Source organism: Odontesthes bonariensis, chromosome 24 (genome assembly GCF_027942865.1).
Source record: "Odontesthes bonariensis isolate fOdoBon6 chromosome 24, fOdoBon6.hap1, whole genome shotgun sequence".
Classification (NCBI taxonomy): Eukaryota; Metazoa; Chordata; class Actinopteri; order Atheriniformes; family Atherinopsidae; genus Odontesthes; species Odontesthes bonariensis.
This window is the reverse complement of record NC_134529.1, coordinates 7531009-7603097: the sequence shown is the minus strand read 5'-3', so window position 1 is coordinate 7603097 and position 72089 is coordinate 7531009. Positions and strand designations below refer to the sequence as shown.

Below are 72089 nucleotides of genomic sequence, written 5' to 3'. Positions count from 1 at the left end.
TTTTTAGATGGTAAAAAGCTGCTGATGTTACAGATTTAATGTGGCTGTTAAAGTTCAGGTCTGAGTCCAATATTACCCCGAGATTTCTAACTTGATAGTTAGGTTTTAGAGAGAGAGTCTCAAGGTGACTGATAACACTTTCTCTTTGTTTCTGTGGGCCACAGACAATGATTTCAGTTTTGTCTGAGTTTAGCTGGAGGAAATTGTTTTGCATCCACACACTGATCTGGTCGATGTTCGCAGTGTATCTACAGGCCTGTGTTCTCCTGCCGTCAGTGACACGTAGATCTGAGTGTCATCTGCATAATTGTGGTAGGACACATTATAGCTGCGTATTAGCTGGCCTAGTGGAAGCATGTACAGATTGAACAATACGGGTCCCAGGATTGACCCCTGGGGAACCCCACAGGTCATAGCCATTTGGTCTGAGACACAGTTACCAATTTCAACAAAATATTTCCTGTCCTCCAGATAGGACTTGAACCAGTTTAAAGCACGACCAGAGATTCCCACCCAGTCTTCTAACCTCTGTAATAAGATCGCATGGTCAACTGTGTCAAAGGCAGCACTCAGGTCCAGCAGAACTAAGACTGTGACTCTACTTGCATCTGTGTTCAGGCGGATGTCATTTGTCACCTTGATCAGAGCTGTCTCAGTGCTGTGGTGGGGCCTAAAGCCTGATTGGAAAGTATCAAAAGCATTGTTAGACAGGAGAAAGTCACTAAGCTGTTGGTATACAACTTTTTCTAGGACTTTGCCTAAGAATGGCAGGTTTGATATGGGCCGGTAGTTGTTCAGTACTGTGGCATCAAGATTGCTCTTCTTTAGAAGAGGCTTACTGACAGCAGTTTTTAAGGCCTTTGGAAATGTTCCAGTCTGGAGTGAGATGTTGACTAGATGAGCAAGTTGTGGTAACAAACTGCTCAGCACAGACTTTAGGAATCTAGTGGGCAACTCATCAAGGCAGCACGTTGATGAACTCAGACTGCAGATGGTCTCTTCGACTGTTTTGTCAGTAACAGGTGTGAAATGTGTCAGCTCTAGGTGTCTAGCTGGCTGCAGAGTAGTTATTTGTGTTGTGGAAATTATTGCATTTTTAATGCCTTGAACTTTGTCTTTAAAGAATATTGCAAACTCATTACACTTGGATGTAGAAATGAGTTCTAAAGGCAGTGAAACTGGAGGGTTTGTTAATCTGTTTACTGTAGCAAACAGGACACGAGAGTTGTTACTGCAGTTTTTGATGATTTCAGAAAAATAACTCTCCCTTGTTCTACGCAAAGTCTGGTTGAACACACATAGCTTTTCTTTCTGAGTCTCATAATGAACCTGGAGCTTTGACTTGCGCCATTTCCGTTCGGCTCTCCGGCACTCCCTGTTCTGTGCCCTGACCGACTCTTCTTTCCTCCATGGCGCCCTTTGCCTACTTTTAACCATTCTAACCTTGACAGGAGCAATGGTATCCAAAACATTTAAGAGACTTGATGCGTAAGAGTTCAACAGATCATCATCATCAGAACACCAGAAATGATGTGTGGCTACATCATTCTTTTGATTCTTTTGATTCTATTGAAGATGGAACATGAATTGCATTTCTGTATATATTAATGGCATTGGACCGAGACCAAGACTAGTTCTGATAAATAAGCTATACAGGTTCCAGGAAAAACATCTCCGTAACACTGGCCCCACACAGTAAATGAATGAACCAGTGGCCATTCCCAGTGGGTATTTCTTGCTTTCTTTCCTATTGGTCTGAAACCTTGCTGTTGTTACACAGTGTTGCTCTGCCCTATCAGCATTATAAACACATGCAGTATCAATTTATTTGGTACAACGCCGCAATCATTGATATGTTTTCCCCTGAGAAACAGGTGTGTGGCATGAACATGTGAGAAAAGTGTGAATTGTGCAAGTTTCATGATCAATGTGTGAGAGTTAGGAGCACTGGTAATGTGTAACCACACTCCTGTGTTAGTTTTGTCAACAGGTATCTGATATTGCAGCAACCGGTGCATCAGGCTGCTGATGCAGACCATCTCAGAGACGCCACAGGCATGACAAAAAGAGAGTAACTGATGCCCTCGTATGAGAGCAGCTTTCGTAGCATCTTATGCAACTGTGATGCTATCTTGTTAACAAAATCTGGCCACAGATAAACACACATCAAAGTACTCAACTTTACACTTCCTGCTACAGTTACTGCTCCAGGACTGCATTTTGCCATGATATCACAAAATGGACATAAAACTCTCCAGAAATCTTCATACTTTAAACATTATTTTTACAAACCAAAAAAATCTGGAGATGCATTAATGAGGCAGTTCCCACCATGAAAAATGCATCTGATTCAACCTGTTACATAAAACAAACCTCTTAAATTCACACAACCTGGTTGTCTTTATGGTTAGTGAGAATCATTGGAAACTATCAGAGGACTCACACAAGCACAATCTCTGAGTAAGGTATGGATTTGGCAGAGGTATTATGCCAGCATGTTTAATTTATAACGGTTTTCCTTCTTTCTGATCAGAAACATGAAAGAGAGAGTTTTGCCTGGAGAAATAACAAAATGGCTGAGATCATCAATAAGCTGACAACACTCGTCTGCCTATTCAGCAGGTAGGTGCAGGGAGAAAAAGAAAAAGAAATGCCAGACTTCATAAGGACATTTTATTTGAATGGCTGTCCATGCAGTATTGCTCTATTAGTTATATTTGTATGGTTTTATTCTTTTATGTGGCATTCATGATTTTGTTATGTTTCTGTATTGCCCGGAGGAGAAAACACACATAAAGAAAAGGCTCACCACAGGTGTGAAATCTCTACGTGCAAAACAGACCAGAGCAGATACAAAGTATGTCGGTCACATATTTAATCTTTTTTGCCTGATAGCAGATAAAAAGAATTGTGTTTTATTGCTAAAGAGAATTACATTCTTCACAAAGTCTCTTTTATTCAACACTGATATTTAGTGAGATTGTTTGTGTTTTACTGTCGATAAAAGACTATTCTAATAAAAAAGTATTCAAACCTGTCACTTACTGCTTACTTAAAACACAATTGTTAGTAATGTGAATAAACCGTACACACTATGAAAATGTTTTTTCATTGTTCTTGCTCAACCAGGTTGGATGTGGAATATCAGTGGACCACTATTTTCATTTTCCTCAGAAAAGACCAGGTTTATACTTGGTTTAGGCCACTCCAGAAGGCAGTTTTTTATTATCTAATTAAGGTTTTTAGGTATTTTTTCTTTGCATGCTTTGGCCACTGCTCAGGTTGTACCTCAGTGCCTCTTACAAAATGAAGTTAGGATTTTATCTTGAGTTTTAGAGCAGGCCCACACCTCAATCACTCATTCAAATACCTTTTGATATCTTAGCCACTCATCCAACAATGTTTGTCTCATTATCTTGGCCACCACCTCCCTTTCCCTCATCCATTCATTCATTCATTCATCTATCCATGCTCCTTCTCCCTTATTCATCAGCCTCATCCCTACCCTACTCATACCTCTTCATATCGATTCATCTACTCTACTCTCCTACTTCTCACTTTTTCAGGCATCATCTGGGTAGTCCACAGTCAGCGGAGGTTAATGACTTCCTGAGATGGAACCCACATTCCCTCCAGGCCCTTCAGATTGTCTTTCATGCGACATGATTTTGACTCCTCATTAAACCAGTAAACTTGCACTATGGTCTTTGCAAGTGAACCCCTTAATGATAAAGCAGGAGATGGATGGTGGGTGTAGAATTGATGTTACAACCTTGAAAGATTCAATCCATGTCAATGAGACAGTAACTACAGTAAATATGTTTTAATGTCTGTACTAGAATTAGATTTTAAGCTACTTGTTCTTTTCTTGAGTAATTGTACTCAGAGCTTCATTATTCTACCACTTCACCACATTTGCAATGGAGATGTTTTTTAAACTGTATTGACTTGCCAGATTTAGTTGTTCATTATTTTAGATTTATTATGAATACACAGAACGAGTAATACGAGTTTGAGACCAGGGTGCCCTCTTAACTTCTCACAAGATTGAAAGTTTCAGTAAATGTTCAAATTATTTGATCTTTTAGAGCTTTTTAAAAAATCATATTTATGAGTCAGATTTTTCAACTAGCTCCACCTCCAGCAGCTAAAACGATAATCTGATATATATTGATGCTTGCATATTACATATTGAGAGATTAATCTAATGATATCAGAATAAAAAAGTATATCAGAGAGATTATTCCAGTACTTTGCTTTCATTCTTTAACTGCATTTTGGTACTCGATGTGCTGTTTCTTTTTTGTTGTGAATAACTTGACCCAGACCAGGATAAACAACAAAAAATGGATGGATAGATGTAATGGAGTCTTTATTGGTATATTTGCTTCGTTAAAGGGTGCAAATGCCACCACTGTCTGCTACAGCGTAACATGAATTTAGGTCAATGCTTCCAGAAATGAGGGATGGAAATCTGTAATCCCTGCAGTTATGTTAAGGCCCCTCTGTGAGCATCACTGCCAAACCACCCTCTATCCAAATGAGGGCAAGGGAAAAAGTTGCCCTGCAGGTCACCATGCTGCAACTCTCCATGCCATCTCGATGCTGCGATCTATTCCTTTCATAACAGGCTATTAGCCCGGCTGAGTCAAAGTGCAAACTTCTTGGTTGATTCATGTCATCGCTAGCTTGCATCTCCAGCCAGCATTGGCCTCTGTGTGTGTCTGGCTGTAATGGTGAAGTCATTAAAAGTTAATCAGAGATGCACCATTGCAGCAGAGTGGGAAAGAATTGCCTCTGTCAGTGGCTCCAGGCACAGGAAATCATACCAGAGAGAGGGAGGGAGAGAAAGGCAGTGATAGAGACAGAAAAACACAATGAAGCAGACAGGCTGAAAGAGGGAGGGAGAGATTCTCATACTAATGAACCATCACTTCCATGTCTCAGCCGATGCCCTCCGAATCCCAACATCTGTCCCACCAAACCAAACCTCATTATGACACTCCTCAACTAACCCCAACCCACCACCACTATACACACACACACTCATAAATGCACTCACACTCTAGGTCACATCTTGTCGAATCGCTAGGATATGGTGGGAAAGTCTGCCCCACTGTAGTTGTCACATCACATCTTCAGCACGACGGCCAAGGGCATATGCATGTGGGAAGTGTGTGTGTGTGTGTGTGCACTTGTCTGTGTGTGAGCGATGTGGGTGGAGGTGGTGGTGGTGGTGGGGTTCTAGGTCTGGGGCTGTGCCTGAGGGCCTCGCCTGCGCTACAAAAGACTCCACTCAACTCCGGTTAGTCGCCCTCACTAGCATATCAGCACTGACGGACTGCACACACATATAAATACCCACATACTCACACACGGTCATTACACTCCAGTTAAACTTGCTGTGATTAATCTTTTCGCCTAACTGATAAACAGCTCTGTGCAAGAGCAGACGGGAGGCTGCAACCACACCGCAGTGTATGATCTGTGCAAACTAAACTGGCTATTGTGTTTGCTTTGCATGTGTCAGTGTGTTATCTGCAGCTTTGCACCCGTGAACACATGGGAAGCAGCCGCTGAATGTGTGTGAATGTGTTTAGGTGTGTGTGTGCCACGTGCTATCACTCTCTTGCTAGGGGTGACAGGTTGGTTGGGGACTAATGCAGCGCGACGGAACTGAATGTGGCCTCGAGCAAAGCAGCTGCCTGCAGCCAGTCCTCATCTGAGCTGTCAGACGCACACACAAACTCACGCTAGAACCCATTGCAATGGAAAGACAGACTTTCGGATCCACACACACCATAAAAACACTCATGAGCATTATAACCCCGTCACCCCTACTTTTCTGCTTGTGTGGATTCAAGATGATAATGGCTATGTCCGAATGAGGCAGTGGACACAACATTCAGGGTTTGGTTGGTTGGACTCCTGGAGACCCACTGAAGAAGTCTAAATAATAAATATATATCATAATAAACATTTCTTTAAAAGGATTTTAAGTCAAATTCTCCTAACATATTGTGTTTAAAGTGTTGCACATCATCAGTGATAATCAAAGCTCTGCTGCACGCTCTACTATAAGCTGATTTATTGTGCTGTAATATATGGAGAACAAATAATGTTTTACTTTCTTCTAATTTTTACTTTTCTGTTACTCTTAAGTAATCAATCAGTAATCTATGTTACCCTAACTTTGGTGAAATTGAATGTAACATAATACAACAGAACAGTGCTTCAGTGCTTTTAAGACTTCAAAGTAGGCTACCTCACAATGAAGCCACATCTAGTGTTTGTTACCAGTTAAACCAAAGTGTGAGTTTTACCCTTTTATTTTACATTAATACAATTTACTCGTGGAGCTGAGTCCATGTAAAGTGATTTGAAAAGGTAAACCTTCAGGATACACGCATACTTTTAATAAGGAAAACTATTTTTCTTGCTTTGTTGAATTCACAGGCCTGTTAAAGTACTAAAGGATGGTGTGATGTAGCAGAATAAACATAGTAACACTTAATGCCATAAGTTACAGTTTGAATCAATTGTATAACAATCAGTATAAATCACATAAAATATGTTAGATTAGAAAACATTGTGTTTTACAATGAAAATAATAGTTAATTATACACTGTTTAATATTTATTCACCTTTTCTTTTTCCAGAGGAGCATCATCGTTTTCCTCCTGAAAGATTCATTGATATAAATGGACTCATTTTTTTTCTTTTTATCTTTTACAAATACATTTCATAGCAAAGGCACTGAGGGCGAGGGGAAACTTTTCAATAAGCTTTGAATGATTGATACAATCAGTTGGCCTTTATCGGTCTGTTAAAATGTTAAAATCCATCTTTTGGTGTAGGCAGAATGTTTGAACTCTTCACCCTTCAGTTGTTACACCATTAAGTTCCCCTTTGTTTGAAGAAGGTGGAAACATATCATCATTTTCTAAGACATAAAATCTGGGTTTAAAAGATATAGAAGCTCACATTCACAAGCTCATAAATGCTCATAGCTGGTGTTTCCTTTTCAATGTATGCTCTCTGGGTCCATTTGCAATGTTTGAATAAATCTTGTGGAAAGACTGTTTTTTTTTTTTGTTTAATCTACAACAAAATTACAAATACAGTGATATAGGTGTTTCTCACAATTGATTTAAGAGCCATTGTTCTGTCTTTTCCATTGACTGTGTAAAAGAAGTGTAAGTGGTAACTGTGGCATCACCCGTTGTTTTGATTACTGCCATTTCAGAGCTTTGACTTCAGCGTTTTGCTGTCGGTATCTTGGATATTTACAGCCAGAGGTGACAATATTTGGAAGAGAGATCAATGGGACTTGAACATTGTTACCAGACTGATCAGAAAGAGTGAATATAATTGAGGATGGTTCATGAAAAAATGTGTTTCCTGTTATATCTGAGAAGTTGATCTTATTTTAGTTTATTTTTTCAATGTTTTTTTAAGTGTAGGAATTAGATAACCCTCTGTGAAACTGCGCTTTTGGGCCTCACTTTTAGCTACATCCATCTTTAATACACATTATATGACTCACGTGTTTCTAATAGACAGCTCACTTTTTGGATCAAATCTTAAATATAAGTTGCTGTAAATGCAAAAAGCCAATTCTCGTACTTTCACAATAATGGTAAATTGTGCATCCTTAAGGAATAACAGGTATCCTGTTTAGTACAGTTTTTGCCTCAGGTGGCTGAATATGAAAAGGAATGTGTATTGTTACTTCTAAGCAGTGGACTCCATGGAACAGAAGTACAATGAGAAACACACTATCATTCATAAATACCCTGCAACATTGCCTCCAATGTTGCCCTTGGCCATCAGGACCTATTCCCCTTTTTACTTAGAATCTCTGCTTGTGGTCGACCTATATTTAGCCCCTTGGGACCTTAGTGATTATACAAATCTCTCCAGAAATCCACTATTCACTCCACAGGCTTCCACAAGTTGGCAGCCGTCTATATGGTAGAACAAAGCAGGTTTCCCTCAGATGGCGACCAGGAAGTGTGTGGCTTTGTTTGAGTTTTTACATCTCAGATTAAATATTGAGATTGACAGGATGTTATTTGCAAATCTCTCAGTTAACCAGGCTTGGATCAGAAGAAAAGCAGTTTATTCTCTGCTCATTCTTTATGGGCTCTTCTTTTGCAGAGTTTGGGTTTAGAAAAAGAGGATTAAGATTTACTCTCGATGTGATCAATACAGCAATACCTTAAAAATAACTTTCGCCTGAACCGCTGCTCTCACATTGTAGTTTCTCACACTTCTCGTTGCTCTTCAGAACATTATAATTACTTCTTGTTGTTTTGTAAAATGGGGGGCAAATACATCGCTTTATTGGGGCTGACGTTCAACTACCCCCATGTTTACATCAGAACCAGGGTGGTTGCCATGGAGATGGAGGGCCCCTCTTAACTGGTGCACTCAGGAATAATGCATTGTTGAACAGTGCCTGAGGCTACGCACACACACACCCATATACACACACTAATCCTTAACATCTGCTATAGCGTATGTGTATATAAATGTGTGTGTGTGAGTGTAAGGTGGGTGTATATGTGTGTTTTTGGATGCATAAAATGCACATCAGTGCTTCACTTGGCCAGTACATTGATAATGTGAGTTAAGGTGGACATTAGGTTCAATGGTATTTGCCTTCAGCAGTATGCACACGTACTGTACAGTATCCATGTGCTTGTGTATAAATTGGTCAAAGTCATGGAGGGAGTGAGGATTGACATTTTCACACTACTGGTGCTCCCTCTAGTGGATGGATGTGATCCTCGCTGCTTACACACGTACACACTCAAACACGCACATGCACGAAAAGAAGACGGAGAACAAAATTAAAACAATGCAGGACAATTGGTAACTTAGATATTTCTGTTTACAAAACAGTGACTGTACAGGCTACAGATCCACAAGTGGACAAGGAAACATATTCCTCTGGTGGAGGAGATCTTGCTGACTGTCAGTGTGGAGAAGCTTTCAGTGACTTATTCAGGAGTCCAGACAGATCCTGTTGGGAATCAGGTACTCGTCCTGAGGCACTGTACCTGCAATAATTACCCTGCTCTGGAAATAAGTTCATAAGGGACTTACAGCCTAGCTACAAAAAGCACCCATAATATGGGGAGGCTCCAAGGATAGAACATACTATATTAGCAAGTTTCAACTTGCTTCTGTGGAAAAAAAAAAAGTTTATCTCTGCTAACTGCAGCGGAAGTGCAGAAAGAGGCAAATGTGAGAAATGCAGAGCCTCTTAATGGAGAGATATTTTAAAAGTATAATTAGATTTTGAAGTGTGGCGTACATGGTGCAGGAAATTAAAAACCTGGGTCAAACTCCCTCGATGGAACCAGAGAGCAGAATTAAACTGATTCATTCACAACAAAAGCTGTTTAACAAGGATAATTGCTCCTTGAGATTCGCAAAACTTCGTTTTTTATGCATGCAGGCTACATTTAGGGGATTGCACTCCTTGTTTGGATCTTCCCAGAATCAACAAAACTAATGTGTGTGTGTTTCTTTGCCAACATTAGGTACCTCCTTTCATGGCAATGAACCTTGTTTAAATTTGAATGTGAATTTGAATTTTAGAGGATAAATGAGGGAGGGGATGAGGGGTGAGAGGAAAAGAAAGTGGGGAGAGAGAGAGAGGTTGTCAGTTGCCTGTCTGTGTTTAATGGAGGTCCCTGGTGTCGCCCTCAGGCTCCTTCACTTCACAATTAATGGAGTATCTCTCAGGGGAAAGCTATGCTTCTCAATAACACCTACACACATATACACTGACACACACACACATCTTGCAATAAACCTTCTGGTTGAGCTGAACTCTGCTCTGGAGTTCTGTCTCAACTTAAGACCCATCAGCCAACTTTGTGCTGTGGGTCCTGCAGCACCACCAGCTGCACGTTTGTCTCCTCAAACCTTGAACTGGGTCCGTTTGTGCCAGCCCCACAAGCCGCTGCTCTGAGCTCCACGCTGGTAGAGATGGGAGAGGGGGAGGTAGTGGCAGTAAAAGATGGTATAGAGATGAGAGGAAGTAAAGGGAGGAAGGAGTGAAGCGCTTTTTCCTCAGAACTCAGGGTTGATTATATCTTCACTCTGATCTGTCCGCTTTGGTTTTTCTCCCAGATCTGCAGAGGAGCAGCTCCCGGTGTAGCTTCAAGAGTATGTGTTTGTGTGCGTATGATTATATGTTTGAACCACTCAAAACACCGAAAACACTTTCATATCATGGTTTAATAAGAAGACAATACAGTGCAGGGTTAGAGGACTACATTTACCCATAAATATCTGTGACCTCAACCTCCAACTGCTGAATCCAAGCTCAGTTCAACCTTGTATAAATATCACGCCCACAGAGGTCATATTTGCCACTGCAGCTAGTGAGTGTGATTTCTTTACAATGCAAATAGTTTCCAGTCTAATGATGGAACCGTAGATCAAGAAGGAATCCATTGCGCTGTGGATCACATCTAATTTTTCATTCAAATCTATTTTTAGGACTGCGTACGCATAGTTCAAAAGACATAATTTCACCTCTGTTTAGCTAAAGTCTAAATTACCAGCACGGATATAGAAGGCCAAATAAATGAAAGCAATTGTTAGACCTCTAATATTGTTTCCTCATCCCCACTGGCCTACAGGCAGTGCAAGAACCTTTGGGTGATGCACAGGTTTTATTGGCTTAATTGGTTTTATTTGTTGCTCTTGTGAAGGTGTGGATACGAAGGAGGCTTTGTTAGGCCTGCAGGCCCTCGATTTTAACTTGATCGTGGTTTCTTTTGTCCAATAAAACTATCATAGCATTTTAAACTCTTTGTTAGGTCTTTATTTTATGTTGAAGTGCACGAACCAGGCTTTAACAAGTCTGATATAGAATGCTGTTTGTTTTTGGGTTTTTTATTCATTACTTTTGTTTGGACATTCAGTTTGTTAAAGGTGTCATCTTTCCTTATCAGTGAACGGTAAATGGTAAAAGGCGAATACTTCTAAAAATCTTACAATAAATAGCTTCTAATCATGTTTCTTCATGTAATGCCAGACAAACGTGATGAAGTCTCTGTGACGGTAATAGCATTTGTTGTTTTTCGGGTTTGTGATGTCAGTTCTTGATAGCAGTGTTCACAGATGCACTGCACCCATACTGATCTATTGTTCAAGTTCAACATCTTTGATTTTAACAACTCACAATAATAAAAACCTCTATATTTATACATTTCTCAACCCACACATGTGTAAACAACTTGTTTTATAAGTGAGATAGACCTTTCCACCACCTTGCATGCTGATATAATTTGCAAAAGGCATCATAGTGCATGCAACCAAAGGATCTTGACAAATTGTTGGTACATCATGATTTAGGAGTGAAGCCAGGGTCTTTGATGTCTGTGGGGAGGTTGGAAGTGTGCTTCCAGTTAAACTGACAGTAACAATATTAAGGTTTGAATCCAAATTAAGTTTAAAAGGCATTATGCTTTTTATCCTTGAATTCAAGATTATCAATCTTTACAGAGGTTTACAACAATCCATGACAATCACTAAGACTAAGGACAACATTAAAATTATATTTCAAAAATTTAGTATGATGAAAAGGGTTAAAATACATGTATTCATTCTGAAGTATAAGGCAAAATATAAGCTTGAATTTGGGTTTATATGAGCCTGGGGTAAGGGTCAAACTTTGATTCATGATATATGGTTTCATGTCTGTTAACTTTGTTTTATACAAGATTAAAACATTAGGATTTAGTTTGAATCATCTGTTAAGTAATTATTAGACTTCTATCAAAAATCTGGATTACACTAAAGATGGTTTGAATCCATCAAAATGAGACCAGAAATTGGCATAATTGGTGACATTAAGGTTACTTTTAATTTAGGGCTCAGTGTTTATGATCACAAATGTATGCATTACTTATGATTATTATCATGATGAGCTCTTTTTGACACCCTGAGATAACTTTTCCTGCCAGTCAGCCACCTCTGGGTGTGTGTGTGTGTGTGTGTGTGTGTGGCGGCCTCAGACTGGTGAGCTGCAGTTGATCACCTGGACACTGTCTTTTTTTTTCTTCTTTTTTTTTTAGCAATTTACATATTCATCAGATGACTCATGAATATTGATGAGCTGGCTGCGGGCGCATTGGGTGCCCAGTGGCTGCAGGGCATTGTGGGAAATTAGCCGCATCACTAATTGTGATCCACAGCCCCTCGAGTGTGTCAATCAAACGCAGGAAGGATGATACTTTCGGGGGCACCTGTAGCTCCAAATATGTATGCATGAAAAGATGGAGAGAAGAAGAATGAATGTGTGTGTATGCTTGTGCATGCATCCAGGGCCACAAGACCACTCTGTTGCTATAGTAACCTCTACCATCAGAGCACAGGAGGCTAAGGCCCAGGATCTTAGAGAGAGTGATGGAGTGAGGCTGAGAAATGAAATGAGCTATGGAGACACGATGATATCTGTCGGTCTGTCTGTGATGCACTGGGGTACTCAAACAAAGACATTATACTTTGTGAGGAAGATAAAGGGCATACCTGCTTTATCAGGTCTACAGAAACAGGATTTCTTATTTATAGTGAAGGCTTCTTTTTTATTTTTGAGGGTGTAGAAGGAGTATTTCATACTTCCTGTCGCAGACCGAGTTATGAAGCAGCCCCCAACATTATTTCTATAACTTTCTTTGCAGTTTTTTTCTTATTAAATTTGTTGTTGTGATGGTCTAAGTGTCCATGTTACAACGTAAAGGCTGGTAAAACAGATTTGCAGGATAAGTGTGACATGCCGTGTTTTTACTGTCACAAAATCATTCAAAAGCCCAAACCCAAAGATGAGCTGAAGAACAAGTAGTCTGTGCAGCTAAAACCTGACAGAACATCTGTTGTCATAGCCCCAGTTTTAAAGAGTTTTAAGATTGCCCAGATTACATCTCACTGGCAATAGATAGACGTGACTACAATTGATAAATAAACTAGGGCTGTCAATCAATTAGAATATTTAATTGCAATTGAATTACGATAATCCATTGTCAATTGCAAAATCAATCAAACTTTTAATATATATATTCTCAATGGACTTTAAAGGGATATTTTTTTTATACTCTTGTCGACATAGGAAGAGCAGACAAATATGCTTGCTTTAGGCAAACACATATTATATTTATTCTTGCAACAATCTAGAAACAAACAAACCCAACAAATGCTGTACGGAACATTCTTCAGCACAAAAAATATGCCAAGTTTATTGTTGTTACTCAAACCCAACAAGCAACAACAGAAGGACATATTGACCTGAATGTAACATTCTTTCACATGAGAAACATTCACACTTTAAGAACATATTTGTACACAATATAATAAATTATAACATTATAATATTCTCTATTGAAAACTACTCAGTGTTGGTCTTTAGCGACAGGGAATGGGGATCTCTACATTAGCCATGTGTTTTGCTAGCAGGTGATGTTTAAGACTGATAATGCAATTCTATCTATCTATTTATCTTGCCATCCACAAGATTAGACTTCATACCTTGATTTCCTGAACTATGGGAACCACATTCACAAAATGTGCCATTGTCTTAATAATTAGTGGCGTTAACAGGGATTTTCGTTAACTCGCTATTAAAGCATTAATATAAAACCCATGAAATATCTACAAAAATCCACTACCATAAAGCTGATCTTAACACAGTTCTCTGATTAACCACATGCGTCCTTTATTGTATTCTTTCTGGGGCCGTAAATTCCTCAATTGACAGATCTGAGTCTAATCTGAGATGTTTCTACACATTGCTCCATCTCCGAGGTGCATAATAAGCAAACACAGTTTTCCACAGATATGTCAAAGCCTGGGATACATTAAAAATCAACCACGTGAGGTACAATAGCCAGCAACAAGACCTGAGACAGAAGTGGTAACACAGTTAAGCTGTAAGTCTATGCTTTACAGACAGAAATGTACCAGGGCTTTCTGCTGTGAAAGGTCAGTGATAACTTACCAACAACATAATAAAGAATACAATGATGACGGAGAGGATCTGCTTTTACAGAAATAAATTCAGTAGTGTAGGGAACACTGAATCAAGACCGTGTAAAATGGAGGCTAAAGGAATATACGCTTAAGTTACAAAATGAAGTTATAAACAGAAATGTAGTTTCCACAATATTTTTGGGGGCATTGAAAGTAAGTCATGATTTATTTCTGAAACAAGATTTTTCTTCTACATATAAAACACAGAAAATACCATCAGATGTGAAAATGTTAAAATCCTCATGCAACAAGATGCAGAGAAGGCCGTAAACTTTGTTTTATAGAGAATTTTAAAAATGACTTCAAACTCAAGGGAGAAGTTTGTTAAACCTGAAATGCAGGTTGAAGCTCTTCTCTGCTGTAGTGGGACGTGTGTTAATTACAGTGTCATCTACACAAAGATGTATTAATGCTTTAATGTGGGTTTTTAGCCACATTGGGGTTTTTAACAAGTTGATTTTGCTAAAAACGACTGTTTTAAGGCCTTCTTTCTCCAAATTGTTACAGAATACGAACAACCGTAGGAGCAGTTGGTGAACTGCCAGTATGTGAACCAGGTGGCTTATTGATATAACAAAACAATCACTCAGGCACATGATAGCATCAAAGAAGAAAACCAATGAATACTCATCCAAGGTCATCCACTCTATTTTGGAACAAGAGGAAAATCACAGTTCACTCACAGTTCAGCTGTAAGCTGAAACTAAGGTGTCAGCAAAAAAAGAATGGTCGAATGAAAGCATCCATCAGCAAAGAAGAGTCTTGTGTCAAATTGGAAACATCTATTAACAAAAGCTGTAGCCCCCAGAAAAAGGAATGACTGTCTGAGACAGAAACAGAACCAAACATACAACATCCAAAACAGGAAGTGAGGTGCTCCATATACAACAATCATGCTTTATAAAAATTCACTAATTCAAAAGTACACTAGAAAAAGAAATAGGTAGCACATAAATAAGTGTTCAACTCATAATTTGATTTACACAAGTTAATCATTCAGGGTTAACTACGTTGCTGATAGGATATAAGGTCACAACAAATAACCAAATTATATATATTACCCTTAACTCATGTCTCCCAAACATCTGTAAGACATTTTTTTCTTGTCCATCATTACAATTCCAACAGAGTTAGAAAAATGTAATTGGAGCAATAAGGTAAAGAAATCAGCTTCATAGGCTTTCTGGCCCTCTATTTCCAGTGTGTGATCTTATGTCGTCCTATGAGGGAAATGCACCAACACTGGTTTTGCTGGTCTTTATATGAATTACGGAGGCTTTTTTTTTTTGTTTTGTTTTCATTTTGTCATCAAGCAGATGCTTTTATCCAAAGTGAGTCATAAGTGAGGATCAACATTCAAGCTTCAGTGCTGTAAGAAACCCCGGTCTAAGTGCTACATTGTTTTAAATCTATTCAAATGACAGCAGAGCAGGTACAGCAGGTACAAAGTAAGTACAGAAGTGTAAGTAAATGTAGGTGTTCACAACTTGTCTGTACAGATTTATATCTTCAGGAGAAACCAACAGGCTTGGTGCTGAAAGCCACAAAGATGGAAGGGAAAGTACTGTTGTATTAATGAAACAAAGATTCACAAGCCTCATCCTTTAATCCTTTATCATCATTAAAAAAATGTACATAGTTTAAAGTCTGCTTTATTAAATCTTCAGAAAGGTGTGAATACAAGAATTTGTTCAAACAACACCTTCTGAATTAAGAATAAGAACCTGCTGTTCTGCCTTCATTATTAGTCCCACATATTGACTCATACCTCTTGTTGTGAGGATGCACAGTTCATATGTTTGGCGGGTTGCAACATTTACATGTGGACATGCTGTAATAAACAATACAATAAAATACACATGGGATTAAACAATATGCATTTCAAATGCCATGAGTAAGATGACCCCTCCATAACACATTTATACCTTGTGTTCAAGTATCTCCAACCATCTTTGCTTCCTCTGTGTTTCTTTGTACGTGAATTTACTGTAACAGTTTCTCCTTAACACAAACTTAACAACCACTGAGATTGTACCATTTTGAAAAACTGCCAAAAAGACATGTCAAAACACAAAAAAACCCAGAATGACATGTGTTAAAGATGTGCTAAAATTACACGCCATCTTGCATTTCTTAACCACTTGATGTGACACCTTTTGACACACGAGTGTGTGTCTCAGTGTGTGCGTTCAGGGACAAATCATTCAGCGTTATTTCACCACATCTCTTTTGTTTTCATTTGAGAGGAAGTTTTCAGAACTGCCTCTTTATGAATTGCATGGCCCAGTGTTGGAAGTGCAAGACACAACAGAGTATTTCAGGTGAGTGAAGTCATTAATATTTCCTCTGTATCAATATCACTGGTGGAATGGTGTGTGCAAAAGTGTGTGTGCCTCAGATTGACAGGTGGATGATCTCAGTGAGTGAAGCACCCTGGGATCGACTGCATAATCAGGGAGACAAAGGAGCAGAGGAAGAGACGAAGAAGACTGTGTGTGTGTGGGAAAGAGGGATGATAGAAGCAGAGAAGTACAGAATAGTAAAATTCCCAGAGGTGAGAAGGGGTTGTGTGCTCTCGTCTCTGTTTATTTCCCTGCATTCGTTTGAAATGGTTTGTGTGTGTGTATATGTTTCTCTAGGTCTGTGTGTATGTGTGTGCATGCTAGTGTATGTAAACCATCAGCCTGTGTGTGTGTGTGGAAGTTGTTTGATGGTTTGCAACAGTAAATAGGTTCATTGTGAGAACAGCAAAGGTTTCACATCAGGAGACTATCCTAATTATACAGGAGCAGTCATACACACACATCCATGCCCCTCCGTATATGCTCATCTCAGTGTTGTTGTGGTGTGTTTTTTGTGTATTGTGGTGTGTGTGTAATGTGGGTGTTTGTCTTGACATAAAGCAGCAAATCTGTGATCTTAGGTGCATGTGTGTAAGCCGTGGCTGACATCTTCGCTCGCTGTTACACATTAAACAAGCATTCTCTGGCATCCAATGACTTAAGAGAACAGCGTATAAACGGCCGACCACATGCTCAAAGCTGGAGGAGTCCGTTGTAATTGATCAACTCTGCATGAAGTTTCACAGAGTCTCCCATACCTCTTTATTTACTTTGGCTACTGTTTCATCTACTACTCAGATCTGCCTGTGTTACGTCTGAGGATAAACAAAAGCATTACAGGCCAAAAGACAACACAGTGAAGCAGCTGAATTTTAAAAGAGGGGGAAATCAATATGTCTAATGGCAGTCTGTACGTGATAAAGCCAAATCAGTGATGTTTGGTTATGCTGCAGGAATAACGGGGCTTTTTTTTTGTTTTGCTTTGAGAGATGAATATTTGATGCGCACAATTTTGTCACAGCATGGATGTACTTATGATGCTAAATGTTGCGTTTTAAAATAAAAGTCAACCAACAAGTTTTTCAATTGTAATGACCATATGATTTATTTATTCATACCATCAGATTAGATCCATAACAGCGTCCTGTAAAATGGTGTCCCTGCAAGCAGCAGGAGGGCAGGAGTCTTATGAGTGTTTCCACATTTGAACCGATGTTATTCTCAAAACTTTCATTGAACAAACTATGAAGTCTATTAATGATAATACTTTGTTAGTGTATACTTTGTACTTCGTTAGAATTACAAAGCTATCATTGTTAGGGCTAAAATACACGACCATCACCCACATGGACACCTTTTTTTCAGGCAACATATTCTGTGAATGTAACAAACATATATTTCATGGGGTCATATTTGAATGAAGAACAGTTCCATGTAAACATGTCAGTTCAGTTGAAATTGTACAGAATCAAATTTCTCAAAGTTCGACTTATAAAGGGGACTTTAATTACTACTGTATATATACACATTAATTTAGATCCAAACTGGCCTAGATGCTCTGTGAAAGCTCGACACTTTCGACACTTTGAGGGCTTTGACCCAGAGATGATAGAAGAATAAAGTGCACTGAAGAAGAAATTGGTAACAGCAGAAAAAAGCTACAAGGGATAATATGCCTTTCTTTTGTAAAAGCCATATGAACAAGCTGAAAAGGGGTACATTGCCACCAATCAAAGCAGAGTTGGACCTACTACCGTCAGTAAATAGATTCCACTCTCATGCTTGTATACTGGGACCTGGCGAACAGTCCAATTTCATGGCTAAGTCAAACTATAACTGTAGCTTGACTTGTATGTATTTACAGTAAATATACAGCTTTAGAGATATATCTGTGTCTTTTATTTGGTCGTGACAGATACAAACAGATGGTCCAGAATATAGTCCTCTCTAAATTGATGAATTGACTGTTTAGTGCAGGCGCCTGTAGCTGACATTGTTGCCCATAGCTGGAGCCAGACTAACCTTTTCCCTCTGTTCTGAGTCTTTGTACTAATCTAACCAGCTGCTGTTTGGAGCGTCATAATAACTGTACTACAGTGTGCCAATCCTCTGATGTAACTCTTGGCATGACAACAAAAATATCCAAAATTTGCTTTTTTATTCCATTAACCTCTTCCAATATGAAACCCTCTTTCCTGAATGCTGCTATATTTTTCAAATGTAACCAATATTTTTGTATGAATTTAAGCATGCTACATTCAGATCAGGTTCCTCAAAGTTTTGGGCTGTACTCATATAATGCTTTTCTAGTTTAGTTGACCACTCAAAGCACTTCTACGCCACAAGCCTCATGCACAGTTCAGTGTCCTGCCCAAAGACCTCGGCCCGAACCTCCGACCTTCTTATCGGCAGATGACTATTCTTCCTCCTGAACTACACCTGACTCCTCTTGTTCTTGATATCCAACAGTTCCTGTGACGGACTTATTTTCCCGAATTGCCTAATTTAATTGATTACTTGTCAGTTGTTAACAATGGATAACAGATAACTAACTCCAAATAAACTCAGAAGAGACAGTATGGATGGTTATTGCCCTTGACGGTATGATTGTGAAAATAACGCAACAAAGTGGCTCTTTCTGCTCTTCTTTAAGTAAAGTCTAAGACATTTTGGTGTTGTTTTTGATAAACCGGGGTCTTTACATGATCATTCTAAACAGCTGGTCTGAAACAGCTTTTTCCACTTGAGGAACATTTCAACTTTAAGAAGGCTGGTGTTGAATAATATCTAGGAGATGATTATCCATGCTTTTATTTCTCTTCATTTAGGCTACTGTAATAGATATGTACTTGACAAACTTTTAACTACACTGGGGATTTTTTTATAACATGTTTTTTTGTTATAATTTCTTATCTACCATCTTTTTAAGTCTGTTTAATCATCCTAATATTTTTTATTTATTCTGTTGTTCCTCTTTTTAACAGTTTGTTAACAAAGATTGTTTAAACAACCTTTTGTTACTGTACTGTAACAAGATGATGCCTCTAATCAGATTGTCACTACTCGCCTCTGACTGTAGAATAAAAGACCGAACAGCTACATATGTATCAGAATATTGTTGAAGGTTTGCCTTTAGTGTTTGCTTTGACTTCTTTGGAACCCAACCATGGAAACAAACAGAAAACATCTCAATTCTCATTCCTTCGCTATTATTCTTGCAAATGTGTGAGTCCACATGGGTTATATTCTCTATTCACAGCTGTATTCCTCTTTTTTCATTTGCTTGTCTGATGAAACATTTATTTGATTTGTTAAATTTCTTCAAATGTATGTACACAACTCCTGTGAGTTTAAATCTACATGGAAACGGACCATATAATTTACAGTATAAAATCAAGGAGCTTTTTAACTCGTTCTTTCGACTGAACAGCTCTTGAAATGTAACAGTAACACAAAAATGGTTCCTGGCGGAAAAACTACCAGTTGCACCTTGTTTTTAAAAAAAAATCCTTCTTTCTAAGGCCCAGTGCATAGATTTGCTTTTACTGTTAGTTTTTCCCTTCTCCCAGAGTTCACATTATGGAAGCAGACTTCGGTGAATGTTCTTTATCAGTTTTTTTTTTTTAAACATAAAACCTAATGAGTCTAGAACAGCAAATGTGTTTAATGAAGGACAGTCTTTCTTGTTCTTCCTCAAAAACTGAAATTTTAAAGTTGTTCACTGCATAAATTTCTTCCCTCTGCTTTATAATTTCAATCTTCCAGATGCTGAGTTGTGTCCGTTGCATTAATTGAAGGTCATATATGAAATCCCAGCCAAGATGAATACACTGATTAAGGAACCAAAGTTTTGATGAGTGTTTGACTCAGAGTTTGTTTCCCCTAAAAAAGAACAGAAAACACAAAGATCAAAGCAAATGTTCTCATTAGTAGATTTTATTCAAGTAATTTGAATTACAGACTGTTCTCAGTTTAATTTCTTATCATTCTTAAATCACTCACAACCACTCCATATAAAGTAACAATGCTAAAGGTCAGAGCTGCTGCCTGGAGGATGTCATGACACCTTTAGAGCTCGTCTTCCAGCCAGTCTTGTGCGGTCTTCTTAACATTTCAAGTTTTCTGTTTCTCGTCCTGAATAATAAGACCACTTTCCTAGTGACACTCGCTCAAGAGATGTTCAGCTGAATACTGAATGAGGAAAAAGGAAGAAAAAAATAAACTCCAACCTGTATTCATCCGTCTGGACTGTGGGTTGATAAACTGAAAAAGAACGAGTGGCCAGATCGTTTCAATCTTAAAGATTTTCTTTTAGCAGCAGTCTCAGCCTCTACTTCATCCTGCTAATTCAATGTACACGGCACAAATCGTCTCTCACACAAACACGCACATGCAACATATATTCAAACAGCGATGCTTTAAAAGATTACAGAGATTACACAGGAATTACACGATCAAAGTCATTGAACCTACATCACCCTCCACCCACTTGCATGTGTACACTTACTAGCTTTGAAAGGGAGATAGGCCATGAATCAGTGTGTGTGTGAGTGTTGGTGTGTGTGTGCCCTCTCTTTTCTGCAGGTTAATCTCCCCTCAGGCTGCACTGCCAGAGCGGCGCACTCTGCTGGCTGGGACAAAAACAGCAAGGCATGAAAATACTAATGCACCACAATAACAATGTCTCGTCTTTAATTGTAAGATTAGTGCACGTTCTTAAAAAGCATCACACATCCAGATGTGAAGGTGAATGCAAAAGCCACAGAAAAGCGGCCATAAATCTCTGACAAGTTATTGGAATTTCAGCAGATATCTCTCCTGCTCAGAAACTAATCCTCTTTTTGATTTCCCCAAATCATTGTATTGATTATGCATGCATCTCAGTTTTATGAGTATTATGACTTTAACTGGAATGACAGTTAAATCTCCAGACAGGACTTGGAACAGGAGTTAATTAAAAAAGACTGAATAAGGAGATCGAATGGACATACCGGGTTCAATTGGCCTTAAGAGGCAAAGAGAAAAAGGAAGCATATTTTGCAAGTTATATTCATTTTTGTGGTTTCTGCCTTAATTTGTCCATAAAATAAAAAGAACACAATTCATTCTGTGTCAAGGGCTGGTAAATAATCATCTCACTACTTTTAGGGGGACACCAGCCAAAAATCTTTTGGTGTAAACTCAACAAGTGATGAAGTTTTTAGTCAGGAAACAGCTTCAAAAGAGGCCTCAATTCCCACATCCACATCCATGCTGTGGCAATAAAGAGTCAAACTTGTTGGCAGAATTCATGTGTTGATGCAGCTTTTTGCATCTGACTCATCTTATACAACTGCCAGTTGTGGGAGTCCTTGCATTATGAGATTATCCAAAAATCTATTTAGAAACAATATTGGATCCACTATAAATGAGCGGTTATATTCATTGCCAAATTCTATAAGAATAACTCCCATTGTACGGAGAAGCAGTCCTGAATTCATGCTCAGGTGCCATATTCTCGTAAACTGAAATTGGCAGCAACGAAAATGAATTAAACTCTCAAAGATCCACTTAACTCTTGGCATTGAACCCTCCATTCAGAGGAAAGACTGGAGACACTAAAAGCAATACGATACATGCATATTATTATTATATTAGTGTTATTATTAGTATACATATTTTAGTACTGACCAATTTTAAGATACACATCATACAAACATAAAGGGTGCATTATCTTTCTAAAGTAAGAAATGAATTTCCTGATCAGTTTACTGCGAATTTACCGCATGTCATATTGATTATCTACATATTAAAAAGCTGCAGCATCTCAAAAGAAAAAGAAAAGCAGAGAGGAAGAGGAGGAAAAGAGATGATGATCATCTGAAAGTAAATTTAGCTCTTTCCTCCCATTTGCACATTACAAAAAACACTAGAAGGGAAATAGTCAGAAGACTTTTAGCTTTCGTGTGATCTTCTGGAGCACTTCAGAAACTCTTGAAAAGAGAAGTTAATGAACATCGATCGACGCGCGCGCACACACACACAAACACACCCGTGCAGCAGGCTCACTAATCCAACAGCTGCTGAAGTTAAGTTTTAGAGATCAATTTTACAGCTTCGGTTCTACACGGGTGATGGCTGTAATCGTTTATTAAAAATACTGTTAATCATTCACCGTGCAGAAGACCACTAATTGATGGCTGGAAAGAAAAAGAAACCCTCAACAGAAAACGTTTTAACAGATAATAGGTTAATACTTAGATCTTTCTCTCCTTTTTTAAAAAAGACCATTTTTTGTTGTTTTTTAAAAAAAAATCAATTCAGTTTTCATAACAAAAAGCTCATAATTTCAAAACCCAGAGGACTTGTTTACGTATATTTTTTTGCCATAGGGCCAAGGATTACACGACCAATATCCAATATGTTTGTGAGTGAATGTCCGTTGGTAGCAGATTGGCCTTTTCTTCAGTTTTTCGCAGCAGATGACACGTGGCTGACCTGGATTGGACTACTGAACTGACTTCAGGAGTAATTACAGCGACAAAGAGCGACAATTAAACACGCTAATTGGCAACGAAAACTGACAACGATACCCAGTGGCCGCCTCTTATACCAGGTAACCAAAGCACGCCTGTTATTCCCGCATTTTTTTGGTATCCTTTCCTTCCTGGAGAGATGCAGAGTCCTTGAAGTACCCTGAATGTCCTGCGGCTCCGCGTGTAGATGGGTGGGGCGAGTTGGGTGTCACCCCGGGGGCAGATGATAATTAAAACATTATAGCATGTGCATTTGACAAGGCATGAGTTATATTATGTGATATTTGTTTAAACACTTGTGCAATATAATACATCTAAAGAAGTGTAAAAATGATGAATAACTGACAATCAGGACTGAGTTTTAACGCGTCTTGTGGTGTTTTTCTCCCTGACTGCCAGCGACCACCTGTTTCCTGCCTCCTCTGCTCTCCTCACCTCACGCGCTGCATGGGGAGAAATTAATTTACTGCAAATCTTGAGGGCTTAAACCAAGCAGTGACGCCCCGGCCCCTCCCTTCCGCAAACGATAAGTAAATCCCCACAATTAGCAGATCCATATTAGCATATTAACCTGTGCATCCTTCCGAGGCGCTTCCTCTATGTAGGTCAGACACCATTTTCTTAATTACTTTTGCTGTTGGTGGAGGACAAACATCTTCTGGGCCGTTTGTGGCTTCTTTCATTGTGTCAGACGTTATTTTGGCTGGAAAGTTGCTGACTATACACACTGACCCAGCCAGGCTAAAGGACCGCATTAACGGACGCTCATGGCCATATGAGGCCGGTGTCTGACCGGAGCTGATTAAAACTCGTAAACAAGGCCAACACATGTGCAGATATATGGGACGCTGACACCATTGTGTATTTTCTAAGTTGTAGTTTACCTCTGACTCCAAACTGATTAGAAGCATGGCTTGTTTTCATTGCACGTGTAAATAGAATTTGTATGTGGCTTGCAAAGCGAGGAGGTGGGCTACACATTTGCAGTTGCCAGTTGGCCTTTTTAAGCGAAGCATGGATCCATTTCACCCATTTACTGCAACTTCGCTTGCTCTACGTGTTAGAATCTGACACAATATACCTAAAGTTGTCTCAAAGCCTATAAGGGGATTACTGCTTACACCGGCAGTATGAGACTAAATGACTGCAGGCTATATAGTAATCTATTATGGATACGTTGGGCCCACTATTAGAGCATTTAAACCAATTATGCTTAAGCATGGGAAATTTGGTTCTTTTTAAACAGTTTGAACTTTCTAATCTAACACAATAAGGTAGATTTGACAGTGAATTAAAAGTTGCATCTTCAGCAACTTCCAGAGGACTAAACGTAACAAATGACTAATTGAGAACCGTTAGAGGGGGTCCTACCTATCTGTCATGATTAGGCTTTTTAAGCTTTTCTTCATGAAGAATTCATGCAAATATTGCCGTGAAACTACAGAATTAGGTCACAAAGGCAATCAAGTGTTCAAATGCCACACAAATCCTAATCTTCTGCCTCACCATGCTGTCTTACTGCCTGACTCTTGCCCCCAAAATATGACGAAGGGGTCCCCTGTTCCCCACAGGAGCCGCGGTCCATCCAGAGAACCTTGGGGCTGATCTAAATTCTCCCCTCTGGGCTGTACTGTGCGGGGATTTCGGGCCTTGCCTTGCCTCGTCAGGCGGCAGATGGACTGGCTCCTGTCCGGAGATCAGAGCGCATCTGCTGCGCTCCCAGACCCACTAAAGCGGGGCCATTGGTCGGTGTTAAGCCCTATTAGGATCGTCTACCGTGCAACTGGTGCCTCGGGTTGGTGGTGACAGTGGCTGCACACCCTGAATACACACAGCTTTTATTTATTCAGCATTTACCACTAAAACCTTATGACATTAAGAAAAAGGAAACCAAATCTGATTCATGGGTTCAATGATCTGTTAAGATACTGCTTAATGGGGTGTGCAGGTTCAGCGTCTCTTCTGGTTGTAGAAAAATCTCTAAACCGACCTTAAATGCTTTTGTTTTCCTCTCAACACACAAAACTATCCAAAATACTGATAATAATGCAATAGGAGGCTGGTTAAGCTGCCACTCTACTGTCAACATGTTTTCCTGATTTCCTGCTCAGAGTTTGATCAAGCCTGTACACCTTTAATTGAAAAATAAGAATTAATCATTTAAAAGATGGTCAGTTTTTCTTCAAATCAGAAAATCTGGATCACATTATCACTTGCGGCACCTTAATTGACACTAAAGCTCTTTTCTTGCTCTCTCCATCTCTCTCTTTGCTCGGTGGCCTTCCCATTCATCCCTCCTCCTCCTCCTTTCCTCCCTCCCTCCACACCCTCCTCCATCCCTCCCTCTTTCGTTTTCTAATACCTGCATGCGACAACCGGCCTTCACCGGTCTCGTCGTTGCAGAGGTTTCACGTCGAGCCTCGAGGCAAAACAATCGGTATCGGTTAATTAAAATATAAAAGGCCTTGAGAACTTTTTAAAAGAGGCTATTTAAGGGGGCCCCTGCATCACCCGTTTCTCCAGCAGGGCCGTTTGTGTTCCATGAGGACTTCAGATATGACTGCAAGACATTAGGCTAAATAGTCTTGATCAAGAAGAAAGAGGAAGCTCTGGTAGAATATTCAATCTCGTTGGGGGTGTTTCTTCACTATGTGACCAACGATAAAGAGGAAACAGTTAAAAATATGGCACCAACCGAAGAAAAATCAATAATCTGCTGATAAGCACTAATGTCTCTGATTTCTAAAAAAGAAGGGAAAAAAACGAGGGGTTTTATATATCATTATTATTACTATCATCATAATCATCATCGTCGTTATTATTATTATTATTACAACCGATTAGGACTGAGATAGAGACGCATGCAGTAACAGATGGGAGGGAAATAGTTACTTAATTAAAGTGCAGAGTCAATCTCGGCGTCCCGGCGTCAGCACGGTCACAGTCTGCACTTTATTAATATCAGGGAGTCGCTTTGGTTGCAGTTACAGCTGGGTAGAAAAAAAAGAACATCCAAAACAAGACTGATTAAGGCTTATCTCTGCTCTGAGTTATTGCTCCCCCCCACCCTCTCTCTCTCTGTGTGTTGGCTGGCTTGTTTTTGAATGGCAGAAAATCTGACAGACAAGAATAACTCTCCTCTCCTCCTCCGGTTTCTTCTCCTTCATTCCCCTTTGCTCCTCTTCAGGCTCAGTGCCGAAGTTCTGGCTTCGGTTTTTACGTTTTGTATCTATATTGCTCTCCGTGTGGCCTAAGGGCAAGTCAATGTGTGTTTCTGTGTATATATTAAGCTTGTCATAGCCTGGATTTTGACACAAACTCTGTGGCTCTGTATCTGTTACGATCTGTTATCCTGTAAAACCTTTATACGTGAGACTTTGAGTCAGGAAAGGTATTTGATTTGATTTTAACCTTTGCCCCCCCCGATAAAAGCCAATAAGCGTTTGAAATAAATGTAAACAAAAACACATCTTCTGCCATCTTTTTCTACAACACCATCACGGCTCCGTTCAGCTGGGCAGGACCACCCCGAGGGCACGCGCTCAGGTGAGTTACAGCAAGAGGAAAAAGGCAGAAATGGAGGAATAGTGAGGCGCTGTGAGACAAAATTATTCAACAATAATACTACTAATAATATTAATAATAAAAAAAAAATAATGATAAACAATTGTCATCATCCCATTTTCGATCCAAACATGCACGCGCCTCACACTACTGATATTCAATGAGAAAATGTCTGGAACTGGTTATTCACAAAGGCACCATTCATTGCTTCCCCTCATCCCCCAAAGAGAGAAAAAGGAAAATGTTACGGATAAAAAGCTGTCTTTTTTTGTTTAAAAGAAGGGAGGAAAAGCTCAGAATCACTATCATTAGCATATTTTTGTACTAATATATTTGATTAAAATAATAAACAAGCCATTTAATCTGAACTGGGAAAAATACATCCCTAATTGAGCAATAATAATTCATAACCTCAAACAAATCTGGTTCAATCTTTTTACATCGAATAAATCTGTTGGGAAAATATAAGCCTCAATGCGTTTTTGTTTTTTTTCAAATATTTTGAAACTTAAAATAATATGAAACCACCTTAAATCAATTAATCCAAATGCATGCAGAAAGAATTGAAAATATCCCCTTGGAAACTGAAAACCCTTTGTTAAAGCTCCCTAAACTCACTAAAGCTTGCAGGAGAAATAAAAGGAAATCATTTTGATAATGATCTAAATCAGCTTTAAAATATTTCAAATCAAACTTACATTTCTGTTGAAAATCCATACATTACAAACGACTTAGCCGCTGTGAATGAAAAATAATAACACGACGAAAGCGAGCAGCAGACCGTGTGAAAATACAAACGAGTCTAAAAGAAAAATGTCCACAAAAAGCGCAGAAAACGTTGAAAGAAGCACTTGGTTCCTTATTAAGGCGAAGATACAATATTTATTCCTTGTCTCCTGGGATGCTCCGCTCCGTCTATTGTCCTCCCATTCCTCAGTGCTGATGCTTAATTTTCAAAACTTCTATATTACCAAGGGACCTACGACATCAGCCGAGAAATACCCTGCAAGTACAAAATCCGTGAGCCAGCCCCGTCCGTGCAGAGGGGAGACGCTCGCGTTCTGCCAGCTTTCTACCGTTACCGAGAGCGCGCGAAGGGGGACTTTTCCATTTCTCTCGCTTTGTGGGGATTTTAAGGCATTTTTTATTATTATTACTATTATCATTCGATCGACCAGAGAGGAGAGGAAACAATACGGGTTACTTTGGAGAAAGCACAATGTCAGCGACCTTCCCCGGACTTGTCCACGACGCAGAGGTAGGCTAATTTATATACTTAACAGCCTTTAATTCTGTTCAATCATAGCAGGCGTGTAGAATAAATATAGTTTGATTTAAACGGAGTTTAGGGAGCATTTCATGGTCTGCTTTAAGAAAATGTTTAAATGAAATATAGCATTTTGTATTGCATGGATTTAAAAAACAATTTAAAGGAGAAATGAGTCGCGCGTTTCCCTGGAGCTGCCGGTAAAAACGGGGCTTTTTATTGGTGTGTGGAAGAAATTGAAGCTCGCGTGTGAGCCGGTAACATTGTGATTAGTACATTTCAAGGCGGAACACTCTCCGCTGTGTCTCACTCTGCTTACCTCTCATCCAGCACGAGCAGCAGGGCTGGGACAGTGAATTTGCCAGCTGCTCGGTAATAATAATAATATATAACAGCATGCCTTTTAAAACGATGCAAGGAGAGTGACAGACATGCCAAAGGGAGGGGAAAAAAATACCGATGGCTCCTGATGCCGCGCCTTCGTTCCCCTCCCAGGCGCGTGGAAATGACATCTCCTTCAGGTGGTTTAAAGTGGAGAAGAAAAAAAAAGAAACGCTTTGAGTGTGAGTTGTGTTTTCGAGCGTGTTTGGGAGGCAGAGAGAGGCGACACCGGCTGATGCTAAATGACACTGCTCATATATTTCCCTGTCTCTTTATTATCTTGTAGATACGTCACGACGGATCAAACAGCTACCGGCTCATGCAGCTCGGCTGTCTGGAGTCCGTGGCCAACTCCTCGGTCGCCTACTCCTCCTCCTCGCCGCTCACCTACCCGGCGTCGGCGGGGACGGAGTTCGCCTCACCCTATTTCTCGGCCAACCACCAGTACACACCCCTGCACCACCAGTCCTTCCACTACGAGTTCCAGCACTCCCACCCAGCCGTGGCCCCGGAGGCCTACGGGCTGAACTCGCTGCACTCAGGCCAGTACTACCAGCAGATCCACCACGGAGAGCCCGCAGACTTCATCAATCTGCACAACGCGCGCTCGGCCCTCAAGTCCTCGTGCCTGGATGAGCAGCAGCGGCGCGAGCTGGGCTGCCTCGACGCTTACCGGCGCCATGACTTGTCGCTGATGACGTCACACGGCTCACAGGCCTACGGTGTCGGTATGCACCACCCGGACCAGAGGCTGCTACCTGCCGCCGGCCTGGGCCTCCCTCCGCCCGCGGCAGACGACCTGCAGGTACCGACGGGCTCCATCTATCTTACCAGCTAATTAACAGTCTCCCTTCTCCTCCAAGCCTGAGAACCAACATGTTATTATGCCCACGTCTCTGTTTTTTCTTTTTTTTTTTCTTGGCTTCTCTGCTCTGTTCCATAATAAGACAGTAAGTGGGATGTGGTAGCTTGCTATAGAATAGAAAGAGAAACAGACCTTGGCTGAACAAGACCCAGTGTCCCATGTCCCTGCCCTACTGGCCTACTATTGAAACCCCCAAGCCCCCACCCCCCTATTGTACCAGCCACACAGCAATACCAAAATATTGAACAGAAAGACAGCGCCAGATGTCTGTCTGTCTGCTTCTTCTGTCTGTCGTCTGTGACATTCACAAAGCTCTGTTGGCCTATAGTTTATCTCCACTCAGGGACTCTATACTTCGGGGTTAATAATGTTGGATATCATCTTGAGATAATTTTGTTTCCAAAGCAAACGTGACTGTACAACAGGCTAAGTAAATGTCAAGTCCACACGGCACGGTGCCTCTGAAAGGCAGGCCTGCTTTCTAAAGGTTAATTGACTGGCAGTCTATACAATCCTTTTGTGAAATCCTCCCTTTATTTTTCAAGAAACACACGTGACCCATATTTTACATAAGTCTTTTCGATGTAAAGAAATGGCCGAGATGAAAAGGGATTCGCACGGCTCTTGAGCGTGTGTTTGTGTGCAAGTGGGTGCGTGTGTCCGGCTGTCTGCTGAGGCAAAGAAAAGCCGCTGGTTGCTCTATTCTCCGGTAAAGGGCGGATTAACGGATCGGGGTTCAGGGCACAATGCCCAGCTCGAGCACCATAAAGCACCGTAGTTTATCCAATTACCGACTTAACGTCAATCAACTTTGTTACTTATGCAGCGACATATGAGCTGCTTAAAACGCGGCTCTAGTTAAACACAATTTAACACAGTGACACATCATTTCAGCCGCGTTAACTGTTTACCAAGAAGCCTTAATTCGTCTAAGTCCTGCTTTTATCGACAAGATGCCATTCGGACGCAGGCGAATAGTAAACAGCAACAACATAATGTTAAAAATCAGTAAAATGAACTGTTAAATTCAACAACGGCAGGAGAAATTACTATTATTTTTTAAAAATCATATCCAGTATTTTTCTCTCTAATTTATCAAATTTAAGTAGCCTATGTGGCCATGTAATCTGACGATGGGTAATTAGCAAATTGTCCCTAAATAAATATAACAACATAGTAATTATTAAAGCAATATTTAAATAATATTTCTTAGTTTTGTCTGCATATTGGTTGCATTAATTATTTTTTGATGGGTGACGATTTCACCATTTTAATTCAGAATTCTCCATTTGATGTAATAGATTATTTTCATTGGAACAAAAACAAGATGCAACAATATCTGATATTATTCATTCTTGTTTGATTTGTTCCCTTTTATTTTAGCTGTAATTTACTCATTCTTGTTTGATTTGTTCCCTTTTATTTTAGCTGTAATTTACTCATTCTTGTTTGATTTGTTCCCTTTTATTTTAGCTGTAATTTACTCATTCTTTTATAAGGACTGTATTTTATTGCAAATATTAGACTCATTTTAAGCTTTTGGGACATAAAAGAGCGCAGGTTTGACCTTTTATTCGGGAAAAGAAAGGGACGGCTCGTGAACCTGAGCTTGCACGAGGCGGATGTATGAACGGAACAGATGCGCCTATGGTCTCGTGCAGCCCGGTTGCATCTTTGAGCGCGTTAAAGAGATTTTCATGCTGAACAAAAGCAGCTGCCACACCTTTCTCCCGTCACTAACCTAATTCATGCAAGACCTCTGCGTTTTGTATATTGATTCAATAATCACTTTAGCTTCGGAATAGAAGAAAAGACACAGAGCAGGAGCTGGTTAAGAAAGAACTGAAACAAGCTCCTTTCCCCCCCCCCAGTTTATTTTAATCAGGGGCTTCTGCACGGGCCAGGCCTCGAGGCTCGCACGGGGGATTAAGCGTTTTCTGAATAAAAAGCTCGTGTTCTCCTTTCTTGATAACATCGTTGATAGCTCGCAAGTCTGATCTGGACCAAAATGGCGTCGCTAACAGGTCTCCATGTATGCAAGCCTATTTGTGTTGCAGTCAGCTTTGCACAGTGATCCACCAACAGGTCGGTGGCACCAGCAAACCTTGGACGCGCGCTCATTTCTCAGTATGGATGAGTTGAGCTGTCCGCGGTCATCGCCTGGAGCCTTTTAAATTTAGCTCGTTTCTGGATGAGCCATTTGCTTCATCCTTCATTTAACTCTGCCCTCAGTTTACACTGAAATCCTCCTAAGCAATGTGCACTTTCTAAGAAAAAAATAAAAAACAATTTCCTTTCACATTTAGAAAACTGATCCAACTGGACCAGGATTTGGACTCTATGGTTCCGCTTTTCATGCTTTTACTGGTAAGAAGCTTTAAGGGGTCTTGGAGTGACGCAACCTGGATTCAGGTCACTCCAAAGAGGTGGAAACAAGTGGAAAGGGGCACCATGAGATTAACATCTAAAGAAAAGTTGCAAATAACTAAGGCTATAATTAAATATATGACCGTGAGTCCAAAGCAGACAAAGCTGTAAAAGTTAGAATTCTGGTCTATTAATTAATGATCTATCATCAAATGGACATGTATAGAGTTATCATATTCATCACACCAATTTATTGTGAGAATGATGACTCTTTTCATTGTATGGGATTGGTTCTTTGATAAGGGCATGAACACCTTGGATGTTCACGTGGAATTTCTGCACCTGTATGAAAAGCAAGAAACCAAAGCTTTTAATTTCTTCCTCCGAAGCCTTGCAGCATATGTTCTTTAGCAGTGCAAAAAAAGAAGCTCCTCCTAATAAGTGCGTGTCTCCGCAGGGCTCCGTGGAAGCACAGTGTGGGCTCGTGCTGAACGGCCAAGGGGGCGTCATCCGGAGAGGTAAGGCCCCCGTTTATTCTCTCTGTTGTTGTACCGGAGGCCGTGAACACTCACGGCTCGACACGACAAGACAGCGAGCAGACAGACAAACAGGCGGAACACTCCTCTCTTGTCTGCTGTCAACATGTTACAGCAGGAAGGGCCCCGCTTTCTCGCCTGTTTAAACACTAACACACAGTGGAAGTGCAGAGGCAGAGCTCCCCACTGTCACTCAACACCTCCGTTTCATATAGCAGTCACACTAAACTCTGTCAGACAATTAAAATGTCAACAACGTCACGAATTAATGAGGCCTCATATTATGCTTGAGTCTACATTTGACGTATTGCAGCTCACCACACACAACTTCTAAATGTCTAAGGAGAAACCGACTCGTTTTGCCTTTGTTTAGATGAAACCTCGTTTGATTTAAGATCATAAATTAATCAAATATTACAATTATCTTATGTCTCTTTGGTCAAAACTATAAAAACAGGCATTAGAATATTGACTAAACAAAGTCCCCTTTATTAACAGACTAAATTGAGTGAGTTTAGATATTTTATTTTGTACACAGCTTGAGTAATATGTAGTCATTATTATTTAATCTTTTAGAAAATTGCTTGAAAATAATCAAACTATATGGTCATTATTGGTTGCTCTGAATGTTGCAAACACCATTGATTTTTTTTTTTATGGGAAATTGTTCCAGGTTTTTTGTCGTGTTTTTGTGTGTTGCAGCCCAGTGTAAATCAGCAGAAAAAAATCACACATTTTGAGGGCAGGAATTATCGTGCCTTAAATTATTAAACATATAATGTAAGGCTGCAGCTGCAGCGGCAGGCCCATTTGCTTTGCTGATGAAGGCGTTTGAGGCTGACTCTGCAGGTGAGGATGTGGGTGTGGGCTCGGCCTGTATCAACACATAGCAGGCCAGCCAATTTCCTCATGAGTGGGTATAAAACACGCTGTGGATCTGCATTTCCTACATGAAAGCGTGCTACTGTTTCTTTTACTGGGGACTGTGTGTAATTTTCCTCACAGAGAAGAAGTCTGTGTCTCGGGTTTAAATTTTCATCAGCCCTGCCTAGGTGTTGGGGCTTTTCTCTCGGATTGACGCGGGAATCCCTTCGCTATCACTTTCGGTTAATGGTGCGCCGTATTTGGCCCTGAGCTCAGCCGCTGCAACCATCACAACCAATAATCTTTGCTTTACCTCCCGCTCCCGTATCGATAGCTTCTCTCGCCTCGGGCGGACGCTTTGATATGGTAATGCCGAGCGGGGCCCCGGATTCAGCCGAGATCATATTAATGTTGTTCTTTCTGACTGCGGCTTTGGCGGCATGAATATTCACATAACCTTTTTCAAAAGAAAATCACTCAAGAAATGCGGATCCTACTTAGGAGGAGTCGTCTGTGTTTTTAATCACCCTGCTATCCCTTTTTCAGTTCAGCTCTAACAGCAGCCTCACAGATCAAGCTGATCTGTCAGGCGCGCGCCCCCGCTACTACATCACGCGCACTCACATCTCTCTGTACTGTCAAGACTTTGGCGGGCTTTTTTGGAGCTATAAACACTGTTGTTAAAATATGAGTAGAATGGCATTTGGCCCTTGTCTCTTTTTCTTTAATTTTCGTGGCAAACTCGTAAAAGGCGCTTGATTCCGCGTGTGATCCCGCCCGCCGCTCGCGCCGCTGCCCGAGGCTACTCTCCGTTGCTTAAATACCGTTATCGCCTCTGGGCCCGCGCGCTCCACTGACTGCACTACCGGCAATAGCTCTTTTCGATTGCCCTTGGCAACATAAAATACAAACTACTTTGAATCAAAACATTTTTAGGGGAATTAATATGATGTGAACCCGCGGCTTTCAGAGACGCGCGCCCCTGTCAGAGCGCGTGAGCCTGACAGACAGGTTTGCCCGGTTTGTGTCACATATAGACACAGGCGTGGTGGACTTCACGTGCGCATCCCACACACGCACGCACACAGAAACACACACGCAAAAAGGATAAAGCTTAATGAATCGCAGCCTATCAGTCGATTTCCTCGACGTGCAATCGTCCATTTTTGACAGCCCGAGTAAAACAAACAGTCTTTAACAAAGTGGTGCCAGCTGTAGTCCAACGGGCCTTTGTTTCGCCACCATTTGAGATGTTCCAGCTGTGCTGTGGGCACGAGCCGCTGTCCAGGTGCTGGAATGAAAGGTGCAAGCTGCTGTCCATGGTGCTGAATCTGGATGACACGTTTTTTGACACCACAGGTCGAACTGCCTCACTGTGGCCAGAAAATGATGTGAATCTAGCACATATCTGTTGACTGTGAATAATAGATTTCGAGAGGAAAAAAGGGTTAAAACTGGTCATAAAGAAGGCTTGTGGTTGGTGGCCAAATTGTCCATGATGCCCCAAAAAGATTGTCTTGTGCGGCCAATCTTCCCCTACAGCATTGTTCCACTCGGCCTAAATGGCATCCTTTTTCTTCATTTCACCATATCCAGCACGGTCTAATAACAAAGCGACACACCCTGCTGTTAGGTTTGATAATGAAGCAGATGAATAATAGAATATAGCCTACAGTACAACTGACAGAAACCTTGCGTTTCAGCTGCTTGGGACGTTAGTTCAACTGAAAGTTTAATAATAATAGGCCTACTCAGAACAGTTGATATATATATTTCAGGAGCATCCAGTAACACTGATTCAGATGCAATTAATAATGTGAAGGAGCCTTCGCAATCATTTATTCACACATTCTGGAGCCTAAAGAACACAATGAAATCAAGTCGGTGGAAGGTGATTGAAAGAAGGTTTTGTTTTCCCCTCCTGGGAAAACAGCTCTTACATACAGATTAATATAGAGCGGAGACTGAAATATAAATATATGTGCATAATAGAAAACAAACGCATGCTCTATTCAAGAAGTGAAAGGAAGTCTAGTGTTTAGAGAAACATCAAGCCAGTGTAGACTGAAGGTAGCTTTATGGTTCGAGTGTGCATTTTCCATCTCAATCATATAGGGTTTTATTTTAGATGATGATGATGACACTGAAACATCATGTTTACAGACTAACCATGAAGAGCAAGCGTGGATATTTTGAACTGTTAAACAGCATGAAGTAACTGTTCAATTATATTTTTTTGGTTTCTTTGAAGTGCTTAGAAAATTGAAAAGCTGAAGTTTATATGAAAAATGTATTGGGGCTGAAAACAGTAAAACCTTAAATATACATGGTCAAAACTGACTGGATCTTCTGGCTTGAAGGCAATTGTTGAGATAATAAACGCTGTAAAAACCAAGCATTTTATTTATATGTCAACTTTCTACTCGATCGTTTTAATTATTGTGCCAAAAATGTGGACAATAGACTTCCTGATTAATCTGTTACTCAATTACATTTTTCCTTTGCATCATCTTCTGTTGTGGATTCTTTCAAATAAGCACCAGAGAGACCTCATGCACAGTGTGTAAAGCCACCCTCTGCGAACAAAGGTGCCAAACAGTCTCACTGTGTGCTTACTGTGTGCTCACTGTTCCCTGAGGAAGCATCCACTAAAGCCTGATCCTGTGGAACTTTTCCACTGAAAAACACATTTATGTGTTTTCTACAAGAGTAGACATTATGTGAGGAATGCTAATCCAATATTCAAGATCAGTGATGGACAGAAACTTAGGGTTGATGATAAATTTACACATTTTTTTCATGTTTTAGCTGAGTCAAAGCTTTTCAAGGACAAAAATGATTCCATTGGATATATTAGACCTGATAACATCTATGCTTAATACGCTGAGATGAATTATTTCTGCTCTTGTGATAAGATACACAACAGACTTGCCTTTGCAGGATCTACTGCACAACAGGGTACAGGTATCCCCTAAAATTAAACTTTTCCGGTATTTATCAGAAGTATTCATTATTCTTTTTTTGTTGATACTTTATTGAAGTTCTGTCTTTATGAACTCACTCCTCTGACAGCTGAAACACACAATATATTCAAAAAGCTTTCTACAAGGCAACAAGTGCTGTAAATCAGCAAAAAGCAGCTTTTCAGTACAGTCCCATTTACGGTAATGATTTGGTAGTATTGGCAGTGGCCACTTTTTACACATCAATCTGCTACTTTGTGCTTCAGCTAACAGTAGAATTAGAAAAAGAATATATATATTTTTTTGTCAAATTGTGGAGTGATGTTGTTGATAACAGCCATGTTGTGTCTGTGTGCAGGGGGAACATGTGTTGTGAATCCGACGGACCTGTTCTGCTCGGTACCAGGCCGACTTTCACTGCTCAGCTCCACCTCAAAGTACAAAGTCACCATCGCTGAGGTGAAAAGAAGACTGTCCCCGCCAGAGTGCCTCAACGCCTCACTACTGGGAGGCATACTGCGCAGGTGAGTGCAGCGATCCGATGATAAAACCAAGGAAAAACAAAGAATTATGGGAACTTCTTTAATGACTCCAAATATAACTACGGTGATTAAAGACAGAACAATGATTTGTTGACTTAAAAACAAATCAAACTCATCAAACTGTTTATAGTGTTCTTGTAGTTCTGCTGCCATTTCATCTGATCTTATTGAAATATTATAGTTCTATATGCTCTCGTTTCATCCTGAACCCATCTGTTCAAGACTGTTTACAGCTTCAGATTACTTTTTTTCAACAGTAACTACAACTACAAACAATTCTTATTATGAGTCCAAGCCTAAAATATCCTCTCATAAACCATAAATCCATTGTGACCACTGGCTAGTCCCTTAATGAGTTTAAGAGATTCAGTATCATCTCTGGAGAGCGAGAGACCAACATATAAAAAAAACACAGTAGTTTTCACAGCAATAGGATTATATGTTAAAGATTGCGTAAATTTGACTGTAAATGAACAAGAAAAAGTCAAAAGAATTACTGTCAGTGAGTAAAATGATTAACACAATACAAAACATAAAATTCAGCATCTACTTGCAGCAGAAACCGGGTCAGAAAGGCAATACTCAGTCTGTTAAAATGTTCCTCTTTAATTGTCTACATCCTTTTATGTCTTTTAAAAATATGTAATAATATTTAATTGAGGAAATGAGAGTGATTGAGGGGGATTTGATTGCCAAAACAATGGGTTTTTTTAGCCTAAATCTGGCTGCTGTGCATTGGAGAGCACTGCCCAAGTCTTTGTAGCCGTCACATGAAACGGAGGATATATAGCAGCCCCCACAAAGACAATTGTAGGCGAAAAAGAGCTGGGGCTGCACGCGCCGTCATACCCAGGGAGCCAGAGGGAGGCGAGACCAGGCCAAAGCATGCCAGGATCAGAGGAACCAGAGGAAAGCAAGAGTTGCCAGCGCTGTATTATTGATGAGGTGGAGAGAAAGAGAAGGGGGGAAGAGGAGAGAAGAGCAGAGAGAATATGGCTACCAGAGAAGGCATCAACAAAATAAATGAATAGAGATGTTGATCTTATCTGGAGTAGAAGAGATAACACTGCAGATATTACTCAGAGATGAGGATCTGGAATATCTTCTTTAAGCATCAGATTCAATTTTTTATTTTTGTTTTAACCAACAAAAGAATGTGCAGAAATGAAAATGTAGGTTATAAATGTAAGTTTAAAGCTTTGGGACAGAGACAAACATTTTAAAGATTTCACATGAAAGATTTAGAAACATCAGGGATTGCTGTTGCTCTCTTTTAAAATAAAATTTCACGTCAAGTAAGAAAGATGTGTAACCATATCCATCGATATAAGCTTCACTAATATATCATGAGCTATAATCTTGGTAACCCTTCAATTTCGTGCTTATATGTTTTAATTTGCTAATCCAAAAAAAAAATCCCTATTTGGCCATCCACCTCATCCATATGATTTTATCTAAGTTTTTGTTCAGATCATTTGAAAGATGACTTGACGATGCTCCGGCTGTTTAGTCTTCTACTGTCTTGTGATGTAAAGTTGTCCGATTTTGTTAAATGTCTGATGCTAAGTTATTTACTACATGTCCACAGAGCAAAGTCGAAGAATGGCGGCAGGTGTCTTCGTGAAAAATTAGACCGTCTCGGCCTCAACTTGCCAGCAGGACGGAGGAAAGCTGCCAACGTCACACTGCTCACCTCCCTGGTGGAAGGTAAGTCTTTTTCATCCACAAATGTTTTTTTTTGGTTTTTCAGTTCACTCATTAAGTGTTCTGTTTTTTGTCTTTTAAATTCTATTCTTTTGGCACTCATCTCAGTGTTTTTCCTGTGTTTTCCTGTGCTCAGGTGAGGCACTACACTTGGCGAGGGACTTTGGTTACACCTGCGAGACCGAGTTTCCCAGTAAGGCAGTGGGGGAACATTTGGCGAGGCAGCACAGTGAGCCGAAAGAAACCAGCGCTCGCAAGAAAATGGTTCTGGCTACAAAGTAAGAATACAAACACAGACACACACCACATGTACACTGGAAATAAAAACAGCCATCTGAAACTTTTGGAGCAGCTTTATAAGTTTTTGTCTCCAAGTCTGTAAACTGAGAATAAAATCACCATTAATCTTATTGAATTGATTTTTAACTGATAAGGACCCATGGTGACGCAGGTGTAACAAACGACTGAGAGCATTACAGAGCTTCAAAACTACATGGTGGAACTCATGCGATCCATGTCGTCCATTTGCTTTTATTTGCCCTATAATTCTCCTTTAAGGAAAAATGGGTCTGGGTTCTTATGGATTGACATAATTTTTTCCATTTACAACCATTCCGATGTGTTGGGATAATTATGTGATGAAAAAATCTCATTAATAGAGCATCATATGTATTCTTAGTTCAATATGTTGCGTTCACACATATGAGGCAAAAGGTATTGTGTACAGAACAGCTCCCACTGATTTCAACACTGACAGAAATCCAGAAAGAGCCTGGAAAAATGTTGAAAACCACCCTCAGCCTCACACTGGAAGATTTTTGGTCATTATAGTGTAAAACAGCTTTGCTCGTCTTTGCATGGAAATGAACTTGTTTTCGAACATAATTCAAACCATTGAGGATGAGCGTAAGAAAGAAAAAAAAGTAGATTGAGATAGCGCTGCTTTTGTTGGAGACAGATGGTAAACCCTCAATGCCTTCCTCCTTGTGTCTGCCAGGCAAATCTGTAAGGAGTTCCAGGACTTATTGAGCCAAGATCGTTCTCCTTTGGGCTCTTCCAGACCGACTCCCATCCTGGACCTTGACATCCAGAGACACCTCACACACTTCAGGTAACATACACATTGTTTTGTGAAGATAATGAGAAAGCTTTAAATAAGATGCCCATCTTGTATGCTTCTGACCATTTTGCCATTTTCGAAAGACACAGCTGTGCGGTTTGATATTTGGCACAAGTAACAGGAGGAGGCGGCCTTGTTAGCAGAAATGCCACGTCTATGGCACACAAGTTTTATCAAGACACAAAACAGGGCCACACTGTAGACTGTTTGGCAGAGCAACAAGACAGGAGCACAGTTTTACAAACAGCAATAGATTGAGCAACAGCATCTTTCTTGTGGCTTTAAATTCTGTGCCGAGAGACGAGTTATAATTGAGATTTATGTGAACTTGTCTCGAGATCTTGTCGTATAGATGAAACCGTATCACAGTATAAAACCTATGCTTGAATTAATTTCAAGGTCATTCATCCTTCTGCTGTGACCTTGCAACACTGTGGTGCTTCTGAATTTCAACTGGCTTTGTCCGATTTGATTTGATTTGATCGTGAATTTTAATACGACTGCTGGTCAATGCAGATATAGAATTAGATACAGAATATTCAGTTACTATATAAGTTATGGCAGTCATGTTGAATGATGGGATGTACTTGAGGCTTATTTTCATAGTTTTATGCTCATCAAATGGTTGCAAAGCCCAGGTGCATTTGATTAAATGTTCTGATCTTCCAAAAAATGACCCAAAACTTGAAAATATGTAGTTTAATGTAGAAATAGACAAAGACAAGCAATGAATCTTCATAAAAGAGTGTAATATGTGTGTCACCCATTCAAACTGGACAAAATTCAGGACTAGAACTAAACTAGAACTAAAGTGCCTGCAGCTCTCACGTTTTCCCCATTAATCACTTTGGTAAATGGGTTGAAGCTCCATAATGAAGTAAGAAGGTCTCACTTCAGCTCTCAGTGCCATACAGAACCCCTAACTGTGCCGCTTATTCATCAATCTTCATTTCCCTTAGTGCGACTCCGTTGTGATATACATGTTTTCATCTCCTCCCTGACAGTTTGATTACTCACGGGTTCGGCACGCCAGCAGTCTGTGCAGCTCTCAGCACTTTCCAGACAGTCCTGAGCGAGATGCTCAACTACCTGGACAAAAACTCGGGTGGGAAAACCAGCGGACCCAACGACCAACAGATCAACAACAGTTCAGAAAAGACACAGCTCCGGAAAACAGCCGAATCCCAGAGCAAAGACGGGAAATCAGAAAAGACTGAGTAGCCCCCCCCCACCTGGTCCCCGTGCCTTGGAGCGCTGCATTTAGGAGTGTGTATATGTGTGTGAGTGTGTGAGCGTGTGTGTGTGAGTGTGAGTGTGTGAACCCTCATTTTGGATTTATCAATTCCGACACATAACTGCATCTTCTTTGAGACATATTTATTGTTATTTATTTATCTTTTGCCTAAGTGTAGCATTAACTGAAGTGTCACAAACAAGACATCTGGATGTTTGGGTGAAAACAACTCTTCCTGTGACAGAACGAGAAGAAGCTTCACCGTGGAGACAGTAGCGACTCATCTACAACTTTTGTTTGTTCATTCATTCTGAAAACAGGATGCAAGCATCATCATTTTACAGGACAGGGATGTGAACGGCCAATTCAATAAAAGCATTACACACACAAAATTAGGGGGTTGAGGCAGTTTGATCTGAATCCAATATAATTAAGGTATAGAGATCTGCAAAAATATAATAACCTGAAAGTGTCGTCCCACCATGATGGTTAATTCAATCTTTTTTATATAAAAGAATTAAAAAGAAATCTTAACATTTCCAGTTTTGCTTCAGTTTTAAGTTTCCGCAGATCAAACTTAAATACAACCCGTTAGTCGAACCCAAGCACAAATGTAAACACGGACACCCCCTGTACCTGTACCAAGGAGACAGATTTTCATTTTTACTGGGTACACCCAGTGCCATAGCAACCTGTGTGTTTACAATGTGGATGGCAGAGAAAATGACACTGTTTCTGGATGTGAGGATGATGAAAGCCACCGCCTGGGGTAGGCTTCACTGAGGTGTGTGTGAGTGGGCTTTTCTCTGTGTGTGTGTGTGTGTGAGAGAGAGAGAGAGAGAGAGAGAGAGAGAGAGAGAGAGAGAGAGAGAGAAAGAGATGAAGAGAATGAAAGTAAGAGAAAAGGGTCCAACTCAGCCATTTTGTAAAAGGTGACTTTGCGGTTGCCGTCATTACTCTTCCCTGTGCATGTCTATCTTTGTACACTCCCCAGATCGCAAGTTTAGCCGACACGAGCTCTCCGACTCGCTCATGAACATTTGTAAAGATATATATAAATATTTAAATTACTTTTCTTGTAGGCTTTCAACTATATATATGTTAAAACCCTACCTTCTAAAATGCCGGTGTTCAATAAAGACGGTTGCTACGTGTTCTACAATTTACTTGTGCTTTATGTGTTGTGCAAAAATACACATACACACGCTCCATTTATAAACAAATATACACATATAAGGAAGCAACAGAGTAAGTAGAGACACAAAAAAAGCAGTATGGATCAAAGTCAGTGAGAGGGAATTATCCATAAAAATTCAGTGTTAAAATTATGAAAAGCCAGAGTTCCTCTCTAATGTTGTGAGATAGAGCTCTACCTACAACAAAGTTCAAACACCTCCTTTGTGTTCGTCGGGTTGTGCGTTTTCTCTCAGTTTGAGTGACTTCTGTCAGATTCTCTGTTTATTTTTGTTTTTTGTAACAATCTAATGATAAAACAGAGCGAGGAGCAGCTGCCTGCTGGCATCTCCATCGGGGATCTGCGGGTTGTGTTTACTCTTTAATATTCCAGTCATTTGAAAGGAGGTCACGTTCGCTGCATAACACAAAAATACATAATCAGACAGGATGCATTTACAGTGATGCCTGCACTGGTTTGTCACCCTGGATCAGTGCAAGTGGAGCCTCAGGTGGAACAGTAATGGCGGTAAAGAGAGATGTAAAGGAAGGAAGTGACACAGGTGCAGGATACTAGTATATTCCCAGTCTTGCTGGTATTATTTGGTCTGTTGTCTGACAGATGCTCCAAACATACACACATGCAGTCAGTGTTTCCCCTCAGGTGTACATTTTTAAAGCAATGCATTACTGCAAAGTAACAACGCTTTATATTTTATAGATGCTGTTTACAACCACATATTGTATCGCTTCAGACGAGGACACCGAACAGAACCTTAATGCTGCTTTCTTGACCAAAACCCAAGCTGAGGTGTTTGAGCAGTGCCTATTTTACAGGAAGATTACGCAAGACCCAGGTCAAATTCCAGGATAATTGGTAGAGAGTTACAGAATGGGCAAAGGAAGATCCTATTAGATATTGAAGATCTGGACCGCTTTCTGATTATTGGGTATAGGTCTTGCCAATATACACTCCAGTCCCGTTCAAGTGGTCCTCTAGTTGCCATCAAGACATTTCTTGCTTTGGTTTTGGAATAAATTTACTTGATTCGTCAACTGGTAGACTTTTCATCACTAATGTCAATAGATTTTTGAATAACAGTAAAAAATACCAACATTGATCATCAGGATTCTAAAACACGAGAATTTGCTCCTTTCCTCTGTGCTTCTATCACATATCAAAAAGTTTATGTTTTTAGATGTCTGACTGGACAAAAGAAGAAATATGTAGAAATAACTTCAACACTTGGATTTTTTCCAGTGTTTTCATTAAAAAAATAGATAAAAGAAAGCATCTTGAAATCTAAATTAATGAATGACAGGCGAATCTTGTTGTTAATTGATTTAGAAACTAAATCATGTTTCCTGACAGCTGCCACTTTGTAAATCATATTTCCTCAGTGTTTTTTAGCAAAATTAAGGTTCAGTCACAAGTAGTATAAATCATTAACACACCACGATGGCAAATCATCCCTTCAAATCAAAAATAAACAAACCTCAGCAATTTTGTTCCTTTTTTCAGTGGCTTCACAGATATTATGTCCAACAGTATGTCGTGTTGGAGATAACACACACCTCCTGACATTCATACACAGCCTGGGTTTACACTCAGCAGCATTTGGCCATTTTAGGGGTTAAACAAGTTCACAAGAGTTTAAATAACAAGCTAAATTTAATTCAAGATATTTTTTGGCATTAGATGAGCTGCATATGCACCGATCCCAGTGTTTTGTTTTGACAGAGATATTTTGGGAAGGAACATCAATCATACGAGTGGCTGATTTGGAAGAATCACGCAGATATATAATGAAACTCTGTATGTGAAGATGTAACAGAATGATGTGTATGAAGCAAAGCAGCTCTCTAAATTGGCTCTTTGACGCTTGCTGTATCTCACTGGAGGGTATGAGCATCAACAAATGATTAAAAACATGTGTACCGTACAAACCCACCCACACAAATATACACTCAGACAATGTAACTTATTATCACTTTTCTTTGTTATTATTGTTGCGATAAACACAATGTGTAACATCCCCGCCGACCCCACATCAGAATAATAAACAGTTTGATCAAAATTAGCTGGAGAATGAAATCAATACATTGCTGCTGCTTGGGTTTCGGTAAATTTACAAACGGACGTGAATGAATCACAACTTTGACAAGAGAAATGCATAATGTGATGGGGCAGCCGATGCATTATTCACACAGACTATTGATCGCATTACAATGCAATGTTCTGTTATCACCACGTTAGGCATCAGCACATATTTTCACCTTCATTATTTTTTTTCTGTAAGTCTTCAGTCTGTTCTATTTTCATATGGTGATTAAATCCACTTATTTGATCATTTCAAAGCAGTCCTGTTACTTTGCATTCAGGAGGGTTTAACATGCAGAAAACTGGCTGAAAATACACATCTTTAACTTAGAAAAGCATGCAAGAATACTGCCATTTATATAGAGGTGAATTAAACAGTCTGAGGTCTCAGTGGGACTGTAACTCCTGCTGGCTGAGCCCCACAGTCACGAATACCAAACTCTGCTAACTTCTAAGCCCCATCTCTCCAGTCTTTCTCCTCTGAAGCTATAACCTCCCTCCTCCTTCTGCTCCTTCTCATCCCCCTCATCTTTCCCTGCTTCTCTGCTAAAACCTCTTCCTCCTCTGTCCTGATCCCATTCAGTCCCAGAAACCTTCAAGGCCTTTTCTTTTCTCCTGCCATCTAAACTGTCCTTGTCACACGCTGTCATCTCATGCACAAATACACACCATCCGCACCCCAAGAGCCACTGCAATTCATTTCAACTGCAAGGCAACAAAAAGATGGCAGAACACCCCGTTCTCCAATAAATGATGATCAGCTACTGCTGCTTCGGGTTTTTTGGGGAGTTATGCAAGGGCATATAAATTCAAACATTTGAACTGCCAGTACATACTGCAGAAAGTCAGGTCTGCATTTTTCTAATGTTTAAATATCAGGACATTGTTTTCATCTGCATTTCAGACCGAACTAAATAAAAAATTATGTTAGGAGCAATTAATCTACCAATACTGAGGTATAGATTGTCAACACCCTCAGAGTCATTATTTCCACAGTGACATGTTTTGTGGCGATCAAATCAAGGCTGAGCTCAGGCATCCGCTTCTTTCTGTGGTGTTCTAGTGCACCCTAGTGGCCAACATTTAAACTGCAGCTGTAGATTTGCATTATGTGGGGCTGAGACAACAACTTTCACATCAGGTTATGTTGGGAAAGAATTGTTCATAAACCTTTCTAAGTAAATAATATCTTAAAGTGCATTGCTGTGCTAAGTGAATGATCAATGTTATGCCTCTGAAACACAACAAAAATGTAATTGTACTAGTTTTTGTACATCAGACTGCTTAATTTTCTCGCCATATCTTTTTGAAAGTATCAAAAAGTGCTGTTAGCACATCGCAAGGATGACATATATGTTTTCCAAAGAAAGCTACTGACGTTTGGTTTAAAATGCTCCACACACATTTAATTTATTGCTGTCTATTCCTTCTGGTTTCATTCGTGACTAAATAATAAAAATTCACCCAACTTCTTCATTATGCTGCTTTTCCCCAGACAATAATGACCTCAAGTCTGATGCAGTGGGTAGATGTTTGGAGTGAACTTGTGTAATTTCACGCAGAAATGCTGACAGTACATATTTTCACAGTGATTCTAAGAAAATTTAAAGGTTATGAAATGAGAATCTCTGCAAACGAAGTAAACCATGATGCTAAAATGCCAAAAAAAAAAAAAAAAAAAAAAAATCTGTGGCTCATTTGTAGATAGCTGCAAAGGCGAGAGCCAGATAGAGCAATATTAGTGTGGCATGTGTGTAATGTATGCTGATACATCATGTGTCAAAGCCCTGCAGGACAAGTACCACAACGATGCCTCAAGACTTCCAGACTGTCGGGACATCTGCTACTGCTGACAGTCATATGTCCTGCCATGTGTGTGTTTGCATTCGTATACTGAAAGTCTGGGCATGTTTGTGTGTGTCACACAGAGAGAAGAGGATGAGTGGATCTTTGGCAGGAGGTCACAGCAGAGAACATGGGAACAGCCGTGCTCCTTAAACATTCATATCTGGTATCCTCAGTGTCAGTTTCTTTTCTTTTCATTAAACATCAAAGGAGTTTTCAACAGCCATGTCACAGAAAATATGCACACAGTGTACAAACGCAGACAAGATTGGTAAGTGGATAACTTGATCAATTTCAGTTGTAAGAGATACATCTATAGTCTTTATTAAAAGCGAATTTAGATTTTAAGAAAGCTAAGAGCTGGTATTAAACCAAATGTGTTTCAGTATAGAAATGTCAAGAACTAACACACAAATTCACATATTTCCTCCTACATACATTTAGCAAAATTGTCCCTAATTAGTTAAAAAGAAGAACATAAGATTTTATCTCCAATTTTTCAGGTCAACTTAATAATAGAATAATTCAGCAAGTACAAAAACACAACACGGTTTTCACAAAACAGACATTTCTCATTTCTGATTGCACGTATGGTCCAATGACACTAGAGGGAGCTATTTACACACGGTTGGGCAAAACCTCAGGCGCAGTGGAGGATGTTAATCAATTTGAAAGCTGTCCAATTCCTATTGCCTGTGTACTGCGGATTTAATGCTGCTTAACCAAAAACACTTCATCTGTGCAGAAGAAGTATAAAAGAGAGAGGGAACCAATACAAAACAATGTATTAAAGACAAACAAAAATTGGAATAAATTTTGCTCTCCAGCTGATATAGTTTGTTTCACAGTCCTGCTTCATTCATAAAGATAACAGCAGTGCATTAAACAGAGCTGGACTAGAACAATCTTTACAAGGACACATGGTTTGTCTCATTATACTCTGCACACAGTATTCGCCCATTTCTATTTGTGTTATCATTTAATGGCATGCAACAGGACAGGAGGATTGTTCAATATCCCTTATTTAATAACTAATATTTCATGATTTAATAAGAAGGTGATGTTCCCTTTAAAAGCTTTCATCTACAAGTCAACATAAACGTCTGACATTTTCCCATAGTGTAACATCCTTAATACTTAGGATCATATGTGTCTAAGTAAGGCTTTTATTCTAGTAAAAATTGGTATGATTAACAGTTTAATTTTATAGGCTTTGTAATCTTCTTGTCAGAAACATATTTAATCAACATGTGATCGTTCTGAAATAGTTCATGCGAAATGTCCATAACTGTCCAAAGTACACAAAGACAATTAACCGTAAAACCGTTAAGAGTCATCTTTCAAATTCAATACAACCTGCGTATGCAAATTCCACATGTGATCATAATGTATAACATGAGCGGAACTATGCATTTTTAGTCATTCTGGTCTTATTTTTGTCTTGTGTTTGTGTCAAAGGTGTTTTGTTGGTGCACATAGAACCAGTTTCTACACACAATACCAAACAGCTGGTACTGTAATACCACAAACCTGCATTCTTCTGCTGGTTAGAATAACAGGGCAATGAAGTGATCCAATTTACTGCTGCAAAACTGTTGCATTGTTCTTTAATTGGTAGGTTGTTGATTGCTGATTTCCCAACTTTTCCACTTCTCATGTCAAAGCATCCTTGGTCAAGATGCTCACTGTTGCCCCATGATGTTCTGAAAATTGAACTTGTTATGAATAAAAGCATCTGAAATGGATGTAATGCAATGTGATATTTAATCCCTGCTCCATGTACTGTGTTGACCTGCTCAATCAGAATGTTAAAACACAAATTTGGCTTTTGTTATACTGCAAAATGTAGTCTTGTAGTCTATTTGGGAAGCACTAGTTGTTATTTAAGACACACAAATACAAGTGTCCAGTCTACATGTGCTTATTAGAGTGCAAGAAAATGAACATACGGAAGCAAAATGAAAGAAAAAGCTTGAAAAAATAAGTGAAAAGGTGGTCACTGAAGAGTTTTTTGCACATCAAAATGATACAAATCACTGTCTTCACGGTCAACAGGACCTTATTTATACAAGGGGATGTATTTAGGAAGAATGGCGTTTATCCTTCCAGTTCCGAAGAGCTTGGAAAATTCATGATAAGAGCTTTCAAGATGCTCTGGAACTAACATGATTTGGTGTATTGACATCAAATATTTATGTTTGTGTGCAGAAAAAAAAAGCTCCCATATTTTCTTTTTTAAAGCTCTAAAAGAGTTTAATGATTCTAAAATGACTATTACAGTCAGTTTCAAATGCTGCAAATCCTTAAGAAAACCTTCAGGTGCTCCAGAGGCAGTGCTAAATAGCCTGAAGGCCGTTATAACTCGTCTCACTGCATTGTTCAAGAGGGCTGAGTTTTTTTCTTTTACTTAACATCCAAATCATCAGCAGTGAGTGCGCCTACATACAGATTAGAATCTTGAGTTTTGCATCTTACTCCGTTATGGATCGCATTCTTAAAATAGAACATGAAAAACCTTAATCTCATCAGTGTAACCAGGTTTCTGATTGTGTGTTTTTGCAGCTGGATCTCGTCTCACCAACTCGGCTACTACGTCTGAAACACAGAAGAAGATGTTTATACGTGTCAGAGATAATCAGGATTTGCCCAGATTTAAATATCCAGAATACAGCATGTAAACTCACTGCTACATAGCAGACTTTATCACAGATATGAAGTTTTCTATCTACATGTCAAGAATTTCTCATGTTTTAATGGGAAAAAATAGAAAATGTCAGGAAAAGAAATGAGAGAATTACAATGAAACAAAAATCTTTTTTTGAGGCTTTAATCAACTACCCATGTGTATCCAGAAAGATATTAAATGTCTAAAAACTGTTAAAGGGGGAATAGTTTTGGAATCTTTTCAATATTTTTAATTTTCTTAACTTAGTTCCCAAAAAATATCTGACATTATAAGATAAAGGCCCATTATAAGAGAATAAAGTGTTGTAAGAATTTGTGTTTTCTAGGTCAGGATTTAGTCCATTTAAACAGGTTTTTTTGTTGCTGGCTGTGTTTCTTTTTTTCTTTCATGGGTAACTAGTTTGCAGAGATTTATGATAAATAAAAAATGCATCCTCTGCACTTATTTGTTGCTCACCATGCTGATACAAGAGGCAGCCTGCTGCAGTCAACCCGCCCTGTAGCTCTTCTTCAGAGCAGAGGAGTCCTTCCAGGGGTTCCCCATTCACAAAGCCTGCCTGCCTGCCTGAAATTACAGAGGGCGGAGGGAGACAAGGGAGGGAGGAGAGAGAAAGAGAGTTGAGACATCCCTTCCTCACTTGGCTGCATTCGGTTTACAGACACTGGAGAAGCGACCATGCTGTGGAAACTAGTTGAGAATGTCAAGTATGAAGATATTTATGAGGTAAAGTTACCGCCCAGCTGTTTGTGACTTGGGGAAATGGACTTAATAGACTTATTAGGCATGGTTTGGGAGATAAATTGCTAGACATTGTTAAATGAGGTGTATTCCATGAGGCTGTAGGCCTGCGTGGTATTTTAATGCTGTAACTGTGAATATTAATTGGTGGACAATGTAGTACAAGGGCTTTGTTTTAGGGGGAAGATGCAGTCAATATTTTTTTAAATGCTCATGTTGTTTTATGTTTGAAGCTATGTTACAGCTTCAAACAGTTTTAGGTCCATAGGACTAAGTAGACAACACATCTATCGTTTTATAGACACATTTTATCATTTTTTCTATTTTTCCTCTGTTTTTTATAAATGCAGTGGCAATATTTTTTGTATGATAAAAAGATTTTTTATTTTTTTTAAAATGTATTAACCTCACTTCTAAAATATTTGAGCAAATGAAAGGTTTGGGGATATTTTAAAGTCGCCTTACAATATGTAGCGCTGCTCCAGATTGTCAGTCTTAACAGAAGAGTCGAAAAACAAATAACCGGATTCATTTTAGATTTGAAAATTCCAGCAAATAGGAAAGAACTTGGAGGAATGCTCCGTCCAAAAAGCTGGTAGATGATGTGTGTGAAGTATGTTAATGATTTGGCTTTGCTCCCAGAACAATAATTTTTAAAAAACGGCCAGGGAGAAGGAGAACGAAAGAAAAATAACGCCGCACGCAAGGGCGAAATGCTGCCCTGGCTCGCTTTGAATGGGTTCGAGCACAAAGCACACGAAGAAAGGGCAGCTCGCGAGGCCCCTCGGCTGGCTCATCCCGCTGGGATGCCCTTGTCTCGTGCCGCACATGGCTTTTCTCCCACGGCGCGAGGGAGGGGAGGCTGTAATGTTGTTAAACAAGTCATCCAAGAGGGCACAGAGGGCTCGTACAGCCAACAATATAAAGTTTAATCGGCTCTTCAGACTCGTGACACCCCTCACACGAGCCCCTCATGCGCCCTGTAGGGTCTGAAATCTGTTTTATAACACAGACAAAAAGGCAGCTGCAACACAACTTTGATTTTTTTTAGGCGTGTGTGTTCAGTTCAGGATAAATTTCTTGGTGTAGACCAAATGAAGAAAAATAAACCGAATTATGTTAAATCTTGAATTGGCTCAGAGGCCAACAACTCACGATGGATAAAACGCCTCTGACCCAGGTGGCAGCACATTAGTGTCACAGTCAACTCAGTAAGCTTTACAGCAGCACATGTTTATATTGTCAACTGTTTTAACGTCAAAATCTGTTTGCACAGATGATTTGCGCAGAACTGTCTCCGTAGACAAGTGAGTGTGTATTACTGCGCCAGATGTGCCATTAAAGGCCTCCATGGCGCCTTTTCGGTGACGGGGAACTCCTCGTGGATGTGGATCATGTTCGCTGTCTCCTGCTAGAGAGAGTCCTCTTTCCATCTGCTGCAGTTCGCGCGTCGTTCGGCTCTCCACGGAATTTAAACGTCACTCACGGTTGCGCGAACGGCTTCACGCTCCATGTGTCGCCAGTCCCCTGCCTCGCGCACATTAATATTCCTGTAAGTCTCAGTCATGAATAACAATTACACCGTATACCGGGGGTAGAGGCGGGAGCTCGGTGCTCACACTCAGAGCGGCGGCAGCTCCGGGCGGAGGAAGGTTCTGGATGGACTTGTAGACCAGGCTTGCCTGCAGATATAAAAGCACTGCTTTGACCTGGAATGAGTCTGTCTGTCTCGGCCCAACACCTTCTGTTCTAGCCTGCCATCCCACCTTGAGCCCGCTCGTGATACCAGCAGATTTACAGATGTTAGTTCATTCCTACTCCACTGCGGTGAGTTTCCCTTCCCTCAGTGTGGATTTCAGAATTAAATTGCTGAAACGGAGATTTCAGGTATATTGCGGGGAGGTTTAGTTGTGAAACAGTTTGACTGAAATGTTTTTCCTTTAGGCTTTTATGTGGTTTTGTCCAGGAGTTTCAGTGCTACTTTGGCTACATCACCAGAAGTAAATTTACCAAGATCATGGGCCTCTTGGTGGTTTCATCTGGTTAAACTGTTGTTCCATTTTCACAATAGTTGATTAGTTCTGTTCTTTTCTGCTCACTCTTTAAGGACCGCCATGACGGCGTCTCGAGCCACAGCTCGCGCCTATCCCAGCTGGGCTCGGTGTCTCATGCGGGACCCTATTCCAGCGCGCCACCACTGTCTCACGCGCCTTCCTCGGACTTCCAGCCGCCATACTTTCCTCCACCGTACCAGCCGCTCGCTCACTACCAGAGTCAGGATCCGTACTCCCACGTAAGCGACCCATACTCCCTGAACTCCCTGCACCAGAGCCAGCAGGGCGCGTGGGGTGCGCGCCAGCGGCAGGATGCCACCGGGGACCGGATGGACAGCTCCGCTCTTCTGGCGCAGCCTCGGGCCTCACTGCCTCAGCTATCCGGACTGGACCCGAGGCGGGACTACGGTGGTGTGCGGCGGCCTGATGTGCTGCTGCACTCCGCTCATCCTGGACTGGAGCCCGGGATGGGAGACGGACTGCTGCACGGGCTGCACGGGATGGAGGATATTCAAGTAAGGTCACAGCTGATATTTCCAAGGGTTAGGTTCATTTAATGTATTTTTTGTAGAATAACTCTGATAAATATCATTAAAAAATTATTTTTAAAAAAATACTGGGATCAATATATTTGAGAAAAGAGTAATGTTCGATCGATATCATACAGGAACGCTGTTATAATAATACTGGTTATTATAGTGATTTCACCATACTTTTCACGATAGACTTGTATATATATTAACTAAAATTTACCAAAACAACAAATATATATATATATATAATTAGCTACGTACATGAATTGAACGAAAATAAATCTTCACTAGACGGATTGGAAATGTCAGTTTCATTGTGTCTGCGTGTTTCTCGTGCCTTTCGGAGGTAAGGTCAGTGAACTCAGAGCAGCTCCCTCAGGGCTGAACTCTCACAGCTGTAGCCTGAACTCAAATGGCCCACAGCTAAACGAACTGTCTTCGTCTTTCTGAATGAAAATGTGCTGATACGTGGCACAGGATTAGCTTCACGCATTAGTGCATGAAGCTCAAACCATCTCATGTGAATTTGGTGTAAACTCACCAACCTCACTCATCTAATGATTAATACATTCAATTGATTTAAAAGCACAAAGGTCCCCTGGCGGTGATACGCGTACTGATAATTTAAGATTTAAGAAGAATAATTTAGTTTATTTTCCAACCAGCCGTGATCCACATATTATGAATGAATGTGTAGCCTATGTGTATAGGTTCTCCATATCATTGTGAAATAATTTCCATTATAACTTTTTATTTTGTGTTTATTTTATTTATTCTTTATTACCCTATTATCGTTTTTCTGCTAAGGTCTTAAACCTACAAAGAACGCCCAGTTGTATAGGATTTCATCTTCCTCTCGTATCGCCCCAGGCCACAACCATCATGAATTGTTTGTCATTTAACCCCCACCGTAGATTCTCATTTCTGGCTTTCTGTGCATGTGTGAGGCGTTTATTAACCCCAGATAAATTCGTTTTCAGGCTTTTCCCCCTTTTGAATGTGAAACACAAATGAAAACACCATGTCTACTTAACAACTTACTTGTCTAAATGATGACTGACATTGATGAGTGAGGCTTTAAAACAGTGGGAATAACTTCATCGAACAACATGATGAATCCACTCACTGCGTTGTAAACTAAATCTGTCTTAAAACAAACTGCTCAAACACGGATTTTCTTCCTACGTTTTGAGACGTGACATTTATTCTGTACGATTCTTTTTCTTTCATTTGGGCTGCTGAGTTCTCACTCATTTCTGTTTTTCTAAGTCAAACACTAACTTTTCTTACATTATGTGTGTTGCATAAAAGAGTGTCTAATTTGGCATGAAGCAGACTGTGATGATTTGCATTTATCTTGGTTCTAACAGACTATTGAAGACACCAACGGAACGAACATACTGGATCAATCAGTAATTAAGAAAGGTACACACTCTCTCATTGTCTCACACATTTTTGTTCACGGAGCAGTGTTGCCAGTAGCCTCACGGTTTACCAATATAATAAGATATTCTTTTCATATTAAAATCATCTTTTTTTTTTGGTTTGGAAAAGAAGAAGCGGTGTGTTTGTGTTTTCTTGTCAAGAATCCACGCCTTCTCTTTTGATTTCTATACAAATTGGATCGTTATCTTGTGCTTTATGAATACTGGACAAATGATAGATGTAGAGAGGGGTAAAGTGTGTCCCCTTTGATCCGCATAGAGCCAGTTGCCGGTCCACGCAGGCAGACCTCCCCAGTTTGGGGTGCAGGATGAGGAGTTTGAAGCCGAGTTAACGACCCCAGTATATTGACTGGCAGGCAGTGTGTTCCTGACAGGCTGCCATGCAGCCGCTCTGATGATGTGTGGTGATTTAGTTACGGGATGTTGAGTGACTGAGCTCCCCGCGGGGCATTTAAGCCGCTGATGTAATAAATGGCACCGCTCACGGAGATCTCGTGAGCTCGTTTAGAGCTAATCTGCGGCATTATCCCCCGTGGAGCCATCAAAACCCCCTCTTGCCGGCCCCTACTCACGCATCCACGAGGATGGCTGGACGGATGGCTGCTTCTTTTTACGCCATTAACGCGAGCATTAACACGCGGGGATGGAGGAGCATCCAGTGCTGCTGGTGGGAGCTAAACCGGCCGTGGAGAGAAGACGGGGAGGTGGTTAATGCGATTTGAGAATGTGAGCCAATCAGCAATCGATAACACTATAATGAGAATGTCTCGCGACATTAAATAACAGCAAATGCCCGGCACGTGGGCGCTTCATTAGGCCAGGGCCGCCCTCTGAGCGCGCATGGCTTCAGACACGGAAGAGAATAAGATGTTTAAAACTTCTGGGGAAACTGTCCCATGCATTGCAGGTTGAAAAGTGTTATTTTAGATTTACATTCAACTCATGATTGCCCCCAAACCTTCCTCTTTCAGTCCCCATGCCACCCAAGAACATGGGCTCCCTGATGCTCGGTAAGGACGGCCTGATGGGTGGAGTGACCGTGAATATAAACGAGGTGTTCTGCTCGGTGCCGGGCCGCCTGTCCCTCCTCAGCTCCACCTCCAAGTATAAAGTGACCGTAGGGGAGGTGCAGAGGAGACTGTCCCCGCCTGAGTGCCTCAACGCCTCCTTGTTGGGGGGAGTTCTGAGAAGGTAGGATTGCAGTCTCGAAGCTTGTTGACGCACACTCCGTTGGTCAGGAATAACCTTTAAAAAAGAAATCTTGTGGCTAATTTAATATGTAGGGATAGCTGTTAATTACACCATCAGCTGTATGAGAAGGAGTGTGCTTGTGGGCAATTTGCTGCCTCGATTAAATTTATTATCAGCTAAATCTCTGGAGGCAAATTTGAGCGCAAGTTGATGGCTGACACCATACATGCATACAATGTCCACTGGTATTAAATCTTATTTCTCAGTCTCTATCATATACTTTGGTAAGCATATTTGGTCTATAAATTATCCCAATTCAGTTTCCGTTTTTCCTACAGAGCAAAGTCTAAAAACGGTGGGAAATGTCTGCGAGAAAAACTGGAGAAGATTGGACTGAATCTACCTGCTGGGAGACGCAAAGCTGCCAATGTCACATTACTAACCTCTCTTGTAGAAGGTGACTAACCCATATGCTTTTATTCTAATTAAATAAACATACAATTCTTCTTCCTCTTAAAGATCCCCAATCAACAGCCACTGAGTGAAACTTAATGATATTCTTAAAGAACAAAGAAAATCAGGTCGGCAAAGACCATGAATTTTGCCGTTTTGGGAATGTTTCTGTATTTATGACATAATGCAGCCATGAAAGTGATCAATTATCATGAAAGTTGGAGGAACTAGTTGGAGTTGCTGCATTAACTTATCAAAGGATGTAAAAATTGGGTCCATCATCAAAACTTCATCAGCTAAAATTTCCCCATTGGAATCTAGTATCCTGATTATCAAAAAAAACAAGGCCCCAGGACAGATAAACTGTACTTACAGTATGCCATCAGAGCACGTGGAGTGACAGTTGGAATAGATGTCTAAATTGCAGGTGTAGGCTTTCTATAATTGGCGAGTGTTGTCCGCAATGAGACTGAAATCTAAGAGCACGAAGACATCCGCTCCTGAGTCAGACATTCGCATCTGCTTTAGCTCAACCTTTGTTTATATCACATGTGCAAATTCTCCAGGTGAAGCGGTCCACTTGGCCCGGGATTTCGGTTACATCTGCGAGACGGAATTTCCCACCAAAGCCGTGAGTGAGTACCTCAACCGGCAGCACGCGGACCCCAACGAACTGCACACGCGGAAAAACATGCTGCTGGCCACAAAGTGAGTTTCATAAACCATTTCATTTGACCCTGCTCCCTTGAAACCTTTACTTGGCGTTTTGTCTTGTAGAAAATCCAAAGTCTACACTGGAAGACTGGTATGATCATAGGATTTCAGAAGTTATTTATAGCTGAATCATAAAATAGATTATATTAGGTAATTTAGCTCAACATAGGGGAAATTAAATAAAGGGTCTCTAAATAACTTGAGTTAAAAAAAAAAAAGAAGAAAGCAATGAGTAAAAATTCAGGAGAGAAGGACAAATCCCCAAAAAGAGAAAAAAATCCAGATGTTTCCAATTCAGACTGGTCTGATGCAACAGCTTTATAGTTCCATTGTGCCCTTTGGAAGGATTTCTGCTGTTTTGGTTTTCATTTACATGACATTTGCAAATACAGGGTGAATTATATATTGAGCATTCATCTTGTGCAAATAGGTTCATTGTAGATTAATTTAATTATTGTGAATTAAGCTGCCTCTCCTTTTTCTGAACCCTCCATGGCCCCCAACCCCCAGCGGGTGCAAACCTTTTCTTAAAGCTTTACTCTACATCATACTAAGTCCACTCTGCCACAGCGAACATGGTTGGCTTTGACATTTGGAGAGGAAAGTGGGATTCACTTAATAAAACCCATTGAACTCAGTATGGATCAAACCTGTAATGAAATGGCTCATGGAAAAATGACCACTCTGAAAAATTATAGCAGTTAATTTCAATTCAAGCCTTTTAAGAAATTAATAGAATGACATATTTAAACCATTGATCTTATGACGATCTAGAGACAAAACCAGCAGTTTTCTTATTTTGATCGTAATAGGATTTCTTTTTATGTGCCAGAATATGAGGGGTGAATGATCCCATCAAAATGTGTCCAGCAGCAGAAATGATCCTCCTTACAAGTAGCTTTAGCTGCACTGCAGATAATTCTTATTTGCTGTGGAATACCAAACAAAGCAAAGGTTTATAGTGTGACTGACCTTAGCGTCTGGTCTCAGAAAAATCCATTTTATTGGTACTTCCTCTAAAGTTACTCATATGGCTATTAAACTGTGAAATTGAACCTGGGATGTTTTGATTACCTTCAACAGCAGTAAGAATGCAGGACAGCAGAAATACATTATTTGGATGGATATTGAATATTTTTGTAAACATTTTTCCTACTAAATAATAAGCTACCAGGTCATATGTCCATTTGTTCTCCCGAATCTGAGTTCTCCAGATGTAAAGGCTGTAAATCAAGCGATCCCTTCAGGAAGCTTGTATTTTTAGCTTGCATAAATAGTGCTGTCTGCTGGCCTGCGCTGAATAAACCATCTGCTCGTGTATGTGTGAAACAGTATGCATGGTGTGTTCTGTGGTGGATGTTTGATGCCCAGATTCAAACCTGTTCCAATAGTGTGCGTCTGTGCTGCCTCTTAGAAATTCATTATTTAGCAGTGGAGTGTTTCAAGTTGTCAGAAAACAACAGCGAGAGCCTTGAGTGTAGCCCGGGGTGGCGGCTTCTCCTCTCTCCTCCCCTAACCCCAGCTGGGCTCGGCCTGCACAGCCTGTCACTCATTTGCTGGAGCTCTGCCCTTAGGCCGCTCTCACTGAGAGTGTGTGTGTGTGTGTGTGTGTGTGTGTGTGTGTGTGTGTGTGTGTGTGTGTGTGTGTGTGTGCATGAGCTGTGCAAGTATGAATCTATGAGAGGGAAAAGGAGGTCTCTTGAATATAAAATTTGGGCCTAAAACCAGAGGATGATTTGCTGAAGTGTAAAAAGAAGAATGGGGTGAAGAGGTGATTTTCTTTTACCGCTGCTTTATACCATGAAATATGCAGTGAAAAACGAATATCTGTGAGATTACCTACAAGCTACTCAATTTGCTCTTTATGTGGAGCCCTCAATACAGCTTTCTTTCTCTAGCATAAGTTTTTTTTTTTTGTCCATTATTGAAATATGAGTCTTTTGTAAAAATAAGAATATAAAAAGATATGAATATATACATTAGACAATTTTGGCTGACTTAGAGTATTTTATTATGAAAGATAATTTGTCAAGCATAAAAAGGATAGTATATATATATATATATACACATATATAAATAAAAGGAGTCTAATTGTAAAGCAGAAAATTAGCCTCTGTCCTCTGACAAGAACACACTTAAGGTCTTATGTTAAGTATGAAATTCTTCATAGACAGTGGCCTCAGTGTGCCAACATAGAGTTGAACTAGAGAACATATTTAAAAGGTAAAAAAAAGAGAAGTTATCAGAAAATGTCAGTGGAAAAAAGAGCTCAAGATACACTGATACTTAAAGGGATTTTCTTTAAAGTGTCTGGAAATTTTCCAAATATGATCAAGATTTCAGATCCCATTTTTATTTTCATAACATTAAAAAATAACATTTCTCATTGCACAAATTAATCAGTTTGCACCATGTTACTGAGGTTTTTTTTCATATTTTCAATGTCTGTTTTAACATCATGTAAGCATAATGATGAGTACTGATGTGGCGAGTTCAAAGATCGCCCTCCTATTGGGAAGGTGGGTGGAGTCATTTTACCTTCAGGAGCTGCTGAGCTACCTGCAAGAATTTCGTCAGTGTGAGTTAGAAGACTGCTCCGAGTGATGTTTTTTGGGCTGTTCTAGCGTCTAGAGTTCATTTTGTGTTCTTACCTTGGACCTACTAAAAGGTTTTCAAAGTGGGAGGCTCATTGAATGTAAGTAAAGAAATATTATATTAGTTTTCAAAAGTACATAACATTGAATAGCCTAAACACATGAATTTTGGTTAAAGTGACAGTTCATTAATACATTAGTTTAGGTTGATTTTTACCACTTTTTACAAAGAGACACAAAACAACCAAAAAACTAAATGGCCACATAGATATCAATCGATGGAAAATTACTACTGTGTAATGAAGCAACAACAAAGGAACCGAAGGTGACTATAATGAGTCAAAACAACCAAAAAGAGTTGCAAAGCAAGGATCAACAGACTCAAAATAACGACTATGAAATGTGAAGCAGCCGCTAAGACAGTCTAATGAACAACAAAGAGTTTCAAAACAACCTCTGAGACTCCAAATGACCACATGGACGGATAAGAGAGACAAAAAAAAAAAAAAAAAAAAAGACCATAAAGGCACTCGAAATGACTACGAAGGTAGACAAAAAGCAACCTCTGAGTGACTCAAACTGACCACTTTATGCCACTGGACAGGCTTGTTTTCAAAGTCAAACAGCAATATTTGATGTTGGTTTACTTGGTGAGCGTTTATGAGATAAATTTTATAATCATGGGCAAGTATGTTGGGATTGAGCTAAAATTAAGGGGGCATCTTATTCCCAGCATTGTTTCAGAGGAGACCCACGGCCCCCGACTTTGAAAACACCATCACTAAACTATTGCAAATGCCAACATTGTTCTGTGTGCAGTTCTGATGCTGCCGGGTTGCAGTCCATTCATAAAAGACAAATAAGAGAGATGTTTGTTAAAAACTTAATAAATGCATTTTTATTTTTTTTTAAACCCCTTGTCCTGTCCAGCATTATGGCAGCAGAATTGTAATCTGAATACCGTTTATGCCAAACACATTTGCTATGCCAGGAGAAGCTTTATGAATGTAAAGCTCCCCTTGATGCCCATCCACTGCTTATTTATTTTTGTTACAATACTTAACATAAGTGTCGAACCGGACAGGGAAAGAGTGAGAGCAAAGAAGAAAAAAAAGGAACAGAGATAGGAAAAGACAATCGTAGAAAAAACAATGAAAAAAATAAAAATAAAAAAAAATCAGACAACCAGCTGCTACACCTGTAAAAACAAAACTGAAGACAATCCACGGCTTTTGTGGGGAATCCAGCCTTAGAGCCACCAGGAGCACCTGTAGGCAGACAAGCAGAGAACAAACACACAAACAAACAAACAAAAAGGCACAAGCAGCAACAATCATATATAATATAACTGTGGATACAGATTACCTTAAACCACAGGACAACACAACAACTGCTTAGCGAGCATGCTACTGGGCTAATGAATGTGTGTGAATGTGTGTGTGGGTGTGCATGAACATGCAATACCCATAGATGGTCCCACATGAATTCAAAATTGTTCAAATTTTATGCAACATGTTGGATTGTATAAGCAGGCATTTATGTGATGTAATCCAAACCTATCATCCATCAGCATGTTTGTTCATATTTAAGCCAAACCACGTGGTTTTTTTTATGCCTAAAGTGAAAAGCTGTTAGGTCAGATGGGACTTTAACTTTGTTTTGTTGTATTATATCACCAACATTGTTGCATTATATCACCAACATTCAGCCCCTCCTCCTTCCTTAGAATTTTTGGAGCCTGGAAAATATAGTTATTTTACCAGTTTTGATCACACATGACAATTTCATGCAATGCAAAATTTAAACATTACGATTCTGAAAGCAGACATAGGCACACAATGAGATTGTGGTACAGAAAATCTAGTTACAATGAACCATTTTTAACTTTCATAGATGCTAAATTTTGCGCTGTGGACCAATGAAGCTTTTTAAGATATTTCCAATAAGACTGAACTGCAACCTGCTGAATTATATTCACACAGGATGTGAAATTTATTCAACTAAATTAACTGAGATGTAGATTAGAGTTCCAATGCTCAGAGATCGTAACAGTGTTTCCCGATTTCAAATGTTTTTCATTAAAAGGCTGTTTTCAGTGTAGTTTCAAGAAGCACAACATTCATGTCTACATTTATTGAGGTAAAATACCCCCACTTTCACCTGAAGTACCTCAGGGTGAGGATCACAGGCCTGTAGCCGATTTACGAGCACTTCCACAGCTTTGCTCAGCAGGATTACATAATTTATGTACTAAAAAGGAAGGGCGATTGTGCTCTGATTTACTAGTTACAGTAAGTGAAGGACCCAATTTAGATAATATAGCATTGTATTATTACATATTCCCACCCCCCAAAAAAAATGCATTTATGAAATTCAAATCAAATTAAGGGATACTAATATTTTAGGCCCTGAAGGCAATCTTAAGCCCTGGAGGTTGTTGCCAATTCTGCCTGATTGTAATTACAGAATCCTGCATTTTGTGTAAGTCTTGCTATTAATAAAATTCTCGAGGAAGCAATGTTTAAATCATTGCTTATTAAAGGCAATGACGCCAATCTGGCAGTTAATCAGGGCATCAACCTTTCAAAGGCCATTTTGGGGAAACCCTAGAATAAGGCAGAGTTCCCTCCTCATGTCTTGTTGTCCTCTCACTTGCAGACAGCTGTGCAAGGAGTTTACAGACCTGCTGGCCCAGGACAGGACTCCCCTGGGCAACTCAAGACCAACATCCATCCTGGAGCCTGGCATCCAGAGCTGTCTGTCCCACTTCTCCTTCATCACGCATGGCTTCGGCTCACCTGCCATCTGCGCCGCGCTCACCGCCCTGCAGAACTACCTCACCGAGGCTCTCAAAGGACTGGACAAGATGTTTATCAACAACCCATCCAACAACCGACACGGGGACGCTGGCAGCAAGGCCGGCGACAAAGAGGAGAAGCAGCGGAAATGAAGCAGGCCCAGGAGGGGAGTGATGAAGGAGTGTTGAGAGGGAGACCAACTTACAGACAGAGGCGTTACACCGTTTCTTCTAGCTTTACACCACTGCAACTGTCCTGCCACATACAAGGCTGAAGTAGAGGAGTAGGACAGGGAATGCTTGGTAGAGAGAAAACCTAAGAAGAAGACACCCATGGGCTAGTGTCAGAGCACAGAGGAATTTTTCATCTGTGTTACGTTCTTTTCATCCCCCTGAGGACATGGTGGTTACTGTGCTACATCCATTTCGCTCCCCCGCCTGCATCTTGTGAGACTGAGATGCTGCGAGCAGCCAGCAAACAACATTGTGTCTGTGTGCCTGAACGAGCGAGTGCGTGTGTGTGCTTGTGTTTGTCTTCACACAGATAAAGCATTGCTGGTTTGGAGATTGGGTGGAGCATTCTATTTGTGAAACAGGCCTGTCTGGTTATTTAACACGAGTAAGAGGAAGGAAGGTGTTAATTTATGTGTGTAAATATTTATTTATATTAATTTAAATGGATGGTTGTGTAAATAGGTGCGCCAGCTATTTTTGGAGTAAGCCTATTTATCTGTGATTTGACCTATGTGAGCCAGTGGGGGGTGGGAGGGGGGCAGGACTCATCCAGTGTTTTTCTGTTCTTATAGAGCTGTTGTCATGGTGCTGATGATGGGTAGACATGCTTCTAATTGTCCAGTGATTTCATTTCTATCATATTGATAATAAACCATGTGTTTTATTATGTGAGGTGTGCAGCCTGCGCCTTTTCTCCAGGGAAATTCTCAGCAGAGTGTAACTAAAGGTTGGGGGTCAACTCGCATTCAGTTAATTTAATTCAGTGTGACTTTTTTCATGTTAATTTAATGAAAACCTGTAGTTTAAATATGGAGGTTTCTAAAGGAAAGACAAGATTCCGAATGATCACATAGAAAACATTTTCACTCGACTGTGATGGGTCAAATTAAAAGACGTAGCATCTTTATTTATTTGGATTCATGGGAACGTTTTTTGCCAATAAACCAAGATTTACGAATTGGGTCAACTCAAACCCTGCAGTAGACCGTGCAACTTCAAACAAATTAAGAATTTTGATTCAGCAGTAAATTCCTGCTCTTTCTGAAAATGACAGTTTTGAAAAACCGTGCTTTCTCTTAAAAAGTAACTCAGTTTGACTCTTTTTGCAATAAAAGATGGAAGTGGAAAGGAAAACCAACATATTTCCAAAGAGACTGAAATCTGACAGCTGTTACAAATAGATTCTAATACAAATTACCTCACTGCTTAAATTCAAGAGGCTGAGTTGGAGCATTCAAAATAATTCAATATTGAAGTGTTTAACTAAACATAAAGTCATGTTTTCTGGTGTTTTTTGTAATGTTTTTTTTTTTTTTTTTTTTTTAAGCAAAGGGGTTTTATTTCAATCCTTAGTATTTATTTTAGGCTTTGCCTGTGACCGCTGTTTATGCCTAGAAATGAATATCTGTTATTGCTAACAACATGCTACAGCTACTCTTATTCTGCTGGTGATGTTTTATGCTACATTGCAAGGTTTAAAAATGTCCAGAAAGCAAAGCCTGGACATACACGTGCGCACACACGCGCTTACCATGATGGGTACCGTCTAATTCCAGATAGATAATTGGCTGTAAAGGCTTCTTTCTCCCTTCCTCTCCCTCTCACACTCACACACACACGTGCGGGGGTGGGGTGGGGGACAGAATCGTGCCTCGCGGGCCTGTTTCTGCAGTGGGGATCCACCGCCGGTGTGCTAATGACGAGTGAGCGCGAGACGCACAGCGAAACGCAGAGACAGAACCGCAGTAAGAAAGCTAATGAGAACAGGGAGGAAAGAAAACAGCGAGCGAGACAGACAGAAAGAGACTTGAGAGCGGGAGAAAGTGTCCCGCGGGCTCAGCGTGACCCGTGGAGTGGAACGCGGCGTGACGCAGGTGCAGAGTTCAGCACCCGCGTGTCCGCGAGCGATTCCCGTTCAACAAAGGCAGAAAGATGCGGAACATCAGTGGCCACAAAAACGGCAGGTTGGCTGGAAAAATGAGCAAACAACCGAAAAACAACACACATGGTGTTTAAACAAAAAAAATAAAGCAGTGTTGATTTAAATATTAAAAAATGTATCTAAAATAGACAACTTAAAGTTTATTTTAATGTTAGCCCATAATTCTCTGTTACTGTATTGATAAATCAAACTGGGATGCATTTTATTGAAAATAAATAGCCTAAAATGTTGATGCCCTTAGGTCTGTTTACAAAAGGTTCTGAGCTGAAACAGCTAAAATGATAAATAAATATTTTTAAGGCATGCAAATCAATGTTCATTGAACAAGCCTTTGCAGCAAGTAGAACACTGTTCAAGATCATGATATCAGGTTGAAAAATGGTTGACTAAAATGTGATCTGGATTTTTTTTTTCCATCACCACAAAACAGCACAAAAAACACAAGAATACTTGAGTTTTAACTCGTATGACAATAAAATAAAACTTCCAGATTCCCCAGTTACTATTTGACCACATGTATTTCTCCATAAAATGAGACCACTAACCTCTGACTATAATAACTAATTTGGTTATGAGTGTTGAGCCTCAGTTTCTGACTTCATTGCAGATTTTATGTTCCACCTATACAGGATTTACCTGCATCCTAAACATCTCTGAAAGGAAATTAAGTTTTGTACAGCTTACTTTAGTAGACTGGTGAGCAAATAAAACATTTAATAACTTCAGTAACTGCAAAACAGCTTCAAAGCAATACTGGGGGTGACATTACCCTTTAAAATGACTACTTTTGTTCCAAACTCAAAGCATTGCTGCTACATGTCTGAGTGATAGAAGATTTTATATATTCTAAATAAATTGTTTTGCATTTATAACATGCATTTATAAACAAGCTTCACTCCAAGAATAATAATAAATAAAATATTATATAAAATACCCAACGATTTCCAAGACGGTGGGAAATTCCACCAATAAGGTTAGATAATTGTGTTCTGAGTTAACTTGAATTGATTGTTTTTTACTAATAAAAAAGTCCATATGGGATGCGATTTGTAAAGGAAGACAGCTGTATTGCAAAACCTCTCCCAGTTTTGGGTGAAAGTTCTCCCTGTTTTTGGATTGTCAGAGCTTTTTAGGACTGATAAAGTTATCATCACGGAGGCCGTCAACATTTTCCGATTTAAAAAATGAATGCAAGTTACAGAGTATTTAATCTAAAACTAAGAGACATGTACTGGTTACAGTAATAATATTCCTAAAGTAAACTTAAACAGCTCATCAGCTTCCATCACACAATTCTGCCAACTTCCATTTCAAAGCCATTATGAATGCAGAGGTAAACTGAAAGTATAACATTCGAGGCAAACACGAGTTAATGGAGCTTTTTAAATGCAATTATCCATCCCCCTTTCCTATACTCTAATAGCAAGGCACTAATCAATTTGTAGCCCTCTGAGATTTTCACAAATTTTGCAACTAAGCCCACAATTATTGATAATTGTACAAACTATTACAAGACGATTTAGACCAAAAGTAAATGTAAAGAAACCCCTAATGAGGATGCAAAGTAAATGTTAAAGTGGGTAATTCTCTGGAGGTCCCCTAACTACACTGTAATTCAAACTACTGGACGAGCACACATGAATTCTAAAATGGTGTTACATCATTTTCTTTTATCCAAAGTTTGGGACTATTCTTTGATCATCTCAAAGTTTATAGGTTCCTTGTGCACCGGGGAAGGATCCTCAAGCTGCTGAGTGTTTAAAACATCACCATTACCGAGGCTTGATATAATATGGATCACTTGTGTTTGACGAATTGGTGAAATTTATTTTTATGAAAATGTCACAGGTTGTTAAGTTAATGAGGGGACCAGCAGAAGGTAATCTAGTTATGAACATCAACTGAGCTTATGAAGGCAATGAGAACATTTCATAGTTGCAAAGTACGAGAGTCAGACAGTCTGTTCTGTATGCAGTTATGTCTGCATCTGTCTGTCTTTCTGTCTGTCTGTCTGTCTGTCTGTCTCTTTGCCAGGAAGTGAGAGAGCAGGCCCCCATCAGCAAAGCCCCTCGGCATTTTGTCACGCAATGGGCTGTAAAAATGCTTATCCAACGCACATACACACACACAGGATATCCAGCAAGCAGGCAAGCCGAGTGCCGGTCGGGAGTAATTCCTGCTCGGGGCACTGTGCTGCAGGCAAAGCAGGCGCGTGCTGGATATTTCATTATTCATTAATTTACTGTTTAACAAATCCTGTCATTACTGAGTCCAAACCGAGTTCACATACATACACACACACACTTGCAGCAGCAGGGGTGTCAGGCGTGGCAAATCTGCCTGTTTGATCCCGGCCTTCTCAACAAACGGGGAGAGAGCCATGAATAATAAGAAACGCGAAGCCTTGCCGGAACGAGGGAGCGTGACACTGTCTCACAAAAAGCCCTTTAGCGTGGAGCAAAGCTCCACCGGGGCCTCACCAAGGGCCCTGGGTTCATCATATGAAAAGACAAAACAAACAGTTGGCACAGGCATGATCGATATGAAAGGCAAAGCTCCCACACACACAAAAGGCAAAAGTGAATCAGTCATGTTTGACAAAAGATGCTGTACCGTTTCCTTTCTGCACATGGAGCAGTCTAGCATTGCTGCTGTTTACGGTTTCCATCACTGACTCAACTAATAGGATCAGGATTAAAGCTCTGAATGTGTTTTTGGCCCAAACAACCGAGTTTTTGGCTCATATCCTTACAAAAACAAAGGGGTATCTACTCGAGTTTCCCCACTGGAACATTTAACATGTACTGGATGAGGAACTCAAACACCAGAATAATGACTTTTACTTTCCCTTTTTGGTGTTTCACTTAATTAATTAACAGAGGAAACCTTGAGGCTAAAAATATTCATTATTTCACAGGAAGAAAAATATGTATCATAAATATTATAATGATATTTTTGTGTGGTACAAATACATTTTATTCTAAATAGCTCTCTAAGTAAATTCACCATGTTAGAGTGTATGCTCTATGGCTTGAGAAGGTGGATAAAGGTGACCAGAGACTTGACTGACCTGCAGGGAAAAAATGGCCTTTAAGTTGTGGCAATGAATGCCATGGTAGAAAAAGAAGGCTCATGTTCCAAGGAGAAAGGACTTTATTTCTGTATCTGCTGCCCTCAAGTATGCCACAGTCTGTGGGTGGCCACACATTGGATGTCATTAGCATGTGACATATGTAGAGCTGACTGGGAGTGGCTGGAGGTCATTGTTCGTCTCTACCACTGTTCTCGTGTCTGTAGGGCCAAGCAGGCAGAGTCTGGGCTTTGTCAGCACTCAAGCAGCCAGCCAAGCCAGTGTCTGCTGCTGTTGATAGGGAGCGAGTTTATCAGTATGCATGACGGACAGCGTGCATGAATGTGTGTTTGTGGGTAGCTCAGGGCAGGAGCGGAGAGGGGTTTGTCGTGTGGGGGGGGTCTGGCTGGTTGTTTCATCGGTGGGGGTCCTGGTTGAATGGCTGGGCAGGGACACGGGCAATCCTGGTCCCTTAAGCTTGGACTGAAGATGCTGAGCTGAAGTGACACTGCTGTGTCTGCTGAGGCAAGGCTGGTGCTCCAGACGGGTCAAGGTTGCACAGAGGAGAATACACTTCTGCCACGTAGCTTCTTGCACTCACTTACAGTTATAAATAAACAAGAATTGAAAGCAATGTTCCCTCTAAGCCAGTAATGCAAGGTCAAGTGACATTTGATTACATAGACCAATCATAACAGCATATCTTTCTTATATATACAGTATATTTATTTAGGTTAGACTAGTGTCTTAAGACTTTAAAAGTGTTAATAAGTACAAATTTGCCATCTTCAGAGTTTAATTGAGATCAATTGATGCCAAGTTATATCGTCCCTGCTGTGGTCAAATCAAAATCAAATCAAATCAAATTTATTTATATAGCACATTACATGTACAAACAATTCAAAGTGCTTTACATAAAATAAAATAAATAAAAGCATTGCAGCAGGGAGTGTAAGAAGCATTAAAAATACACAAAAGAATATAAAGAGAAACAAATAAAATAATTTAAATGATTAAAAACAAGCAACAGTCTAGATAAGTCATGCATAGACACATGAGAACAGAAATGTTTTTAACCTGGATTTAAAAATGTCTCCATTTGGTGAAAGTTTAATCTCCACTGGCAGTTTGTTCCACTTGTTTGCAGCATAACAGCTAAATGCTGCTTCTCCATGTTTAGTCTGGACTCTGGACTGGACCAGCTGACCTGAGTCCTTGGATCTCAGAGCTCTGCTGGGTTTATATTCTCTGAACATATCACAGATGTGTTTTGGCCCTAAACCGTTCTGGGATTTGTAAACCATCAGCAGGCTTTTAAAATCTATTCTGTGACTGACTGGAAGCCAGTGTAAAGATTTTAAAACCTGTGTGATGTGTTCAGATCTCTTAGTCCGGGTTAAAACTCCAGCAGCAGCGTTCTGGATGAGCTGCAGATGTTTAATGCTCTTTTTGGGAAGTCCAGTTAAAAGAGCATTACAGTAATGGAGTCTACTGGAGATGAATGCATGGATGAGTTTCTCCTGGTCTTTTTGGGAGAGGAAACCTTTAATTCTGTTGATGTTTCTGAGGTGGTAAAAAGCTGCCTTGGTGACAGCTTTGATGTGGCTGCTGAAAGTCAGATCTGAGTCTATCAACACTCCGAGGTTACCAACTTGGTCAGTGATTGTAAGGTCCCGAGTCTCAAGATATTTACCAACGCTGACGTTGGTCACGTGACAACTGATCGTGACGTGATAACTTTTATGTTTTACATTTGCTCTGATTTGAGTCTTTGCTAAGCTTTGTTAATGTCACATTAACTTGCTGATCGACTGGGGATTGACGAATCTCTGCTTATTCCATCTCTTACTGCAAGTTAGCTGAAAAGTCTGAATGCATGGTCATATTCATCTGTTAAATTAGAAGCAGCAGCTGGGAAACTGTTTACTGTTAGCCGGAAGTTCTGGAAACATTAAGTAATTGTTTAAAAATCAAATGAAAGCAAATACAAGGCTCACTGATTATTAAGGAAATCAGAATGGAAATAATACCGGAAAGAAGCTGCATTGGATATTCAAAGATATCCTGACACTGATACAATAAGATGTAATTCAATAAGTGCAGTTGGAGTGACAGATTAAGGCCTTTATGACTTATTAGAACAGTTTATAATGCCAAATTACAACAGTGGCACTTATTGCACATTTCATCATGAAGATGACGAGGTACATCAAAGAAATATTGGAACTCATTTTACAAATTTATCTACCAGAGGACTGGTCTTGGATCTACTTTACCGTCCAAAGCATCCTCTTGATGGAAGATTTAGCAATGGAGCAAAACTCTGAGGTGTAAGTTTTAAGAATTGACTCAAGCTAAAGTACTATTACTATAGTCAAATTATAGTTAAAAGTAAAATTACTTTCTTTTTTCCAAACAAAGCTTTCAAACAGGCCAAAGCTCCACTGCTTGAAAATCTGAGTGTGTTAAAAAAGTGAAAGAAGGGGCAGCAGAACAAAGACGTAAATTAGATAAATAAATCACATGATTTCACAGTGGTGGTGTTCTAATGCTCAAATAAACCTTCTGTATGTCTGCACACCTGACACAATCCCATGGGAATGTATATAAAAAGCTGTGTATAAAAGATGCACAGGGCCACAGTGGTGTCATCCATGAGATTTTTGGACTGCTGTGAAGCCTCATGTTCAGAATTTAGGCCCCACCACATTGTATTTTTGCAGCAGGAAGTGACATGCAAGGGATGGATCTGAATGAGAGCCCGAAGACACCATGCACACCAAATAAATAATGCACCTGTCACTCAAAAGCATCCCCACCCACAACAATTTCAAATCTTGGTATAACTGAAATCAGTGATTTATAAAGAACATCCTCTCTGCAGGTGTCAAGAGGGGATATTCAGATGAAGAAACCAAAGCAGTTTGCTCTCAGCCTGTTTATTGCTGCAGTGAATTTGGGAATTTTGATATCGGGATGTGTGGGAAATTACTACATTTTGGCTCCCGCACCAAGTGGTCATTCAAGGAACTGTAGTTTTTGCAGTGTTGTGCTCGTATCATCTTTCAGCATCAGAGGTGACTGCTCGTTTCTGCTGGAACGAAACACAACAGCAGCAGATTCAGAGTTTAGCACAAGACAAAAAGCAGACAACACCTATAAACAAACTGTCCTTGGATCATACCAATGTGAAATTAAGCTTGAAAATCCCTTTTTTTGGTTAAACACTATGGGTAGCTTTTTGCTGCAACCCACAGGAAAGTGGAGTTGAACCATCCAACTCTACCCACATCCAATGTGTTCATGATGTTACTTTAGAAGCCACCTACTAACCCTGCCCATGAAACCCAACTCTAACATGTAGAATTGGATGTAGACAGAGATACATGATCAATCTTTGGGTCGCAGAAGAATATACTTGAATAATGTTGTATTGTTAAAACTTTTTTATTTTTCTGACAATCCACCTTTCAAATAAATTGCTATAGTAATTAGCTGGAAATAACAGATGCAAAAATCTTCATCTTTGAAATAGATCTGAGGGTAAACTGTTGTTTTGGCTTTAAAAAGTTTATTTTATCAAAGTCATGTTGTAGAAAGAAGCACCATGTTGAAAATCACTGTTGTGGTGGTGTGGAGGTGCAATAGTATCACTTTTAATAAACTTGAGCCTGTGTATTTGTGCATTATTAACCTTTTTACAATTCCCCTCACACACTCAGTTCCGTGGTGGCTGCTTATTAGCCATGTTTATTGATGTAGGCATTCTAAGGTCAAAGAGCTTTAAAAGATGTAAACAGGGAGGCAGGACCTGTGCATGGGAGGGAGTCATATAGGAGATCACATATGAGGCTAGAGCATCAATAACAGAAATAGAGACATGGTCATGCAAAGGAAAGAGAAACAGTGACAATAAGTTTATTCTGAGGACATAAAACCTCTGAAATACTTCTCTAAATAAATAAAATAAGACGAGTACAGGAGAATAGGGCAACTTGTGATGCCATTTGGATTAAGATAAAGTACTTCTGAATAGTAGGCAAATGCAAAAATCTGTAGAGCCGCAGTGATTAATGGACGCTAATAAGACCATTAAACCCTGCCGGGGTCACAAAACTGTTTACATTTAAAATATACATTTCCACAATTCCTCCTTAAGCCTTCCTTTTGCACAAATAGAAATGAAGTGACCATGCACTCTGCTGCTTTCCAACACTTCCAACACTTCTGGCCCATATGGCTGCCATGTTTTGCCTTATTACAGGAGATTCAGACTGTGGGTTTGGACAAAGAATCAGCTCTAATTTGGAGCATATGAACCAGGATTAGGTCAGATCTTGGTAAACAAACATGTTAAAGCTGCAGGATTTTATATTTGTATGGGATATGACATGACATTTTTTTTATGCTAAGAAATCATTGCCAAAGAGCAGAGTAACCTCAACAGTGCATGGCAGGTTTTCATGTTTTCAGTTGGGAGATTGTTCTCAAAACCAGTTCAAAGGAAGTGATGACAGAATTTGGAAAATGCAGTGGAAAAATATCTAAATATTTTTCATATATTTGAGTGGACTTTAAAATTCAAATTTGATCTGGAAATCACATGTGGTCAGCGAGCACAAACAACCCATTTTGTTGAATGCTGCCGTGTTACCACAAAAATGTAAATGCTGTACAAACACCAAAGCTGTGATCAAAGATTATGAAAAAGTGGAAGTCTGAAGAAAGGCTGACGATAGGTTGTGGAAGAAGATCTAGGTTCATGGAGCAGAGCAACTGTACTGTTTGCTAGTTACAGATGTAATAGAAACTCTGCTTGGGCTCACAGACTGTGTGTGGCAGTCAGAGAGATCTAGCCTCAGGGCAATAGAGGTCTCTGTTCAGTGTCTGAACAAAATGTCTTGTCTGATCGAGCGGGCAAGGCCATGAACTAAACATCAACCTCTGTAGCATCCTGCCCACCTTCTCATCACTTCGAGCACTGTGCGTGGGAAAGTGTTGGTGTGTGTTAACCATACTTGCTTTACTCTCTGCGTGCGTTTGTGAATAAGTTCTTTGACATATACAGTTTGCTTGAATCTTTTATTGAAATACATCCACCATATACTGGGGAAGAAGGGTTAATGTAAAGAATGTAATTGGATGGGAAAGTTTCTGGGAAAAATGTTCTGCTGTATCATAACCAATCTTATTCTTTATAAAGAACACAAAAAGAAAAACAAATATGCAAACATATACACGTATGTTTACTTTGAACTTAATTGCAATAAGGGAAATAATTAAGTTAAATCAATATACCAAGAAATTAAAGATACATTGCTGTGCTAATCAACCTGTGCCCTACTTTCCCACCATGTTTAGCTGTAAATCATTGACAGGCACAAGGTTTTCGGGGTCAGACCCATATTGAAACCTAAATAAAGCACGTCATGGTAAAAATGATAAGAATGATCTGATCCCTACGAGATCTACCAGCTTTTTTTAGTCCATGCAATACAGTTTTGGCTTTTTACCATTCATATGACCTGACCCAAGTGTGGATGACACAGGGACAAGGAGACAAAGGGGACTTTGGTGTGGCCGATGGGCTGCTTGTGTTAGCTGAGATGGCAGTGGCAGGGCTTTTTTTGATGCTGAAACAAGAGGACAGGAGGAGGCCCAGCCATGACACTCATCACATCTGAAGCCCCCATCTGTACTGGTGTCTCCCCACCAGTCAACTAGCAAACACACATGTACACACACCAACACACACGGCTCTAATCTCTTCTGACAGTGCTCACATTCAGTTAGGCCCCACAGTGCTTGTGCATGTCACTGACCATAAACAAAACATACACTCGTCTACAGGAGACACACCACAGGACACAGGGCGTGGATACCCGAGAAATACCACAAGACAGGGGTGTGGGGAGTGTGTGTTATAGAAATGTGCATGATGTTCATATACGTATGTGTGTGTGAGAAGCTTCCAGGGAAGGAGAACAGATGCCTGCAGGTCATGTCATATCTCTGGCATTAGGGCAAAGTCAATGGCAGTCGAGCCAATGGAAACAAAGAGATTGGAGTAAGTAAGCAGCCAGGGTGGCTGCAGCATGAGGTCACAGCATCACATTATCCTTTATGTCTGCTCTTTTTTTTGTTTTTCCCAAACACCTTGAACTTCTACTGAATTTTCATGGTGGAGCCAAAACACTTCAGGTTTC

The 72089-nt window shown here is 40.1% G+C and overlaps 2 protein-coding genes across 2 annotated transcripts; both read left to right on the top strand.

Annotated features, from left to right (window-relative positions):
- The first annotated feature begins 27689 nt into the window (after positions 1-27689).
- Positions 27690-40461, top strand: tfap2d (transcription factor AP-2 delta (activating enhancer binding protein 2 delta)). The gene is made up of 9 exons (XM_075459792.1): positions 27690-27728; positions 28068-28109; positions 28405-28923; positions 31808-31868; positions 36072-36237; positions 37844-37962; positions 38096-38237; positions 38957-39070; positions 40084-40461. The coding sequence occupies exons 1-9, from the start codon at positions 27690-27692 to the stop codon at positions 40298-40300; spliced, it is 1419 nt and encodes a 472-aa protein (XP_075315907.1). The 3' UTR covers positions 40301-40461.
- Positions 40462-48775: 8314 nt separating this feature from the next.
- Positions 48776-61388, top strand: tfap2b (transcription factor AP-2 beta). The gene is made up of 7 exons (XM_075458793.1): positions 48776-48841; positions 50964-51425; positions 52814-52868; positions 53860-54079; positions 54418-54536; positions 55099-55240; positions 60499-61388. The coding sequence occupies exons 1-7, from the start codon at positions 48794-48796 to the stop codon at positions 60788-60790; spliced, it is 1338 nt and encodes a 445-aa protein (XP_075314908.1). The 5' UTR covers positions 48776-48793; the 3' UTR covers positions 60791-61388.
- Positions 61389-72089: the final 10701 nt, after the last annotated feature.

What these genes read in the sequence shown, in the direction of transcription:
- tfap2d (XM_075459792.1), top strand. Translation starts at nt 27,690, where the DNA reads ATGTCAGCGACCTTCCCCGGACTTGTCCACGACGCAGAG. An exon ending in GACTTGTCCACGACGCAGAG is followed by an intron (nt 27,729 to 28,067) that starts GTAGGCTAATTT and finishes CCTCTCATCCAG; the next exon opens with CACGAGCAGCAGGGCTGGGA. An exon ending in CCGCGGCAGACGACCTGCAG is followed by an intron (nt 28,924 to 31,807) that starts GTACCGACGGGC and finishes GTGTCTCCGCAG; the next exon opens with GGCTCCGTGGAAGCACAGTG.
- tfap2b (XM_075458793.1), top strand. Translation starts at nt 48,794, where the DNA reads ATGCTGTGGAAACTAGTTGAGAATGTCAAGTATGAAGATATTTATGAG. An exon ending in ACGGGATGGAGGATATTCAA is followed by an intron (nt 51,426 to 52,813) that starts GTAAGGTCACAG and finishes TGGTTCTAACAG; the next exon opens with ACTATTGAAGACACCAACGG. An exon ending in TCAATCAGTAATTAAGAAAG is followed by an intron (nt 52,869 to 53,859) that starts GTACACACTCTC and finishes TTCCTCTTTCAG; the next exon opens with TCCCCATGCCACCCAAGAAC.